Below are 72,089 nucleotides of genomic sequence, written 5' to 3'. Positions count from 1 at the left end.
TGGAGTTGATGGCTTCTGGGTTTGACAGAGTTTTTGAGGTGATGAGGCGAGCGGATGTGCAGAGTTACGGCACTCTTGTGAATAGCTTCAACGAGCTGGAGCCAGAATATGTGGACCACTACAAGAACATGGAGGGGACGAAGGCGTGGCCCATTGGGCCGGTGTCCCTTTGCAATCGAGATCAAATTGACAAGGCAGCGAGGGGAAAGAAGGCCTCTTTCGACAAAAGCGCATGCCTGAGATGGCTCGACACACAGAAACCAGAGTCGGTCGTGTATGTGTGTTTCGGCAGCACGCACAAGCTCGCCCCAACGCAACTAACAGAGATTGGACTCGGTTTAGAGGCGTCCGGGCTGCCGTTCATCTGGGTGGTGAGAGGGGACACAGAGCAGGTGGACCAGTGGCTGCCAAAGGGTTTTGAGGAACGTGTGAAGGGAAGGGGAATGGTAATCAAAGGATGGGCACCGCAGATCCTGATCCTCTCACACCCGGCAACCGGAGGGTTCGTGACGCACTGCGGCTGGAATTCGACGCTGGAGGGCCTGACTGCGGGGCTCCCGATGGTCTCGTGGCCACTGTATGCAGAGCAGCCGTTGAACGCGAGGCTGGTGGTGGATGTGCTGAAGGTAGCGGTGGCAATCGTTGACAAGGAAACCCAAGGAGTGGTGCCGAAGGAGGCGGTGGAGCGGGCAGTGTCGGAGATGATGGGGAATGGTGAGATGAGGGGGAGGGCCAGAGAGTTGGGGGAAATGGCGAGGAGAGCAGTGGAGGATGGAGGTTCATCTCATATGAACCTCACCCTCTTCATCCAGGATATGATCACTTATAAGAAGCCCCACGCCATGTGATGCTCCTCTCTCCTGCAATTCATCTGAATGACAAGAATCAACCATGTGATGCTCCTCTCTCCTGCAATTCATCTGAATGACAATAATCAACCATGTGATGCTCTTCTCTCCTGTAATTCATCTGAATCAGAAAGATATTCGCTGTCATTTTATTTTCCAATTTTGTAATTCATCCACTTTGGTTTTGTCGTGGTTTGTCAATGAAGGAATTGCAGCCAAAAGATTTGGTGCTCCTAAGGGAGCATATAGGCCGCTTATTAAACATATATATAAAAGTCAATAAATTTTTTTCCAATTTGCAATCCCTATGGGCTTAAGAAACAAAAAATAAACAATGAAAATTGAATAAAAACCGTTTAATTTTTTAAGAGTGAGATCTATGTATTAGAAATCTCAAAATTTAAATTATTCCTTTTAAGAATTGTATAAATGTAAATTATTATTTTTATCGAATTATGTATAATAAGATCATTTATTTTTGTTACAAGGAGGTCAGAATTGTCAGTAGCCATTAGATGTCAAATTAAATGGCTTGGAATATTTTACAAAATTCAAGAATTTGTTTTTGAACGGTAAGTCTAATCAATGACACACTCACGACCATCCGATTTAAAATCTAACGAATAAAAGTAATTGTCACCTCTTGTTCTTAAAAATAAATATTTTATTATTTTAAATATAATCATCTGGTGATTTTTTAGTGGCTTCTAAAATTTTTGATCAATATAATATTCCCAAGCCTTCTGCTTGAGTCTCCATGGGAGTATCGTATACGCATTAGATCACCCCACACATTGAAATGTCAAATTCGGTGGTTTAAACGCATTAAAAACAGTTTTAATTGAGTTCCTTTTCCGTGGAGAATGTTTTTTTCAGGAACCCTTTTTTTTTTTACATCTAATGAATAAGGTACTTGTGGCATTTTTGTATAAAAAATAAATTACTGTATTCTTTCTCAAAATTCAAAATTAAATTAATTCGAAGACAACAGATTTACTGCCTACAAACATTCAAAATCCATGATCGATAAGGCATAGCTAAAAAGGTTAGAAAAATAAAGACTGAGGCCCATTTAGGTAGGGAGCAGTGTTTTGATGAGGGACCTGGTTTCTATGAGGCCAAGCTCGCATATGTAAAACTGCGGGCCTATTGATAAATATATTTTTGAAATTGATTTTAATACTGAATTTTAAGGACATGTAATAATTAATATGGAGATCATGAATGAAAAAATAAATAAATTTTAAAAGCTAAAAATATAATTTTACTAAAAATATTTGGACCGTTAGTTTCCATTGTTTTCAGATGGAACACCTGCTTGCATCCATGTTTAAGATGGATGCTTTACACTTCTCGGACCGCATATGTAGAAATGCGGTCCAGCCCACATAAGACAATTTTCCTTTGATGAGTGCTGAGGTAGATTATATTTTGGATTAGAACAATAGAAGATCAATTTTATTGTTTTAATTACATTTGCAAAAGTAGTGAATTAATAGGAAGTGAATACAGAAAAACTATATAAGCTAGGGCTTATAACAGGCCAATTTGAGAAACTGGATTTGTGGAACATCACGTTCTGCATGTATGTAGATCTCATCTAGGCCGTCCAAATAATAAAGTACTCGTCCATAAAAAAAACAATTCATCTAAGCCTTCTAGAGCTCAAAATTTGATTTAACTGAAATCAATGATGTCAGGCAAAATCTAATCGCATAGAAAATCTGTGTTTTGTGAAGTTCAGCTGTACTAATACAGCTTTACTTTTAATAGTGGGAAAGTCTATTTGGTAAGTATGTACTTGAGACCCCACCCATTGTGGTTAATGTCCATAGAATGTATTTAGTTATTAGCAAAGTTCTTGGTTACGTTGTTAAGATCATAGTTAACCATGGTTGGATTGGCCTAGGGGGTTTTACCGGCGGCTTCGCTTGGCTGATCTAATCCAAAGGAAAATCTGAATGTGGTTGAAAATGGGATAAAACAATATTTGACGGGTTAGATTGGTTAAATAAAATAGGAGAACCATTTTTTATAGATAAAAGATATTCTATTCCCTCGGGACTAGAATGTTCATTTACTTCCTCTAGGAAAAGCCCACTGAGGACTAATTTTAAGGCTCCAAAGTTTGGGGATGTCACCTCTTCAACCTATAGATCGATCTCAATAATAAAATTACCTAATTGTGTCCTTTATGCACTTAGAAAAAATAATGTCTTGAGATTGAATAGTGGCCATCTAGTTTTTTTTTTTTTTTTTAATATGGCGTGATCTAAGCATTAGAAAACTCAAATTTTCAAATTCTATTTTTTAGATTAGTCATCTAGTAATTTTTAAGTGAATCTCAAAATATCAGATTGAAAAACTCCTCTCAAGTAGGTTTTTGAAGTTTGAACTAAGGGAGTATAGTAAACTATGCTCCAGAGGTCATAATTTATGCTTTTTTTTTATAATATTGTATTTTATATTTTTAAACTATTTATTTTTAAATTTATTCACTTTAAAATTCTAATCTAATCTCTCCAACCAGCAGTTAGGCTTGTTTTGATTTATGAAACCCCTCATAATTTCAATGGCTGGTAAAGTTCTAATAGCACAAAGTAACAATCATGCTAAGAGAAATCAACCGTTGAGCGTAAGAGACAGATGTAATAACATTTGATTAAAATTAGCAATCAAGAGAAATCAACCGTTCAAATGAAGAGAGAGATATCAAGCAAGAGAAATCAACCGTTGAGACCTCATAAGGAAAATCGTCGAGGGAGCAGCTAGTTTGTGACCCATGCACCGCGTTTGTCTCTTATAGGCCAAAATTAGCCATTACAACGTTCTACGAAATTGAATTTTAAAACATGGTGTTATAATTGGGGTATTGGAAATGAAGATTCATCAATTGGGGTTAGTTCGTGCTTCCCAGTTTGTGAGGATTTTTTTGAGGGAAAAAGTTTATATAAGGATGCTACTTTATAACGTAGTACTACGAATGCCCTTCAAAAATCCATCCTATAAAGTAGTTTTAATATTGAAAAACCTTTTGATTGATCATCTCGACATCAAGATGTATGATTATGAAAAATAAAAAGATTTTAAGTCTAAAAAATAGTGCATTTTACAATATATTATCCACGCCATCCATTTTCAAGATTTTCATATGTTTATAGATTTACTTGATTTTAATTATTTTTAAAATTTAAAATTTTATAATTAAATATAAAAATAAATTTTGAGATAATCCTAAAAACATTTTATATCAAAATTATGTACTTTAAATTTGATGCTGCACCTTACGGATGCATCGGCATGCAATGTGCACCCTTTCTCAAAAATGGCTAAAATCTGCACATACGGATGCATCCGTATGCAATCTGCACCCTTTCTTAAAATTGGCTATTTCTTCCAAGAGTGCATGTGGACATTCACTGCCATTGTTCCCGTGGGTTCTTCATGAGATGTATCATGGGATTGGAAAGGTGTGACAATGGACTATTTGACGAGGCAAGGTATTGAATATCATTTATAGGACTAATCAAACAGTGGTGGACTCGGATTTTTAGTCCCCCGACTCATACTATTCTTGTACGGGCTCCTTCTAACATTATTTTTATCGAGAAAAAAGTTTATATAGAGCCGTGGCTCTAAACAATAAAATTAGTGCCTACCTCGAAAGTTTCACCAAAAGAGGTTGTTTTGATGCCCACCTATCCTCAAATTGATCATCTAAACATCAAGATGCATGGGCATAAGAAAAAAATGGATTTTAAGTTTTGATAATAGTGCATCTTCTAACTCATTTTTGGGTCATCCATTTTCAAGATTTTTAAGTTTTTATAGATTTGCTCGATCTACACTATTTTGGAAGCTTTAAACTTTATAACTAAATGTGAAAATATATTTTACGGTTATCATAAAGATTTCCAATATCGAAACTACATTTCGCATCACTATTTGGAGGTGGGTTCCAATTTGATTGTTTTGAGACTCGGCTCTATACAAACCCTTTTGTTTATGATAAAATTCAATTTTTTTTTATTTTTTTATTGGAAATTGACTATTAGGATGGAGAGATGATATGTGTAAATTTTGGGGTGATTTAAATGCTACAAACATGGTTTTTTAAAAGTGTGGTTGCATTGTATTACTCTATATATATATATATATATATATATATATATATATATATATATATATATATATATATATATATATATATATATATATATATATATATAATAACGCCTATAAACGAAGTGCTATAATGTTTCTCCCTATAATGGTTTTGCTTAAAAATCGTCACGGTAATTTTTTGCTTGAAAATTACATGAAAAAAAATCCCATGATGGATTTGCTATGTCTGTGACGGACCGTCACGGACATGCTAAGTCCATGACGGTCTTTAATCTGGCTATCTGAAAAAATCGGATGACGCCGAGCCTATGGGCGAAAATACTGTTCATTTTTCCCCAATGGAGTTTTGTTATATCTTCTATATATATATATATATATATATATATATATATATATATATATATGTGTGTGTGTGTGTGTGTGTGTGTGTGTGCGTGTGTGTGTACGTGCACACGCGCATATGTTCAGATTGGGTTCGGGTCGGGTCGCCGGGTCAACCCGACCTGATTGCCCCTCCAACCTTTCTTTTTTTTTTTTCAGTTTGTTTTAATCTATTACACCTGGTCAGGGCCAGCCTTGATAAGGACATGCCGGTCTCGAGCTAGGGCTAGCTTGAGCCCAACTCAGACCCTCTGTGGGTCGTGTTGTCTATGGCGTTGTAGATCACATTATTGGAAGCAATTGTGCTATTCTATATTAAAATTAAGTGGTTAAGGTGTTATTAAGGTAGTGTTAGTGGTGAGAATGGAAACCATAACATGGAGACTAGGGTGTCAGTTGCTACCACCACAATCTCAGCGCCTTTCCCCAAAGAGGTAAGTAAGTGAAGATTTGGGCCCCTACCTTTTGGTGAGAATAGAATCAGAGACCTCACCATGAAGCTCAACAATACTATCGCCATAGCCTAAGGTAATGATGGGAAGAGAGTTTGGAGATTGGATCCCAAGACGTGCTCTATAGATGGGTGAATGGACAAGCCACCACAACATTGTCGGGCGCCGAATCTATTAAAATTAAGTGGTATCATGTTTGTTATTTATGACATTTAATAAGTTTGGCCACTTATCCAGACCTGTTAGTCCATATCGATAACCAGTGGGAATTGACATAGTCCCTTTTCAGAATGGGGAACCAAGGCAGCTCCCTTGTGGAAAGTTTTACATAACGAACTAGCGGATCTTATTAGAAATCGAGAAATACACATCGGCCTGTTCCACATAATGTATTTCTTAATGGTTCTTTTATTTGGCTTTATAAAAACCAAATAAAGCCTCAAATCAAATCTTCGTGCACTTTTGATAATAGAAATCTCCATGATGGCTCTAAAAATAATTTCCAACACCTTCAATAAAATTCGAAACAAAAAATATATACAGATCTTGCGGATCTTTGAACACATTTTTAGGGTGAAATGAACGATCTAAATAATTTGTTAAAATATACAATATTTTTCGAGTTTGAAATCTAATTTTTTTTCACAGCCATAGTGTTCAAAGCAAGTAATCAATGTAAAAGTTTTTCAATGCATGAATTACAATTTTCAATGTGTTATTAGGTGAGGCTTTACTTATTTTTGATTCGATTGCAGCCTTATTAAACCATTTTTCTTTAAAAAAACACACCAATTAAATCTCCTTGTACTATAAATGGTTTAGATAGGCATTGCTAGCCTGCATATTGTAGAAATAAGGGCTTGGCAATAAATATATTTTTAAAATATAATTTGATCTTAATTTTCAGAGAATATATAATTAACATGGAGATCATGAAAATGAAAAAAAAAAATAAAATATTTATATTAAAAAAACATTTGGTTTGTTAGTTACAATTGTGTTTAGATCGACCACCCATTTGCATCCATCTTAATGGATGCTTTATACATCTGAACCGCATATTATAGAAATGCCGTCCAGGCTGTATGAAACTATTGTTCTATAACAAAATTTCCATTGACTTGAGGAGCCCAACAAAGACATGCAACAGAACAACCCCATACCAAATGCCATGAGCCTATAAATGTAAGCATGAAGCTCTCTATCTCATGTCTTCTTTTTTTTTTTTGATAAAGTGTGATATTCATTGAGAGAATGAAGTTACAAGGAAAAGGAAAAGAAGGAAAGGAAAGAAAAACAAAAGAGAATAGAAGAGGGAAGAGTAGCAAAGGATTAGAAGAAGAGAAAAGAACTAACAAGATGGCACCCTAAGGCAATCTAGGGGCAGTCGCCATTTTGGCATGAGAATCCGCCTCTCTTGTTAAAAGTTCACCTGGCTTCCACATGCGTTGGGTATGGTTTTTGGTACATGGCACCATTGTTTATTTGTGGGAAAGGGGCGAAGGAGTTTATTTTGCACCAATTTGAAAAGACCTACTTGAGGCAAAGTTGCACAAAAAGTAAAGGGTGTTGGATTCAAAAAGTAAAGTGTGTTGGATTTTTAGAAAGCCATGATACTAATTTTAAAAAAGTACGCACTCTTTCTTAAAACAAGGTTTCCTTTGGAGAGATTAACTTAAAACTTGGACAGATAACTATAAACTTGAAGGACAAATCATGCACACATTTTTATTTCACAAGTGTTACACATGTGCATTTTAGGTGCAATTCATTCCACATGTTCATTATATTCCAATACATTGTGCCTATTTATAGAGCTCTACAACACTTTCAAATTGCCCACAAATAGGTTAGAGGCTAGGTGACACAACTTTTGTAGATAATTCCCTACAACCTATAATTCCTACGAAATAACTACGCATACAGAAAACTCATAACTACCCGCAACTCATAACTTCCCACAAGTCCATTAAAGAAAAAGATGAGAAAGACACGACCACAACTTTTATATCTTTCATCACAACATTTTGCATCACATGATCAACAAAGTGGCCTCTTTGTATAGTACACAAATACATGCATCTCCATCAATGCATTTACTGCTATTTTTTCGATGAAATCTAACGTGGATATTTCATAAATTACTTTTAACAAATTCGAAAGCCACATAATAATAAGGGTTATATTCGGGTGCTTACACTATGGAGTAATTTATCATTGCATTCAACAAATTTGGACACTTACAAAAATTTTATTTTCTACATGGAGCAAATTTTAGTAAAGGTATTTTTTATCATTATGAAGGGTGTGACATCATCTACATGTGATACGTCATCACCCACATGGAACATTAAATGCACTAGTGTGCCTAAAGTGGGTGATGACACACCCCACCCCATATGTAGATCATGTCACACCCATTCTAATGACAAAAAATACCATAATAAAAAATACTCCATGTACACAATAAAGATATATAAATGTCTAAAATTTATTGAATATAATGATAAATTACTATATACTGTGAGCACCCTAACATAACCCTAATAATAAATGAGAAAGAAGTGATTTGAATACAATGGGAAGAAAGCCTTACGTGTGGGCTGATGTCATCTAGTCACCATGGTTACACTTTTGTTGGTCTTACTAGTTCAGTGGACAATTTACATTTATTAATAAATAACTCTATACAATATTAGGTTTAGTTTGTGGGTATGGTTTGTATAAGGAAGAGCCTTACACTATCAAAGAAAAGCACACTTTTAAATAGTGTTAAAAGAAGTTATTTTAGTACTGAAAATCTTTGTGATGGTTTGATTTTTTTTTTCAAAATTAATTATAAAATTTAAAGTTTTTAAAAACAGTGTAGATCGAGCAGATCTATGAACACCAGATAGTCTTGAAAATTGATAGTCTAGAAAATGCATTACAGAATGTACTATTTCCAAAACTTGAAATCTATTTATTTTCATGTCCATATATTATGTATTTTAAAAATAATGTCTCACTAATTTTTAAAACATTATAAAAATATTTAATGTTAACTTTCATTAAAAATTTCAAATTTTGTAAATAGTTTACGACAAATTTATTATTTTCCTTAAAAAAACAAAATTTTAAAAGATCCTTAAAAACCATGCATATATTTTCATCACAGACAATTACTACGATGACGTTATTTTATTGTGATGATGTTACATCTTTCACTGTGTTTCTATCACATTTATACGATCAAGTATTATTCCAATGTTCTATAGTTACTAGAGAAGTTGAGTAACCGACCCACTGTCTATGGGTGGCAATGGACCTAGACCTAACTCGGGTTTGGATATGGGTCCAAAAATTGGACGCAACGGGTTACGTTTAGGTCCAAATCTTGTAACTGAGACCAGCAAATATGCAAGAGAAAAGCATGATAGGGGTGTTTAATTTTGTTGAAGATTGATGTCTTGTATTATAAGAAAATATATCTACCAAAGGTGGAGTCAAAGGGATGACTCCGGAGGGCCGTTAGAAGCCCGAAGGGCTAGAGGCCCGAAGGAGTCGTCCTTATCATGTAGACTCGGTTGACTTGGCTCCTGTAGGTGTTCGGGGGCATTAACCCCCGAAGAAAAATTTTGGATATATCCATACATGAGATTCGATATATCTGGGATTTTTATATATATTTGTACTTGGGGTGTTTCGGTAATTTGTACAGTCTATCTTGGACTCGATATAAATTTTTGCGATTGGGGGTTCACCTAGGGTTAAAGGAAAACACACATTTCTTTGTAATTAGAGATAATAGATAGGCATGAAGAAGAGAGCATTTGTAACCCTATTCTCCATTGTAAGTAAAGAAGCTCTCATCTCCCGTGGACGTAGGCATGTTGCCAAACCACCTATATTTTTGTGTTGTAGTTGGTTGTCTCTTTCTTTTGTATTTATTTCTTCTTTCTTGTTTTCATGGATTGCTTTTCGTTTCTACAACTTTCTCACAACATGGTTTACAATTACACCCATGAGCCAGATCCCGAATGTGGGTGAGTGCCCTGGCTAAGAACTAAGACCATGACAAATATGGCTCGAGGACTAGGTCGAAAGGCCAGACCGGCTAGGCATGGCTAGAGGTGGCAATGGATCCGGTGCGGCTGGTTGACCTCGACCCAGACCACACTTGAACCCGAACCAACGGGTCTAGAACTTGGACTTGGACCCGACTTGGTTCAGGTCCACATCTAAAACCTAATAAAAACATGAAAAACATTTTTAAAAAAATCATATATATATATATATATATATATATATATATACACACACAATGAGACTATTTACATTTAGTATAAGATGGTCACTATTAATTTTGACCATTAGATATGAAGTTGGGAGGCTGCATTTACTCTATTGACTAAACTCGAAGTTTAAAAGAAATTTTTTCGAACTTTGTGACACGCCCAAGCTATCAGATTTCACATATGATGTTTGCAAGTAAATGCGACATCTTTGTACTAAAGGTAGATGGTGTCATTGTGGTTTGTATAAGGTTGCAACCTTAAATAATCAAATTAAGGCACACCTCCAAATCTTATCATAAAAATATAATTTTGGTGTAAAAATTCTTAGGATGGCTTGAGATTCTATTTTCATCTCTAATTATAAAATCTTAAACTCTAAAAATGATTCAAATCAAGTAAATCTATAAACACTTGAATTTTTTTGAAAATCGACGGTCCGGATAATCTGTTGCGAAATAAATTATTTTTAAGACTCGAAATGTATTTTTCTTTTCATATTCATACATCTCGATGTCGAGATGATCACCTATAGGGTTTTCCAACAAGAAAATAATCCTTTACAATAGAATTTTCAGGTGCACCTTATTCTACATTTTAAGGGTGAAATGGACAAATGAGTTTTTCAACACCTTCAATAAATCTTGAAACTAAAAAAATATACATATCTTGCAGATTTTTTAACACTTATTTTTAGGTTAAAAAGGACAGTTTAGATAATTTATTGAAATATACACTTTTATTTAGAGTTTGAAATCTAATAGCTCCTCACATCCATAATGTTTAAATCGAAATTACAATTCCTAATGAGTTATTAGGTGAGGCTTTACTCATTTTGACAGGGCTGCCTATCAAACCAGTAAAAAACAACACCAATTGAATCTTCTGGTACATCTACCAAAAATTCCATTAAACTTAGAGGGGGGACCAATAAAGACGTGTAACACAAGACCCCATAGCGGATGACATGAACTCAAACGTATGCATGAAGCTCCTCTCTATGTCATGTCTTGTTTTGAGTTGCTTTTTTGACTTCAACATGCGTTGGGCATCGTTTTTGGCCGACAACATTGTTGTTTTGTTGGGGAAGTAGCAAAGCACTTTCTTTTGCACCAATTTACAAAGAACTACTTGGGGCAAATTTGCACCAGAAAAAGTCGACTTTTTGTACAGTATGCAACGTGCACTTTTGATTATTCAACAGAAAGAAAAATATAAAAAAAGAAGCCATGTGCACTTCTTTATAACTTCTAGAATAGGTTTTGGTCATCTTCGGTGGTCGTCGATGTGCACTTCTTTATAACTTCTAGAAGAGGTTTTGGTCATCTTCGGTGGTCGATCCTCAATGAGTAACAGTGGTAACTGATGTATCTATGGTGTATATTATACACATGAGTATGAATCGTATGTTCTTTTAGGAAATATAGTTTACTTCTACTCCCCCCACAAAAGATTTGTTTGGGAGGATTTTTTAAATCTGGAAAATTACATAGAGGGTTCGACTAGAATTTTCTTTTGGCTATACACGTTGCATTGGGTGATTGGTTAGAGATTTAGTAGGATATCACATATGTACAATATTAGTTTTGCTTTCTATAAATTTGGATTTATATTAATTAGTTTATTATAAATTTCAAAAATTAGGCTTATCTCAATTCTTTGCTCCAGCTAATAGATCATTGTGATTCAAATTGGGCCACCTGCCCGATGACCTGGCGGTCGACTATTGGTTATTTCACTTCCCTTAGTGCTTGTTGACTTTTATGGACGATTAAGAAACAACCAACAATATTACGATCTTTGGCTAAAGCTGATTATCGTGCCATGGTTGTAGCTACGTGTGAACTGTTGTAGCTCAAGGCCTTAATTCAGGACCTTGGTGTATCACACCCTCATCAAACGTGCCTAGACTGCGACAAGCAGGCTGCTCTTCACATTGCTGCCAACCATGTGTTTCACGAACAAACTAAGCATATAACACTTGATTATCGTCTGATCCGGAAAAAAATCCGTTCGGGCATTCTTAAAACTTTTCACGTCTCTACTAAGCACCGAGTCACATACATTCTCACCAAAGCATTAAGTCGCGAGCAATAACAATTTCTTTAAAGTAAGTTGGGAGTTAAGTATCTTCATGCGCCAACTTGAGGGAGAGTATTGGGCAATTGGTTCGGTATTTAGTAGGATATCACAGTGGTGCAACATTAGTTGTGCTTTTTATAAAGGGAAAAGTTTATATAGAGTCGAGGCTCTAAACAATCAAATTCGAGCCTACCTAAAAAATTTGATTAGAAGAAGTTGTTTTGATACCCAAATATTCTCAAATCGATCATCTCGATATCAAGATGCATGTACATGAGAAAAAATAGATTTCAGTTTTTGAAAATAGTGCATTTTATAAGGCATTTTTATACCGTCACTTGTCATGATTTTCAAGTTTTCATAGGTTTGCTTGATCTACACTATTTTTGAAGCTTTTAATTTAATAAGTAGAGATGAAAATATATTTTAATGCTGTCACAAAGATTTTCAATGTTGAAACCACAATTCTCAATACTATTTAAAAGGTGGGCTCTACATTGATCGTTTAGAGCCTTGACTCTATGCAACCACACCCTTTTTTAAATTTGCATGTCTATTAGTTAATTTGTTGTACATTTCAAAAATTAGGATTATCTCAATCTCTATAATATTGAGATTATTGTAACCAAGTTCTTTGCTCAAGAAGTGAAAGAAATAGTAAGTGTAGAGGGAAATAAAAGAATGATGAAATAGAAATGAAATAAAAATGAATGAGCAGTTGGGGTTTGATTTACAAAGAGAAGAGAATGTTTAAAAGTGAAAAAATGACGTGAATAGGGTCAAAAAATGATGGACCCGCCTAAGCTGCGTCTCTGGACTACGTATGAGGTAGCTTGAGGTAGGAAAGGATAAGAAGAGATGAAAGGGAGATGAACCCGCCTATGGTACGGGTCCGAGCTACAAAAAGGGGATGAGAGAGTAAGGGAGATAAGAAAGAAGAGAGGGAGAAAATGGACCCGCCTATGGCGTGGGTCCGAGCTTTGGGAGAGGTGAGAGAATAAGGGGAGAAGAGAGTGGGAGAGAGAGGAGTGGACCCGCCTATGGCGTGGGTCCATCAATTGGGAGAGAGTAAGAGAGGAAGAGAGAGAGGAGAATGAGAGAGTCGGAGAGGAGCAGACCCGCTTATGGCACGGGTCCATGAGCGAGAGGGAGAGAGAAAGAATAAGGGAGAGGGCCGAACCCACCTATGGCACAGGTCTGTAACTAGAGAGAGAATGCGTAAGGGAGAGAAGGAAGAGAAAGGAGAGGGGTGGACCTGCCTATGGCATGGGTCCATAACCCGAGAGAGAGAGAGAGAGAGAGAGAGAGAGAGAGAGAGAGAGAGAGAGTAAGGGAGAGAAAGAAGAGAAGGGAAAGGGGCGGGCCTGCCTATGGCGTAGCTCCATAACCCGAGCGAGAGAGAGGGAGAGAGAAAGAAGAAAAATGAGGGGAAAGAGTGCCATGCTAGCCTTAGGCATGGGTCTGGATTTGGAAGAGAGAGAGAGAGAGAGTGAGTGAGAGAGAGAGAGTGCTCGGACCCATCCTGGGTTCGAGTGAGAGAGAGAAAGAAGAGAGACAAAGAGAGAAAGAAGAGAGAAAAGAAAGAAGAGAGAACGAGAGAGGGGAAGAAGAGAGAAAGAGAGAAGGAAAAAATGGAGAGAGAAAAGAGAGAGAAAGAGAGAAAGAAGAGAGGGAAAGAGACAAGAGAGAGGAGAGAGAATAGAACTAAAATAGGCTTGAGCCTAGGTGCACCTTCATTGGTCCTTTTGCATGCACATGAGAGAGAGGTACTGGTCTTTATGGGTCTAAGTTAAGGTTTAAAGTCTATGTGTGTGGCTTATGTTTAAAGATAGGTTGAGGTATGGTGCATAGAAACTAGGGTGTATGGTATAGGGTAAGGTGAAAGATCACTAAGGTAAGGAATAGAGAGTATGAACTAGGATTGGAAGCTAGGGGTTCAAAGGTTTACGGAAGCTAAGAGTGTTAAGGCGTATGAGATTGGGAGTTAGGAATCCTAAGGTAGTTAAAACTTTGGAGTTCTAAGAAGTGTTGGGTTCTAGGGGTATTTTCTCTCTCTAGGAAATTTTTCTCTCTCCTCTCATCTTGAGTGTTGAACATGAAAGCAAAGCAAACGAACAAGCAAGAATTTCAAGAGCTTGATTGCTGATGACTAAGAGTCCATGAGAGAGCATTACAAATGACTCAAGTTCTTTATATAGAGCATCCACAACGCAAGGGTGGAACGCTAAAAAATAACCAAAATTGTAAAAAAAAAACACATTTTATGAATTAAAATATTAATCTCGTTTTTGGACCAAATGACCAAAATACCCTTTAGCACTTTTCAACAAATGACAAAACCATCCCTCCAGGGGGGCCTCTAGCCATTGCTAGGCTTCAAGAGCTTTTTTGGATGCTTATGGTGGTAATTTGAGCGATCAATCGTCATAAAATTGATGCTTGAACTATTATGCATGTTTTGATACCCTTTGATCGTCTAGAAACAAATTTTTAAAGAAGAACCCAAAATCCGATCAAGTTCCATAAACTTGTGATTTTTTTACCACCAATATGGAATGATCTATGACATTTCAGGCCTTCATTTTTTTATCACAACTTAAAGATGATGCCATCATGATCATTTTGTGATAAATTTCATCCGTTTTGATATCTGTTTGAGCATGTTCCAATTTTGGGAAGTCGCCGATAAATGGGATTCCGACGACCAAAAAAGTATGTCATTTTCCATCTCAAAATTCATATCATCCGGCTTCCAATCATTCACAAAAACTATATCAAACTGTAGATCTTTGAAACACGGTCGCAACGAACCCATACTTACAATGGTCTGATATCGGGATCTTGAGCTATGACCTCTCAAAGAATGGGATATTCTTCTTTACGAAATCTAAAATTTCATGGTTCGAGCATATATTCTCTCTAGAAATTATCTTGCTCTGGGCTACGCCATGACGCAGTGTCATATGTCAAAACGAGTGGGTCTTCGAGATCTAGCTCGTGTTCGAATTTGAGCTTAATTGGACTGAAACGAGCAAGTTATGAGCATTTAAAAATCATCAAGAAATGAGAAAACACAATTTCCATAAAGAGAAACTGGATCACTGAGGCTGCACCGCAATAGTGTAAAACCCACCATTTTACGGTAAGTTACACTTGGAATGGTCCCGGGGGGTTCGATTGAGCCGAAATTTGGTCTCTGATGGTTTTTCGATATCACGGATGCAACGGTGGTAGTGTGATACTATTTTGAGGCCCATCGAATAGGGATATAGATATAGGATCCATTTTCAGCATGATAGGAACTGAATTTGAAAACCAAGTTTTGTCCTGATCATATCAAAACTTGTCAGAAAGCGACAATACTTTGTGGGTATCCTTAAGGTATCCAAAACTACCACTTCATGCAATTTGAGGCCATTCTGATACTTCTTCAGAGGTCACCCAATTCTAGGCTTATTGCAACAGTATTCCCGCATATAGAATTTTAGAGAGAGATAAGAAGCCTTTTAAGAAAATTAATTACGCCGCACACTATTTTGTGGTAGTTCTTTCATTGTATTTATAATGGTAATACAATTGTTGAATACACACTTTCCTATCTTGTTATTTGCAATATACACTTTTATGTCTTGTTATATTCTCATCTCAAAAGGAAATGACAATATTTCTGTTGCGGCCTTTCTAAAAACTAGAATTGGATATTGTTTCTATTACTCCCCCTCAAACTCGGCAAAGTAGGCATTTGAAGCCCGAGCTTGAAGCAAAATCTTGAAAAAACATCTCGTGGCAAAGGCTTGGTGAAGATATCGGCAACTTGATTGCGAGAGGAAACAAAATGAGTGATAAGTAATCCAAGAGTAACATTTTCACGTACAAAATGATAGTCTAACTCAATATGCTTTGTCCGTGCATGAAAGACATGATTAACTATCATATAAAGAGCACTAATATTATTACAAAAAAGTGTTGGTGGCTGAGAAAGAGGCAACCCAATGTCCCGAAGAACCAAAGAACGGCATGTCAATTCTGCTGCAGTGGATACCATAGATTAGTATTCCATTTCAGCATGAGCCATAATCGACTGTTTCTTAACACTCTAAGATATGCAGTTAGAACTAAGATAGATGCAAAAACCAATAGTTGAAAAACGAGTAGTTGGATACCCAACCCAATCTGCATCAGAGATGACATATAACTCAAGGGAACTGACAGATAATATTCTTAAACCACAAGATTGTGTACTATTGAGATAATGAATAATCTGTTTAAAAGCCTGAAAATGTGCAATTATAAGGACATGCATAAATTGACATATTGTATTAACACTATAGGAAATTTCTGACCATGTTATGGTAATGTATTGGAGCGCACCAATAGTGCTCCGATAAAGAGAATGATCAGGAAATGAATCAGAGTTCCCATGAATATTATTCTTTATTGCCACTGGTGTTGAATAGGTTTGACACCAAGCATCTGTGCACGATCAAGAAGATCTCGGGCATATTTACTTTGAGAGAGAAAAATCCCACCTAAAAAATAAGATACCTCTATGCTAAGAAAGTAGTAAAGAGTCCAAGATCTTTCATTGCAAATTCCTTTCCAAGTTTAGAAATGAACAATTTTAAAAGATCTGAATTATCACCAGTAATAATAATATCATCAACATCAAGGAAAAATATAATAGTACCTTGAGTAACGAGAAACAAATAGAGATGAGTCAGCTATGTTGCAATAAAACCCCGATGATAATAAATAGGCACTAAATTGATCAAACCAGATCTGAGGTGCTTGCTTGAGACCATATAGAGCTATTTTTAATCAGTAAATATGATTTTGATATTTTGAGCTCACAAATTCAGGAGGTTATTCCATAAGAAAGTCATGCAGGAAGTAATTTTCACATCAAGTTGTTTGATAGGCCAGTGGCGCACAATAGCTATGGTGAGCACAATCCGGATACTAGCAGGCTTAATAACATGATTAAATATTTCAGAGAAATTAATTTCAACAATCTGATTATATCATTTAGCAACTAGTCTGGCCTTAAGTCTCACTAAACTTCCATTAGACCTTAATTTAGTCTTATAGACCCAATGACAACCAACAACATTTATACTTGAAAGACGTGGAACTAGCTCCTAAGTTGAATTAACATGTAGAGCTTCAATTTCTTATTCCATATCACATGAAGCCGACCTGGATGACTCAAGACAGACTTAATTGTTTTAGGCTCTGAAGGGATAGCTTTAACAGTAGGAGCACTTGAAATTGCTGCCATGGAGGGGAGAATCTAAAGTCTTCGAGTACCATCTTGAGATCTTGTGACCATGTGATGATGATGATGCTCAGAGACTGGTAAAAAATTCAATTGGTTGGTTTCTTAAGTGGCAACATTTTCATCACAATGATTGTGTATTGGATCATCCTAGACATCTTGGATTGGTGTTGCAGATATCTTCCTCCATAAGAGAAGTGAATGGACCATCATTAGTGATGGGCAAAGTAGGACCTGAAGAGCCAGATACATCAAGGACCTCCTGCATAGGTAGTTTATGTGGAGGTGATGAATCAAAAAATGGAAGAGTATGTATGTCAGACTCATAACAATCTAATCATTCTGCATAGGTGGAAAGCTTCCTCCTGAACCTAAGCATTGTCAAACAAAGAATTGGAGTTAACATAAAGATAAGTATTTTCATCAAATACAATATGTATAGGGATATAGACTCGGCCTATGGGTGGATGTAGACATTTGTAGCCCTTAAGCCCAAGAAAACACATGGAAAAGAGTGGGGACTAAATTTATTTGCAGCATAGCCTCGAAGATATGGAAAATCCCAACACCAAATACTCAAAGCGAGAAGTAGTCTGGTAACCGTTCAAACAATAATAAGTATGGTGAATCTATCTTTAAATTGGTTGAGGGAATTCTATTGATAACAAATACGGCAATATGAAGGCTTCAACCCAAGAACGTTTAGGAATTCCTACATGAAACATCATTGTAAGACTCAATTCTACGATATTTCTATATTTCCTTTTAGCTATTTCATTTTGCTCAAAGGTTCCCGGACATGATAAATGTTGCATGATTCCATTGTCATTAAGATGAGCAATAAATTCTTTCTTAGGAAATTCACCACCTCTATCTCATTGAAAAACTTGAATTCTTTTATCAAACCTCCTTTCAATCATGCAATGAAATTTCATAAATGCAGTGAAAAATTCAGATTTTTGTTTCAAAAGATAAATCTAAGTAAAAGAAGTATAATCATCAACAAACATCACATAAAATCGACAGCTCTGATTAGATAAAATTGGAGCAGGATCCCATAAATATGAATGAATCTTAAAGCGGTTCAGTAGAGGTTTTATCAACACCATTAAAAGGAAGCTTACAACTTTTTTCCGTCTAACAATTAACACAAATTGAATGATACTTGTTTCATGCATCAATATCTATCAATTGTTTAGATTCTAAGTAACAAACAACTTTATTTTGAGGATGTCCAAGTCGTTGATGCCACATATCTTCTGATATTAAAGCTTGATTCACTTCTTCAAGTGCACACAATACTCCCTTTCTACTCTTGCTGACCAGAGTTCTCCCTGTGCTCATTTCTTTAATTAGAAAACCATTAGTTGAGAACTAAAAAAGCAAGGAAAATCTGTTGTAATTTGGGTAACAGATAATAGGTTCTTTTTCATTTCAGGCATCAAGAAGATATTAGAAACATTGAATCTTTCAGAGCCAATAACAATATTTGTATCACCAACATGTGAAATAGTTAATTGTTCACCATTCCCAACCTTGACTCTATCTGTGCCTCCATAGGGATGAAGATTTTGTTGCTTGCTTGGATCTCCTATCATATGAGTGGAGGCACATGTGTCCGAGAACCATTTTGAGTCTTGTGACTTAGATATAGTTATTACAGCAAGGGCTCTCGAGAGTTGAAGACACGTTGACAACCAAAGTTGTTCGTCCACCTGCCTTTGTAATTTTGGTTACCTTTGTTGGATCCAAAAAATTTTTGTTGTCCAATAAAGGCCATATTTCGATTTGGATCTGAGTGTTATTCAAAGACATGAGGCTGATTTCTAATCTCATGACTTTGAAAAAAAGGTATAATTTCATAATAAGAAAGGACCGAAGGCTTAAGCATAGTGGTAGCAAAACTCTCATATTTTTTACCAAGTCCATTGATACACCAAAAAACCTTATTTTCATCTAGTACAGGTTTTCCAATAGCTGCCAAATTATCACATATACTCTTGAATTTACATATGAATTCTGATAGGGTTGAACTCTCTTTCTTGCAGAGTTGGAGTTGCTGGTAAGTTGCTGGTAAGTTGGAACTCTCGAGCCTGAGAATTACCTGCATAGGTATTCTTCAGGCATTTCCAAACTTCTACAGAAGTCTTGAGGCCAACAACAAGGCCAAGACATTCTTCTGATAATGTCCATGTGATCCAAGCTTTAAGAAACCGGTCGGACTTCAACCATGATTTGTAATATGAGTTTTCGATTTCACTCTTACCATCAGGAGAGGAAATCTTTGGGCTTGGTGGTAGGGTAATCACCATTAATTCCTGACTCTCAATGAGGGAGCATTTGAGTTTCCCATAAGAGATAGTTGTTCTGTGTAAACTTAATAAACACAAAGTTTCCTATGTTAAGGATGGAAGGATATGGATATATTTGTTCGACGATGATAAAGTATCCATTGGAGCGAATATGTATTTGAAGGGAGAGGGTGAGAGAGTGAACTTGAGGGTCTTTTTTTTATAGAGAAATTGGATACGCAAGAGAGGGTGATATGAGTTGTGCTTGACTTGGTTATTAGGGTAAGAAATAATATAGATAGTGGAGTCGGTTTTAATGGTGATGGAGAGAGTGGGTTAATTAAGGATGTGAGGTTAGAATATGGGAGAGATAAAGAGAGGGAGTTGGATGTGCGATGGGATGAAGCTTAAGAAGCCAAGAAGGTGAAACAATGAGGTGATGATAGAGTTTTTAATGGCTAGAAGGGAAAAATAAAAATTAAAAAACGTGAGAGGGAAAAGTGGTACAAGGAAAAAGAAGAAGAAGAAGACGATAATGGCTTAATAAAAATAAAAAATAAGTCAATATGAGCTTGCTGTCCACTTTAGATTGGAAAACTACTTCAAGATGAATTGCTGAGAGGATCGGTGATGACCATATAAAATTTTAAGGAGAGAGAGAGCAACTCTTTTTTAAAAAAGCAATTGTGTCCCACATTACATTGTAGTGGTTCTTACATTGTATATATAATGGTTATAAAATTGTGTAATACATACTTTTCTATCTTGTGAAATACAACATATATTTTTCTATCTTGTTGCATTCTTATTTCAAAGGGAAATGACAATATTTTTATTGTGACCTTTCCAAAAATTGAAATTGGATATTGTTTCTATTACCATAGTTTGGCGGCGTCTTGGGTGTGACAAAACTAAGTTATTACTAGATCTCTTGTTATTCGTCTCGATATAAAAGGGCATCCAAAATGACATATAACAAAAGAAATATAATATGAGGTGCCGTGCATTTGCATTAACGTTTCAAACCACATAATAGTGAGAGGGAAGTGATTTGAATGCTATGGAAGAAGGCCTTACGTGTGGGCTTACGTCATCTAGCTACCAGGGTTACTAGTTCAGTGAACAATTTACATTTATTAGTGGACAAGCCGTACAAGATTTTAGCGGATACACTATACTATATTTGGTTTACTTAAATTTATCAATGGAATCTGGATTGATAGGGGAAAAGGGGCTGGGTCGTGGTGTTAGCACCCGAATACCTAGTTTTGAGTTTCATTGACACCTGCTAACTCCTAATTTATTTAATAAAACGGGTAAGGATTTTTCTTTTCCACTGAATTACACGAAAAACAAAAAAACAAAAAAAAGAAAGGGTTGACTTCAACCCAATCAAAATAGATAAAGACTCACCTTATAACTCATCGAAAATTGCAATTCAAGCATGGAAGAACTCTTATAATGATTATCTCGACTTGAGATTTTATGGTTGTGAAAAAAAATTAAGATTTCAATATCTAAAAATAATATATATTGTGACAAATTATTGAGACTTTTTATTTCACATTAAAAATAAGTGTTTCACAAATTCGCAAGATCTGTACCATTTTTCGAACTTCACATTTTAATCTCGGTTTGTTAAAAATTAATTCTAAACAACCATGAAGTTTTTCGTTGCCAAAAATGCTTCTCAGAAAAGTTTTTGAAGTGAAGCTTTATTTTGTTTCCATAAAGCATATGCCTTAACAAATTTCTTCCTTTAACAATCGGTTATTTTTTTTGGCTGCTTTAAGGTACGGGCTTATTTACTTTAGAAGACTACAAAAAAATCTTGAAAAGGAAACTTTTTAGACAACTTATCCTTAATCAAGTTTTTATTAATAACCTTTACCTCAAATTGACCATCTCAACAAAGTAAAAAAATGTAATATTTTATTTTATTAGATAAAAATAAAATAAAATATTACTGAACCGCCCCTATTTTTTTTGTGGACAATTCCCATTTTGTGTTGGACTGCATGCTCAAAGTGTCAGACTACCCTTATTTTTTGTTGGACGGTATGCTTTCCAAAAGCTCAAAATATTGGACCGCCCCTATTTTGTATCGGATTGCATGTCCAAAGTACCAGACCGCCCTTATTTTTTGCCGGACAACCCCATTTTGTGTTGCATCAAATGCTTTCAAGAAGATATTTTAATCTTTATTTTTTTTATTTTTTTGACTTTGGGGCATTTGTTAAGAAAATTAAATTTGAGGTAAAAAGAAGTTGTCTAGAAAGTATTGGTTTTTGAATTTTCCCAATTTTCATCTCATAGTTGCTCTTTCTTTGACTTCCTTCCTAGTTTTCTAAATTTTGTTTACGTTTGACTACTCTACAAGAGGATGAGTCGTTAACTTCTTGCCCACGCAAGTAAAACGTTTGACTACTCTACGAGTGAATGAGTCGTTAGCTTCTTGCCCACGCAAGTAAAATATAGCGTGCGAGCGTTCTCAGCCCGCTCTGACAGGCAGCAAACGTCCCGGCCGTCCTACCCTGAAATATTAAAATAAGACAAGACGTATATAGGCTGAATGCTTCATCTAAATACTAGCCACACCACACCACACCACATAGATCTATCTCCAAGCAAGCGACTCTGGAGTTCTCTCCATTGCTTTAGCTGAAAGAGTTTTGAGGATGGTTATGGAGGGCGAGGGAGAGTCAGAGCAGAGTCACAATGTTGTGTTATTCCCATTTATGGCTCAGGGCCACATGATACCCGTGCTCGACATCGCGCGGATGCTTGCGGACCATGGGCTCGCCGTGACTCTGGTCACCACCCCTCTCAATGCGGTTTGGATCCGGCCGATCTTGGATCGTGCGGCATCGTCAAGCTGCAGGGTGCGTGTTCTTGACATTGAGTTCCCTTGCGCCGAAGTGGGCCTGCCAGAAGGTTGCGAGAGCATGGACCTTCTGCCTTCGAATGATTTAAAGATCAATTTTCTCCGGGCCACCGAGTTGCTCCAAGAGCCCTTTGAGAAGCTCATCAGACAGGAGGTGGAGAATCCCCTCTGTATCATCTCGGACATGTTCCTCGGGTGGACGGTGGAGACGGCGAAAGTCCTCGGCATCCCGAGAATTGTTTTCCATGGGACCAGCTGTTTCAGCTGTTGTTGCTCATCCTGCATCCATGAAAAGAAGCCTCACATCAACGTGGGCTCAGACACCGAGCCCTTCATGCTGCCCGGCTTGCCACACGACATTAGGCTCACCAGAGCCCAGCTGGCCGAGTTTAGTAAGGGGAATTCAGAGTTGATGGCTGCTGGGTTTAGCAGAGTTTTAGAGGAGATGAGGCGAGCGAATGCCCACAGTTACGGTTCTATTGTGAATAGCTTCGAGGAGCTGGAGTCGGAATATGTGAACCATTACAGGAACGTGGTGGGGATGAAGGCGTGGCCCATTGGGCCGGTGTCCCTTTGCAACCGAGACCAGATTGACAAGGCAGAGAGGGGAAAGAAGGCCTCTGTCGACGAAAGCGCGTGCCTAAGATGGCTCGACTCGCAGAAGCCAGAGTCGGTCGTGTATGTATGCTTCGGAAGTTTGTGCCGTCTTGCCCCGCAGCAGCTAACAGATATCGGACTCGGCTTAGAGGCCTCCGGGCTGCCGTTTATCTGGGTATTGAGAGGGGACAGAGAGCAGGTGGACCAGTGGCTGCCCGAGGGCTTCGAGGAACGCGTGAAGGGCAGGGGAATGGTAATCAAAGGATGGGCGCCGCAAATCCTGATCCTCTCACACCCAGCCACCGGAGGGTTCGTGACGCACTGCGGCTGGAATTCGACGCTGGAGGGCCTGACTGCGGGGCTCCCAATGGTGGCATGGCCACTTAATGCGGAGCAGCCGATGAACGCAAAGCTGGTGGTGGACGTGCTGAAGGTAGCGGTGCCAATCGTCTTCGACACCCAAGGAGTGGTGCCCAAGGAGGCGGTGGAGCAGGCGGTGTCGGAGATGATGGGGAATGGTGAGATGAGGGGGAGGGCGAGAGAGTTGGGGGAAATGGCGAGGAGGGCAGTGGAGGAGGGAGGGTCGTCTTATATGAACCTCACCCTCTTCATTCAGGATATGATCGCTTATAAGAAGGCGCGCACCATGGACACCGCTCCTGTATGTGATTCTCCTCCTCCCTGTACTTCATCTGAATGAAAAGGTGGATTATTCACCATCAGAATGTCGACAGAGGCATTACTGTCATTGATTTTTATGATGTACTTTTTCGTAGTGACTTATTAAAGTAGAGATTGCTTGTAAAACCAAGCCAAAAGATTTCACTTCTAAGGGATTTTTGTGATGTGCTTTTGTTTTGTAGTGAGTTATTAAAGTAGGGATTGTACGTCCTAAGGCCAGTACATTTCATGCTCCAAACCGAGCATGCTGCCCATTTATTCTTTTATGTAAAACTGCATCTAGATGTGTTTGTAGCACACTAAATTTTGAGAATCTATTCTCTTAAACACTTATATAAAGGTCAATAGATTTTTTTCAATTTACAATCCCTACGGGCTTAAATAAAAAAATTTATTCTTTTATGTAAAACTTTATCTAGATGTGTTTCTAGCACTCTAAATTTTGAGAATCTATTCTCTTAAACACATATATAAAGGTCGATAGATTTTTTTGAATTTACAATCCCTATGGGCTTAACTGAACATTTCTAGATATCAATGATGTCAAGCAAAATCTAATCCCATAGAAAATCTGTGTTTTGTGGAGTTCAGCTTCCCCTTAGCTATAGGGTTAGCTATAAGGCTTAATTTTTAATAGTTGGAAATGTCTATGTGGAAGTATGAAGGTAATTGAGAGGGACATCTCTTATAGCTAATGTCTATAGAATGTAATTAGTTCTTAGGAAAATTATTGGCACTGTTGTTAATATCATAGTTAACAACATATTGGATATTTCGAAAAGGATGAATACTATCTCAATGTGGAGATAGATATGATTTATTGGGTTCTCTATCGATCCCAAGCAAAAGGAGAAAGAGAGAAATGGTTGACCGTAAGTGATCAATATTGTTTTGTTTCCAAGTGAACCAAACCAAGAGAAAGTTATGGGAATGATGCACGTGATGGGGTCACCAATAATACAAAGTTTGACGGATAAAGTGGGTTGTTTCTTTTTGGGGCTTTATCCTTTTTACAAAAAACAAGAAAAAGAAAAAAGCCAACCAAATATAGACACTCTATTGGTAGAAGAGTGTAAAAACTCACCAAAAATCTCAGGATGGAAAATGAAAGAAACACAAGTACTGCGGCTGAAATACCACGGTGAAAAATTATGATAAGTAGGGTAATTTAGCTTGATAAATTGATAACGGAGATCAGCCAGGCAATCATCAATAATTATCGTATATCACGAGACCATTTGTTTTTGTCACTTGAAGTCACAATTGCTACTAGCCATTCCATGTAAAACTAGGTGGCTTGAAGTGCATCACAAAATTAGGGATTTTTTTTTTTTTTTTTCTGAAACTTTAAGTCTAGTCAATGACACACTCGCAACTATTTGATTTGAAATCTAACGGACAAAAGTGATTATGACTTTCTTGTGTTAAAAATAATTGGACTCTTTATATACTCATGTAAAAAAAAAAAAAAACAATTGTCCCTTACTTACAACATTAATACTTATATTTTTAGTTTAGTAAATATAGACTCAAGGCATAGCTGGCGAGAATAATGGGTTACTACAACACCACATAATAAGTTCTATCTCTTTGAATAGAGATCCCTTTTCCTGATCTACCAAAAAAAATGCAAGATTTACATCCAATGGTCGATATTCATCCCATTTCTCTACTGCTTAAATCTCAAGCGCGAGAGTTACTTTCGCTAGGAGGGGCATCTATTGCTAGGGTTTCTTAGGAAAGGAAGAGATATAGGGACGTGGGCCTTCTTAGCAATTTTTAGAGGCAATTGAGGTGGGAAGGCCGAGAATGAGTTATGCTTCATTGATTCTCTATAGTCATATTTGTATAGGGCATTTGGAGAGATAAATATAGTTGAGGTCTTTTGTGTTAAGTTTGGTGATAGTCAAAATCACCATACCTATGTTTTCATTAAAAGATTAAGGGTATTAATGTAAAAAGAGAAAGAGTTTCTTAAGAAATAAGAAAAAACTTAAGGTGATCTCTATAAAAGAGAATCTATGAAGACATAATACGATCATTTGAGGGTCAACCATTTGGGGGTTATGGGAATGAATCTTCAATATGGAGATGAGTTTCCAAGAGAGAGAGACATGACCTTCTAAAGAGAGGCGGTATTCCAATGAGTTTCGGGTTAGTTAACTTTTACTTTTAGAGAGAGAAAGTCTTTCAGTTGTTCTCGAGGTTATCTTTCTGATAGTGGTATTGCGGTGCGAAAGAAGATATTGATCGACGTTGTTACTATGTCAAGAGAGAGAGTTTAGAAAAAAAGATCAATGATGATATTTTACCGATATTTAGATATAACTATTATTTCTTGTAATCTAAAACTGTAATCTTTATTGTGATAGTGGATTTCGACTTGCCGAAGCCGTGGATACAACCTTATGGGTGAACCACGTAAATTGTGTGTTGTTATGGTGTGATTTTTATGTTTGCTTTATTTCTTTCGCTTGATTTATAGTTGTATCAATCATCGTAGCATTTAGCCAATCATGCACAAGATCTTGGGTGGGATCCCAAGATTTGGGATTCCCAAATCCGCAAGCGAGGGATTTTCGAGAACCCTACAATTGGTATCAGAGCACAAGGTGTATACAGGGCTGAGGTTTACATTAAGAAAAGATGAATGGTGGAGTTTGATGGATACGTGATTTGAGGTGGAGAAATATGGAGGCAAAGTGTTTGTGAAAATTCCACAATGGAGGCAAGTGAGAAAAAATCAAGAAAACTGTTCAATGAAGGCCGACAAGATAATATGGTGATTTTACTATCAAGGTGGAGATTGTTAGGTTTGGTGATAGTCAAAGTCACCATACCTATGTTTTCAATAAAAGATTAAGGATATTATGGTAAAAGAGACGGGCTTTCTTGGGGGAACAAGAAATAAGCTCAAGGTGATCTCTATAAAAGAGAATCAAGGAAGACATAATGCCATCCTTTGAGAGTCATCCTTTTGGGGGTTATGGGAATGGATCTCCATTATGAGATGGGTCTCCATTAGAGAGAGACCTGGCCTTCGAGAAAGAGGCAGTATTCCCAAGAGTTTTTAGTTGTTTAACTTTCACTAAGTCTCTCGGTTGCTCTTACGATTCTTCTTTTCAATAACGGTATTGCAATGGGAAAGAAGATATCGATCGACGATGTTACTCGGTCGGGAGAGCGTGTTTAAAAGGAAAGATTGATAATGGTCTTTTATCGATGTTTAGAGATATGTATTATCTTTTGTAATCCAAAACTATAATTTTCATTGTGATAGTGGATTTTGACTTGCCGAGAATGTAGATGTAGCCCTATAGGTGAACCATGTAAATTGTGTGTTGTTGTGATGTGATTTTTATATCTGCTTTATTTCTTGCACTCGATTTGTAGTTGTATTCATCTACTTCGTATTTAGCCAATCATGTACAGGATCTTAAGTGGGATCCTGTATTTGGGATTCCCATTTTCGCAAGCAAGGGGTTTCCAAGAACCTTATAATCAACACCGTCGATAACATCCTCTTTCTTACATGGTGATCTTGATGAAGAAATTTATATGTATCAACTTGAAGGTTTTGAGAACAAAACCAATCATAACGTAATTTGCAAGTTGAAAAAGAGATTGTGTGGTTTAAAACAAGCATCTAGTCAATGGTATAAGAAATTTGATAGTTTTATACTGCGTGAAGGTTATTCTAGATATGAATTCGAACATTGTATATACTTCAAGGGTTCAACATATGATTCTTTTACAGTTTTGTTTCTTTGTGTTGACGATATGCTTGTTGCTAGCAATGATCTGAGTGAAATCAAGCGTTTAAAGCATGATATGTCCAAGTATTTTGCCATCAAAGATCTTGGACCAGCCAAGAAGAATTTGAGTATGCATATCCATAGAGATAGAAAGCAAGATAAGCTTTGGTTAAGTCATTCTGAGTATATTTCTAAAGTTCTTGAGCGTTTTAATATGATTGACTGTAAACCTGTTTCTACGTCATTAGTTACACATTTTAAGCTGTCTAAAAAGGACCATCTAATGAATGATGTAGATAAAGTAAGATGGAGAATGTTCTATATACTTATGCAGTGGGTAGTTTGATATATACAATGGTTTCTACTAGACCTGATGTTGCCCATGCAGTGGGAATTGCTTCCATATTTATGTTTAATCCAGGTTGGGAACATTGACAAGCAGTTAAGTGGATCCTTCGATATTTGTAGGGGACACGAAATGTATGCTTGTGTTTTGGGAACTCATCATTGGAAGTTGTTGGTTATGTAGATGCAGATTATGCAGGATGCCGTGATATTAGACGATCTACCACTTGGTACATTTTTCAAAGTTGGCGGTGGTGCAGTCAGCTGGATGTCAAGGTTGCAAGATATTGTTGCTTTGTCGTCGACTGAAGTTGAATATGTGGCATTGGCAGAGGTAGCAAAAGAGATGATTTGGTTGAGAACGTTACTTGAATAATTTGCGTGAAACAAGATAAATATGTTGTGGATTGTAATAACTAGAGCGTTATTCATCTATTTAAGAATGCATCTTATCACTCCAAGACAAAGCATATAGAAGTCAGATACCATTTTATTCGGTTGGCCCTTGAGCGTAAAGATTTGCCGGTGGACACGATTCACACTGAAAAGAATGTTTGTCGATTTGTTGAAAAATGTTGTCTCAATTGAAAAGAATGTGATGTGTAGAGGACTTTCAAGGTTAGATGAGACGTAACCTCAAGTGAATAGAGAGTGGTGTATTGGTGGTTATTTGAGAGGCTTTTTGATTTGTCTTCAAGTGAGAGATTGTTACATACGTGAAGACAAAATCACACATGTGTGTATTTTATTTGACTTTTCTCTCTTTTATTTAGGGTCATTGTATTGCATCTAATCCAATGGTTGTAGTATTGTAGGAACTTTACTCTTTTAAAATGACTAAAACCCTTTTGTTTAGAGAGAGAAAGAGTGAGAAAAAGAAAGAGGGATTCGGTTGCAATTAGGTTTTCTCTTGAGGGTTGTTGTATGCTATATTTTAGAGAGAAAAAATGATCAAAAGCTTGAGCCCATTGTGGGTTTGTTATGTGTCAACTTTTAGTGAGAGAAAGTACGAAAGACGACCTATTTTTTAGTGTTCTTGGTGCCTTGTTTAGAGTGAAAAAAGGCCGTTGGAAATTGATGTTTTTAGCTCATTTTCACCATGTAATCTTCTCAACTCAGTAAGTAAAGTCTCGTGTCATTCTCCTATGGATGTAGATCACGATTTGTGAATGAACCACGTTAAATATTTGTGCTATGTGGATTGAATGTTGTTGGATTTTTATTCTATATTTTTACTTTGATATTATGTAGTTTTCATTACTTGTTTTTATTGATATGAATGCACAATAGCTGTGAATGTTATAAACACTTGTTGATTTTTCCACCAATCGATTACAACATTTTGATTATGCAAAACCCTGTTAGTTGGACACTTCTCTTTCATAGGGATGTAAGAGATGGATACCAAACAAGTTTGAGTACGTCCATACTTGGATTATGTGTAATATCCTTGATAAAGTCATAAGTAGGCACTTACTTGCCGTGATTAAAGGAAGAAGCAACACAACATATGAGTATAATTGCTATTCTTTAGATCTCTTTCAAGCCATAAAGCTTTAGGCTTTGATTTTTTGCATTTCCATATATCACTCTATTGGGTTTGGTGATAGTCAAATTACTATACTCGTATATTTTTTTAAATATTAAGGATATTATGGTAAAAAAAAAGAAAAGAGAAAAACTTTATTCAAAAGCAAAAAAGTAATCTTTATATAAGAGGGTTAAAGAATACATAACACTCATCCTTTTGACAGTCACCCCTTTTGGGGTAATGTGAATGGATCTCCGGTATGGAGATGAACCTGCAAGAGAGAGAGAGACATAACCGACGAGAGAGATGCGGTATTCTTATGAATTTTGAGTTGGTAAGGGTTCCACTTTTAGAGAGAAAAAATCTCTTTGTTGCGTTCGAGGTTATATTTCTGATAGCAATATTGCGATAGGAATCAAGGTATTGATCAACGATGTTGCTCAGTCGGGAAAGCGAGTTCAGAAGGAAAGATTGGTGATAGTCTTTTACCAATGTTTAATGATAAATATTATCACTTGTAACCCAAAATTGTAATATTAATTGAGATAATAGATTTCTATTTACCGAGGCCGTAGATGTAGCCCTATGGGGTAAACCACGTACATAATGTAGCTTTATGGGGTGAACCACATAAATCGTGTGTTGTGGTAACGTGCCATTTTATGTTTGCTTTATTTTTTGCACACGATTTATAGTTGTATTCATCTACTTCGCATTTAGCCAATCATATACATGATCTTGGATGGGAACTTGTATTTGGGATTCCTGGTTGAATCAAGGCATTTCGAATGAATTGGCCTTGAAAGACGTCTATAAGATATCTGATGCTTATACTTTGGCCTTAAAAACAAAGGAAATAGTAAATCTTAGCGTTGGGAGAAACCACTCAGTAACAAGAGGTTCTACTTCAACACAGGGGCAGCAAGGTTTGACCTTTATAAGACCACCTATAGGATGTGGAAACCAAATCTCTCAGAATTTTTCAACTAGGCCAAACCCTAATATGGTGAGAGGTGGTGTTGAGAGAGGGCTTGGAGCACCTCAAACACCTCATGATAATATACAAATTGTGTGTTTCAAGTACCAACAGCCTGGCCATAAGGCATTCAATTGCCCCTCACGTCAATCCCCTGTCAAAGTTAATTTGGTCGAAGAAAATTATGAAGAAGAAGTCGATGAAGGATACACCTATGAAGGCTAATGTGATATTGGGATGAGCCAGACTTATGAAGGGACTGAGCCTTTCAAAGGTGAGATTGATGACTTATATGGAGATAAAGGGGGTGAAGCGTTAGTTATCCAGCGAATCATTCTATCAACCCCAAGATCTAGAGAGGAGTAGAAGTGACTGAGGCACAATATTTTTCGAACAACATGTACATCAGGAGGCAAGATATGCACAATACTAATTGATGATGGGAGTAGTAAAAATATTGTGTCTAAAAAGATAGTGGATAAACTTCAATTGAAAGAATATAAGCACCCACGCCATATCACATCCAATGGTTCAAGAAAGGCGGTGAGGTACTAGTTCTTACTCGATGTTTAGTTTTTTTTTCCATTAGTGCTAATTATAAAGACGAAGTGTGGGGCGATGTAGTACCTATGGATACATGTCACATATTACTTGGTAGACCATAGCTCAATGATCATGATATGGTGCATAAAACTAGACCAAACACTTATTCTTTTGTTAAAGATGGTATTAATATCATGATCTACCATGTGAAGCAACTTCCTACACCTAAATCCGCTAAAAAGGAGGGTTCAAAGTGGCTTAATGGGCAAAATTTAAAAGGGGGCAGGAAGGATATGGATGTGATTTATGTGTTGCTCGCAAAAAAAAAATATGTACCGACTACAATTCCTAGGTCTCTTGAACCTCAGCTTGAGAAATATAAAGATTTGATGCCTGAAAAATTACCTAATAGTCTTTCTCCAATGAGAAATATTCAGCATCACATTTACTTGGTGCCTGGTTCTAGCCTACCGAATTTGGCCCATTATCAAATGAGCTCCATCGAATATGAAGAGTTGCACAAACAAATTGTTGATTTGCTTAAGAATGGATCGATTCGAGAAAACATGTCACCATGTGCTGTCCCTACATTACTTAGTCCAAAGAAAGATGGGTCATGGAGGATGTGTGTGGACAGTCGAGCAATTAATAAAAGTACAATCAAGTACCGATTTTCCATATCCAAGATCGATGATATGTTAGATATGCTTAGTGGAGCTAAGGTTTTCTCAAAGATTGATTTATGGTGTGGGTACCATCAAATTCGGATTCGTCCTAGGGATAAATAGAAGACCGCATTCAAAACTCGAGATGGACTATATGAGTGGCTTGTGATGACATTCGGGCTTTCTAATGCCCAAAGCACATTCATGCGCCTAATGCACCAAGCACATTCATGCGGCTAAGAAATATCAATCGAACTTTACAAAAAAGTATCAAAACACTAATATACTACAATTTCCAGTAAAAGAGTGGTTGATCCACTTAATTGTTGATGATCAGCATGAACAACCTTTGACAAGGCTTGAAACAAAAATGCTAATGCAGCTGCACCCCATGCATACTGACCAGCTACGTCAATATCCTAAAAAAGTTGTAAGTAGATTGTAGGGACTGTACTATCTGTGGAATCCGTAAATATTGTGCACCTTACTAGATATAAGAGGTAGGCATGGGTGTATCGTATAAGAGTAGTACAATTATAGTTATCTGGTATCTGATTAAACATGTTCCTCAACCATGTCCGTCGGATAAAGGAATGGCTATGACCAGATGGCAGCTGTCCTATCATGCAGATTATATGTTCCTCGTAGTTCTCCACTCTCCTCACGGTTACAGCTACACCAATCACCCTTAACTGAAGAATTTTCCAGGTATCTTCAAGTATTGGCATCATCTCTCCGATGTCTGTATTAAAGTGCCACTTGTTTGTCTTAGCGTGCCACCTCTCGATGATTGTAAATAATGTGCCGCGGTCATGCTGATTCATCGATACTATAGTCAAAGGGTACAATCTTGATCTCCTGACCAAATCAATTTGGTCATTGTTTGTTAACGGCCATGCAACATTTGCATTAGGTTTCTCATCAATTTTGAGGATATTTTTTTGATCCTGAAATAGAATTTGTCATTTCAGATACTTAAAAAATATATTGATTAACTAACATGATAGACACAGAATATAATTCTAAATATTTCTACTTACATCCCTTTCCCATATCTTCTGTGATATATGTTCTCTTTGTCTAGTGAGCAATGAAGGAATCTCAGGACCTTTATGGAAAGGTGCATCTTTTGTCATGATCACTGTTCAAAAAGCCATCATACATAAAAAATCATTGTACATCAAAAAGCAAAAAACTATTCATTAATGAACATTTTCATAGTAAATGACACAATAGTATGATATTCAAATGTCCTACCAAGTATTCTTTAAATCCCTGATGAATTTGGTACCTATATTTAAAACCACTATATCTGAAACTTACTCTCTAATCCAAAAAATAACTCATGCCATCAAAGAAGTGCAGCATATTCAATATAAAGCTGATGTTATTACAGAAAAGTGCACTATCAAATGAGACAATTTACATTAGAATGAACTAATTCCGAATCCAAAATAAAACAATCAAAACCATGCGTTGGAACTTCAAATAATAAGTGCAGTGTTCAATACTTGAATCGTTGTACAAATAGACAAACATAAACCATCATTCATGTGCACAATATATTTTTCGCTCAAATAACCCCAAGATCAAACAATTTCCATGATCATCAAACTTGATCGATTTGTGAGTCAGAACATGGATTTTTGTAGATGATTCCAATTTATAAAAAATAAGCCAACAACCAATCTATTTTATGGTGAAATAAGATAGAACAAAAATGTTCGGGGGATTTTCTATTTATTGCTCAAAGAACTCCAAAACTAAACGAAAATCTCTGAAATAAAATATATGAAATTAAATCTTACCTAAAAAAGGTATATGAGGGAGAGAGAAATTGAGATTGAACACCGGCAGCGTTGATACGGCACAATGAAGACTGTAAAAGGGGTAGCCTCGTCTCTACCGTTGGGGTTTGATTTGGGGGTTTATAAGTTGAAAAGGGGATACGAAGCATTACGGTACTACAAGTATTGTAATATTTTATTAAGGTTATACGGTACAATGTCTACCGTTATTTGTTTTTAAGAAATTACGTTACTATAAGTACCATAATTGTTTTTTGCTTTATTACGGTACACTAAGTACAGCAGTTCATTGTTTCAACAATATGTTATGGTACTTTATGTACCATAGTAATTGATTTGTATATAATGGTACTACTTGTACCGTAATTTTTAAGTCCATGTGAGTAATAGATACCCTGGAAATTAATCCCCACCTTGTGGCCTGGGGATTTCTTTTCATAGACTAATCTAATAAAGGAAATATCTATAAGACCCTCTATGTACTTTTGAGATTGAAAAAAATCCTCGCAAGTTGTTCTTCTACGAGGGAGTAGAAGTAAACTGTACTCTTGAGAGAACATACTATATCATGCTCATGCGTATAATACACACCATAGATGCATCTGTTACCACTGTTACTCGGTGAGGACCGACTAGCCAAGATGACCGAAACCTCTTCTAGAAGTCATAAAGAAGTGCAGATTTATCCTTTTTTTTTTTTCCTTTCTGGTGAATAATCAAAATGTCTCTGTGTCTTCCCAAGTTCGTTTGATGGCGATGCATGTATTTCTATTATGTAGAAAGAGTCCACTTTACCTTGTGCAAATTCGCCTGAAGTAGGTCTTTTCAAAATTGGGATAAGCTTATATAAGGATGCGATCTTATAATGTAGAACTACGGATGCACCTCAAATATCCATAAGAAAAGTTAGTTTTAATGTTGAAAGACCCTTTGATTGAGTATGACTATGAAAAAAAGAAAAAGATTTTAAGTCTCAGAAATAGTGCATTTTATAACATATTATCTATACTGTCCATTTTCAAGATTTCATATGTTTATCGATCAACTTGATTTTAACCATTTTTTAAATTTAAAATTTTATAATTAGATAATGAAAATTGATTTTAAGATGATCCTAAAAACATTTTATAAAAAAATTATATACCATGATAAAATTTGAAGGTACACCTTACCTCTACAGCCATAAGTGCATTTGTATGCCAACTTTTCAAATTGGTGCAAAAGGAAGTACTTTGCTATTTCCCCAAAACAAGACAATGCTGTCGTGCGCCAAAAACCATGCCCAACGCATGTGGATGTCAAAAAGGCAACCCAAAACAAGACATGAGATACAAAAAAGCTTCATGTTTTTTTCCACAGGGGGTTCCAACTATGGGATCTATAAAGCCACACACACATAAGACCAATTAATTTTGACGCACAATATTACAATCGCATCGACTATGGGACTGGAAAAGGGCTTGCGTTGGGCTCAAGATAGCCCTAGCCCGAGACCGTCCCATGTCCTTATCGGGCCTAGCTCAGCCTGACCAAACTGGGCCATGGATCCTAGCCTTGGCCAGGTGTAATAAATTAAAAGAAGATAAAAAAAGAAAAGAAAAAATAAGGGTAAAGGTTGGGTGGCTATCGGGTCGGGTTTACCCGACGGTTCGACCCAATCTGGGTACGGGTCTAAGTTTTGGACTTGACCCGAACCCAACGTGAACATACGTATACACACACCCACCCACACACACACACATATACACTTCTACAAAACTATGCTTTTGGCATTTGTATGACTCCAAAACATGCAAAAACATTCTCTTCATCCTAATAATCAATCCTCAAAAAAATAAAATTCAATTTGCACCTTACATATGGTCAAAATGAGTCCCTTCCAATAGCGAATCTAGACCATTCATTTGGCAAATTTCAAAATCTGAGCTTTTACAAACTCAAAATCAATTTTTTCTTTTTTTACATTGTTCACTAATGATAATAAAGCTATCTAAAGAAATTGGAAACAAAAAAATCATTTGAAGGCCTAGATCTAATCATCATATCAAAATAGACAGCCTATGTTAATTGCCCTAAAAAAAAACTTTCTAGGTTTTGTTTTCAAAATCTGCTTTTTGTGATTGATCATTGAAATGAAAAGAGTGTATATTTCAAAATTGAGGTCAAAGAAATGTCTTTAACATAGTTTTTGGAGTTCGTTTCATTATATTACTATACAACTATTGCATGAAATCATTCCTCAATAGATATATATGTATGGATAAATTAGAAGATTCATTACATGTGATTTTCTCTCTTTTCTCTCTCTAGCTACTTCTCCATCTCCATACTTCTCTCTCCCTCTCTCTACCAACTACCCATGGTTATAATTGTGGGTTCACCGTGCTTTCTATTTCCCACCAGTAACACGTCTGACCTTGAGAAATGAGATAATGGCCTAGAAGTTATTCACAAATAACCCAAAAATCTCAATGCATGAGCTTCGTGTAGGATTTCTAACACGAGTTGCGAGATCTACATACAATGAATATAAATGATAAAAAATGTAGAGAAAGAAGGCTCTGCTTCAAAGGGTATTTTAGGGTGAATAATAATGAATTTTAAAATAGTGATAATTTGAAAGTTATTTTAGGGTGAATAATAATGAATTTTAAAACAGTGATAATTTGAAAGAAATGAGAAACCAGTATGGTAGCTTCGAAAGAAATTAGACAAAGGGTCCTAGTTTTGATAACATTTTGTTGCATACTTCTAGCCCCATAGAAGAGATTGATTCATGATAATGAACCATCCATTCCAAGGAATCAAAATTCTAAACATTCATCGGATAGAAAACAATACCAAAGTTGTAATCCATTGGGGTGCATTAAGAGGTTACTATTCAGTATTTGATTATCTAGCATCAACTCATCAATACAAACATCAATATTAATGAGATGGAAGAGCGACAATGACTTTGTTGAAATTTTATGGATAAGGCCTTGATATTATGTCACAAGTTTTTGGATAAAGCGCTGATACCACTGATAATTGATAGCACACACTCACTTTTGTTTTTAGAGAGATAAATACAAACACATTTATACGTTACGTACAATTACATATTGGTTTCCTCCGTAAGTTGCTTATATCTACAACTACAGGTACACATCACTTCAATACATGGAGCCCATATGTATAGGTATTTACATGGAAACCACCCACTACCCACGTGTTGGATAACTACCCATTAAAGAGATAACTTCTCACTATCTTAACTACTCATACATTCCACTTTTACAAATAGAGATAACTTCCCACCATCTTAACAACCCATACATTCTACTTTTTTTCATCATCTTTAACATACCCCTAGATGCAAAATTTCATATTTTCTTTTAAATTTCTTATTCTTGTTTTTTGTTACTTCTTCTTCTGCTTCTTGCTTCTTTTTCTTCTTTTTTTTTTTGTTTTTGCTTCTTCTTCTTCTACTTGCTTCTTGCTGCTTACTTCTTTTTTTGCTTCTTGTTTCTTTTTCTTCTATTTTTTTTTTTTTCTTCTTCTTCTTCTTGCTACTTGTTTTTGCTTATTCTTGTCCCGTGTTTTCTAAACACACTTTTTTGTTTATGCCTTCTCATTAGGCACCCTCGTGCCTTTTACAATTTCTTTTTTACGTCTTCTCATTAGGCACCTCATGTCCTTTATAGTTTATTTTTTAGGTCTTCTCATTAGGCACCCTCATGCCTTTTACAATTTCCTTTTTTTGCTTTCTCATTAGACACCCTCATGCCCTTTCATACCATCATCATGCCTTTCTATGGCTTGACAAACTATGACTGCGATGTTTATTTTCAGTTTTTCAAAAAATATTTTTCCTATGTCTACCCTAAGCATGGATTTCCCATGCCTTTCCATGGTACAACATATCAGGACTGTTGTGTCAAGTATTTCTTTTTACCCAAAAATTCGTTTTTCATTTTTCTTATGCCTACATAGGCATAGATTTCTCATGAGGACTACTCATGTCCACTTTTCAAAACTTTTTTTTTTTTTTTTAAATCTCATTTTCTGAAAACTTTTGAAAAAATATGACATCAAGAGCTCTCCAATTTTATTTCCCGACTTTTTAAAAATTTTCCATTTTCTTTTTCAAAGATAATCACATTTAAGAAATTCAACTTTGAAAATTGGAATCAATAGTTGAAAAATATTTTGACTACTATAGTGTGTCATATGAAATAGACTAGGAAATTAAATAAATAGATTTTAAATTTTTATCAACTTTTTTTCAAAATTTTATAACCTTTATCTTGAATTTTGTTTATGACCTGCTGAATTAAATTTCCATACCAACTTCTTTGGCAACCTGTGATCTCTTTATCTCCTTTTTGACAACCTGGGCTCTTCTATGCCTATATTTTTGGTAACCTGAGCTCTCCAATGCCTATCCTCAACTTGGACTCTCCGCACCAATGCATATCTCTTCGTTTTCTCACAACTTGGGATCCGATGTTTTTTTTTTTTTTTTTTTTCTGTTTTATCACAACCAATACTCTCCACACCAATGGCTATCTTCTTTTTTTCATTTTCCATTTTTTCTACAACCTGCGCTCTATGGGTTTATGGACAAATTTAATGCCCTCAGCCCTTTTAGACAAATATTCCAAAGGAAAAAATATGAATACGTTTGAATTTTATAGGCATTTTACCTCTAATACTTTTAGTATCGCACTTATGACCCAGTTACTTTTGTTTCCTTACTTTTATCCTTGAAGCATAAGTAAATGATTTAAAAACTAAAGTACCATCAGTCAAATTTCTCTCTCTACCTGCGCTCTCTTTAACTACCCTCCTTCTCTTTATTTCTCTACCCGCCCTCACTTTCTCTCTCTACCTACCATTTCGCTCTACCCAAGAGAAGGAAAGGTGGGAAGAGAGAGAGAAGGTAGAGAAAGAAAGAGGAGGGTAGATAGAGAGTGAAAGAGCGAGAGGGAAGGTAAAGAGAGAAAGAGAGAGAGGGGGAGGTAGAGAGACATATTTGACTGGGGGTAGTTATAGTTTTTAAAACAATTACTTTTTGATTGGGGGTAAAATCAAGAAAAAATAGTTGATGGGTCATGTGTGTGATATGAAAAGCTTTAGGAGTCGAATGTCCACAAGGTTTATTTTGGAGAATATATTAAGATATGGAAAATAATGGTAGATAAATTATTTAGAATACCTTCAACAATCTTGAGAATAGCAAAATAGTGCGTCCAAATAGAATTTCCATGCCCGCCTCTACATTTTTAATGAAAAAAAAATGCCCCCTTAAAAAATAATTGATTTTTAGTATAAAAACAAGATGAAAAAAATTAAAAAGAAATGTAAACATTTGACTTGTTTGATAACACCTAGAAGCATTAAAACTGACTATGAAAACAACTAAACTAAAGAAGATATAGACCTTCTCTCGATAAAAGATACAGAATTGAGTTTAGGTGTCCTAGATTGAGGCTGGCATCTACCAAGTTAGGAAGGTCGGGCCTAGGGCCCTGACTCGGGGTATGCCATTGTTTTTATTTTTTTCATTTTATTCTTTTCATTTATTTCTAAAACGCATATTTGTGCGAGCGTCCAGTTTTGTATTGCCAACAGTACATGGACGGTATTATGGCTAGTCTGTCACCCGAATCGTAATTTAACATGACCCATTCTCTTTCGAACCCCTTTTGACAAGTTTATGCCTAAAGCAAAGACTATTGTCTCTGCCAAAATTTTTAAATTAAAAAACACACCCATTTGCATCCATCTTTAAGATGGATGCTTAATGCCTCGGGGTACGCAAATAAAAATGTGTCTCCTGACACATGGAACAATTTCCTTTAAAAAAAAAAACAGCAAAATTTGAGAAAGTCCGCTAGAATTATGAATTGTAAATAAGCTTAGGAGCAATTGTGAAATGCTAAAAGATTGGTTAGTCCCAGGGGAGTATATTATCGATTTGCTCCCTCCGGAATAACACATGCTAGGCAATAGATTTTAAATTTTTATCAACTTTTTTTAAAAATTTTATAACATTTCTCTTGAATTTTTTTCATCACTTGCTGAATTAAATTTCCATACCGAATTCTTTGGCAACATGTGATCTCCTTATCTCCTTTTTGACAACCTGGGCTCTCCAATGCCTATATTTTTGGTAACCTGAGCTCTCCAATGCCTATCATCAACTTAGACTTTCCACACCAATGCCTATCTTTTCTTTTTTTTACAACTTGGGATCTGATGCTTTTTTTTTTTGGTTCTGTTTTTGTCACAACCTGTGCTCTCTACTCTAATGCCTATCTTCTTCTAATTTTTTTTCTTTTTTTTTTACAACATGTGCTCTGTGGTTATGGGCCCACCATGCTTCCGTTTAACAATCTGGGCTCTCTTCACAACTTGAGCTGAGCTCTGATACCATGTTGAAATTTTATGGATAAGGTATTGATATCATGTTGCAAGTTTTTGGATAAAGCATTGATACCACTGATAATTGAAAGCACGCACTCACTTTCTTTTTTAGAGAGATAAACACAAACACATTACGTAAAATTACATGTTGGTTACCTCTATAAGTTGCTTATATCTACAACCACAGGCACACATCACTTCAATACATGGAGCCCATATATATAAGCGTTTACAATAAAACTACCTGCTACTTACGTGTTGGATAACTACCCATTACCTACGGGAAGGGAGAGAATTTCCCACACTATCTTAACTACCCATATATTCTACTTTTACATAGAGATAGAAATAACATCTCACTATCTTAACTACCCATACATTCCACTTTCTTTGCATCATCACTTTAGATCCAAGAAAGGAAAATAAACCCTAAACATCAACACAAATGGGTTGGAAGAGCAAGGAGTTGAAGTGATCAAGTGTTGTACTGCTAGTAACACCGAAGCCTTCACCATATTGATACATGAACTCAAAGGATCTTGCAATATTTAAAGCATCCTTGATGGAGGTCTTTGGAAGTGGAGATGGAGTACGGCATTCTTGATGAAGATGCTTCCATATATCATTTATTAAATCCCTAATGTGCTCCCGCGCTTGTTCCTCTGATGCACCAGTCTCTTGCATGTAGCATTGTATTGATTTAAGTACATCTCCTCTTTCTTGTTCATCCTTCATGCACAATAGCAATATACTTTCTCAATTCTTGGATAAAATGAGTTCAAAATGTGCATGAGAGAATTTATGTGATTTACTAGTTGTAACATTTTCTTTACTTTAGCTAATAAAATCAAATAACGTTCAATTGAACATCTAAATCAAATGTGGTGCACATACTGTACTTGTTCCCATATCATTGGTAAGTCGTAGAAAGATAGAACAGAACCAGACAATCTTTGGACCTTGTTCTAAAAAATCAACAACTTCTTGTGTAATTCTCTCTCCAGAGAGAAAATAACCAGCAATCAAAACAAGCGGCCCCGAAATTGAGGTATAGGCATTGCTCAAGTACTCATCTAGAGTTGGTTTGTACCCACTGTGAAACCACTTTGCTTCTTTCAAGTATGCCTTGCATAGGCCAGCCCACTGTAACAGGAGAAATATATGCATCAGTAACTTCACAAGGGTAAGTCACATAAAACTTAATGCATATTGAGACCAAGTTAAATAGGAAATGCATACCGCTTTGCTGAGGGATCCGATGATGCAACAGCCCTGTTCCTTTAGACTATCATAGGCCATTTGATTCACAGTATTGTACAAGGCCATGTAACATGTTTTCATGTACTCAGGTAGTGACTCCATGGCTTTGAGGTCCCATCTGTTGATTCAATGACATAAGACTAAGTAGTTGAATACACGAGCCACACTGCCCTGCTTTGTCATCCATTTTATTGAGGGATTTGTTGACCTAACTCCTTAGTTTATGACATTTCATGGGTGATTTGCTCACTTACATCCTTGATTTGTGATGTTTGATCCTTGCTTTGTGATGTTTGCAACACTTTTCTAAGAAATGGAGGATCTAAATTCCCTTTAATGAAAACTAAACTATTACATGGGAGGAATTTTATAATAATATAAGAAGGCTAGTTTAGACCTCATGCATTTAATGGCAAGATTGATATGTGAATTCTGCACCATTTCTATGAGAGATACATATGGTCTATGTAATATTAGGGTGAGCACTCAATAGAAATGGGGGCATAAAAGCTAACCTATAAAACGAAAGTACGAAAAAATCATTTTGTGAGTATTATATATATAATCGGACAATAACATATCAATCCCTAGGATTTTGATACAAACTTCGAGCTCAATGTATTAATAATGTCCGGTTGATGTTAAGTGGTTGCACTGGAGGACAATTTTGGTTCAATTCAATGACTTTGGTATAGCATAGTATGGTTCACAATTATAATATGCCCAGATTATGGCTACAATGAACTGATGGTTTGAATCTAAAGCAAAAATCAGGTTTGGTAAAAAACCATATGTAACCAATTCTTAATCTGTTTTAGGTGGACAAACCAACTGGTTTCAAATGATTGGATTAGCTAAACGAGGATGGCCAATTTTAATACATGTTTTCAAATTATTATATTCATTTTTCTCCTCTTATTTCAAAAAGTTGGTTCAACCGATTCAACTAGTTGTCGGACTGGCTTTGACTAGATCAAAACCCTCACCAGTTCGGGGTGGCCGATCTAATCCCTATAGCATTGACAATATGTATTGATGTTTATGAACATATGGAATAAGTAATTTAGCGAGTATCATACCTTTCAACTGCTTCAGTGAAGAGCTCTAGGTCCTCTATTGATCCATACACATCATAAACATCATCTATTACTGTTATAAGAATGTTAGTTTTGGCCATGTCCCTCCTTGACCTGCCATATTGAGGCTCATAAGCTACCCCAGAAGAAACCAAGAAACACTCCAAGGTTCGCTCCCTAGCAAAAGGAAGTTTCTCACTCAGCCTTGTGTCTCTCCACCACCTGTTGATAAATACTTCTTATTCACAATTCGGCAATACGTTCTTTTTAATCAATAATGGAAGTAAAATTTCTTTGATATCACTTTTTGGCAACGGTTAGTTTTGAAGTTTTCAATAAATCAAATTCATGATAGACTCTTATGAATTTTGGGCATTTGGAAATTATTAAAATTCAAATAGGAATCAGTCAGAGACCTACAAAACGAATCTTAAAAGACTTCAAAAACTTAATTAAAGAAAAATTGTTCCACAAAGCTCTCGTATTGAAGTTCATATATAGATTTATATTTTCTTGGCAAAATATAAGGTAAATGGTCAAATCATCTTATAATGTCTGATCAAACCATTCTAATTAATGGTACCAGTTTTACTTTTATAGTTTCATTTCAATCAGATACCTTCTCATATAATATATCAAATAATAACCAAGTTGTTCTATCTTAAGGATTGGTAACTCTAATTAAGCAAGGGTAATTTGATAATTTTGACCATCGCAAATCACAATAATATCGTTATTGTTTTGTATTGCCAAACCTGAAAAACCAGGTGTTTTATTATCATTTGGCTCAAGCCAATTAAGTCGGCCAAATTATTGAAAAATCAGTGTTTGCTCGGGTTCCCAACCTTGAACAAAGATAACTTGTGAAACTTAAATCATAATAATCCTAATTTAAATGGGTTGATTTGACCACTTTAATGATGTTGTATGATAATATGGTCATTTAGTTGATATTTTCCCCATTTTCTTATTCACTCTCTAGATGTATCTAACTACCCTATTTTCTCTTGATAGGATATAATCTAAGATGCTTCGAAGTATTTGTCAAACCTTGGTGAACATTACCTGAACACTTCTTTAAGATCTGCTACGTGAAAGGATTGAACCATGTTGAAATTTAGCTTTGCAAGTTCAAGCAAAATTGGGTTCCTTTCTTTTTCCCCTTTGTAAACATCGATGTTATATCTGGCTTCCACTCTAACCTTTCTCCGAGAACGGGGAAGCTCTAGGGCATGGTGCACTTGCTCTCTAAGAAATGGTTCCATGCTGTCCATCTTACCCTTCAAATGCTTGGAAGTGAAGGCCTTAGCTTCATCTAATAACTCTTCTCCTGGTAAAGCAATACATGAAGCTTCAAACAAGCATAACATACCCTTCACATCTCCACTCACTTTTGTTATAAAACTCCCATCTCCATCTTTGAAGGGATTGATCCGTTCATCACAATCATGTTGTGTAAATTGGAGTGCTTACAAAAAGGATTCTATGTGACCCCCACCTACATATCTAGTATATGTTACCCTTTGTCTCCGCTATTAGATCTATATAGATGGCTAAGATTACTTGAGTCACAATGTCAAAAATTGGCTTTTACCGTCAAATCTTGATCGGACAGCTCAGAGTTTTTTATTTTAAGTTTGTATTCTATAAATAATTTTAAAGCAAAATTTGGGCCATACTTAGATATGTTAGGGGCACACATGAACAAAATAATAATAAAATATTTTTAAGATGAACAATTCCAATAATACCTTTGAAAATTTCAGGTGCATTTTTTTCATTTATTTTTACAAAAAATATTTAATTTTTTTTACCAGGTTCACCCTAATTTATGATGGGCCACCTAAAATTTCATCCAAAAATATTTTGTAGAAAAAAATGAAAAATAAAACAGTGTTTAGCGTGACATTGGGGTATGAACAATAGCAGCCGTTCGATTCAGATTGAACGACTAAGAAATGGGATCACATGGAAGTTATAGGTTCTTGGGCAAGATAAAAGCATTTCCCTTACAAAAATATGCTAAAAAGTCATTCATGGGATCTACAAAGTTTACAAATGTCAAAGAAAGTGGGAGTTATTTTCACTCGCACTCTCTCTCTCTCGAAATGAATTATTGTTCAAATTATAGTTAAAATTTTGTTCAAAATTTTGTTCTCTATTAAAGCCAATTTTGTAATTATAGTCAGAATTATTAAATTTTTTATTATAAAATCGAAAATTTAAAAAAAACACATGAAATGTCAAGTTGCTTTATCATTGGGCTATTATCCAAAAATAAAGGAAAGCTCTCTCCGTTAAAATGTCATAAAAATAGGATTTAGTATGTCTCGTTTCCTAAAATTTCCGTGTCTTTAAAGGGTTGCTATTAAATTTGACATAGATCTCTAAAAATGTTATTATATGAATATGAGATTTGAGTTTTTTAAAGATTTATATCAAATTTAATGGTGATCCTTTGGAGTCCTACACACATGTACGTGGAAGGGTCTCATAGGATCATTACTCTTTTAAAAATACGGGCTTGACAATAAATATATTTTTTAATATAATTTAAACCTACTTTTTCGAGAATATATATTCTATAACATGGAGATCATGATATGAAAATTAAATGAATTTTAAAAAATAGAAATAATAATTATATTAAGATAACTTTTAACCTGTTAGTTACAATTGTTTCTCGATAGACGACTTATTTGCTTCCATATTTAAAATTGATGCTTTATACCTCTGGACCACATATTGTAGAAATGCATTCCAATCTGCATGAAACAATTGTTCAAAAAATATCTAAATATGCATACAATTTACATGAGAAATAACTCGAGCATGCTTTTTCTCATATTTGGAAAACACTATTGGAAACCCACTGACAGTGAGAGAATATAACAACTTTAAAATTTTGAGATAGTTTGTCTCTAAAAATTTTAAAATTGCCTATGTCTTTAAAATTTAGAAGTTAATATAGTTTCTCTGTCTAAAAATTTTGACACAATTCTTCTCTCTAACAATTTGAAATTTGAGATAGCTTCTCTCTCTAAGAACTTAAGATAATTTCTCTATAAAAATTTTGGGATAGTTTCTCTCCATAAAAATTTTGAGATAGTAAATCTTGGTAAAATTTGATATAGTTTCTCTCTAAAATTTTAATACATGTTCTCTCTATAAAAATTAAAATTTGAGATAGTTTCTCTTTCTCTCTCTAAATTTTGAGCTAGTTTCTCTCTGTATTACATTATATATATATATATATATATATTACATTATATTAGGTTGTATATATTGTATATTTATATTTATATTTATATTTATGTTAGTAATAAATATTTGTTATCAAATACAGGTATCCAGAACTTCAACATTTCAGCAAGTTATCAAAAGGTATTCAGAATTTCTTTAAACTTTCTAGAATGAAATTTTCCACTTCCCAGGAAAGAAGGCCTTTTTTTTTTTTCTAAGGAACATTTATCTTCTAACAAAGAAGTGGACCCTAAAATTTGAAATAGTTTCTCCTCTCTAAAATTTTAATATATTTTTTATTTCTAAAACTTAAAATTTGAGATTATTTCTCTATAAAAATTTTGAGATAGATCGAGCAGATCTATGAACACCGGATAGTCTTGAAAATTGATAGTCTAGAAAATGCATTACAGAATGTACTATTTCCAAAACTTGAAATCCATTTGTTTTCATGTCCATATATTACGTATTTTAAAAATAATGTCTCATTAATTTTTAAAACATTATAAAAATATTTAATGTTAACTTTCATTAAAAATTTCAAATTTTGTAAATAGTTTATGACAAATTTATTATTTTTCTTAAAACAAAATTTAAAAGATCCTTAAAAACTATGCATATAATTTCATCAGACAATTACTACAATGACGTTATTTATTGTAATGATGTTACATCTTTTACTGTGTTTCTATCACATTTATACAATCAAGTATTATTCCAATGTTTTATAGTTATTGGAGAAGTTGACTAACCGACCCATTGTCTAGGGGGTGGCAATGTACCTAGACCCAACTCGGGTTTGGATATGGGTACAAAAGTTGGACGCAACGGGTCACGTTTAGGTCCAAATCTTGTAACTGAATACTTTTTGGGTCTTGGTCTAGGTATGACTGGGTTGGGTCGTGCATCATATTTTTGAAATATATTTAATATATTTAAATATATAAATTTTTTGAGTTTTGGGATGGGTCTGAGTACTGCCCGACCAGTTGCCATTGGAACCAACTAACTCTTGAGACCAACAAATATGCATGAGAAAAGCATGATAAGGGTGTTTAATTTTGTTGAAGATTGATGTCTTGTATTATAAGAAAATAAATATTTTGTTGAAGATTGATGTCTTGTATTATAAGAAAATAAATATGCCAAAGGTAGAGTCAAAAGGACGACTCCGGAGGGCCGTTAGAAGTACGAAGGGCTTGAGGCCCTGAGGAGTCGTCCTTATCAGGTTGACTCGTCTCCTGTAGGTGTTCGGGGGCGTCAGCCCCCGAATAAAGTTTTTGGATATATCCATACATGGGATTCGATATATCTGGGATTTTTATATATATTTGTACTTGGGGTGTTTCGATAATTTGTACCATCTATCTGAGATTCGATATATATTATTGCGATTGAGAGTTCATCTAGGGTTAAAGGAAAATACAAATCTCTTTGTAATTAGAGAGAATAGATAGGCGTGAGGAATGGAGCATTTGTAACCCTATTCTTCATTGCAAGTAAAAAAGCTCTCATCTCCCATGGACGTAGGCACTTTGCCAAACTACGTATATCTTTGTGTTGTAGTTAGTTCTCTCTTTCTTTTGTGTTTGTTTCTTTTTTTTTTTTTTCATGAACTACTTTTTGTTTCTACAAATTTTTCACAACATGGTTTGCAATTACACCCATGAGCCAGATCCCAAATGTGGGTGAGTGTCCTGGCTAAGAACTAAGACCATGACAAATATGGCTCGAGGACTAGGTTGAAAGGCAAGACCGGCTAGGCATGGCTAGAGGTGGCAATGGATACGGTGCGTCTGGTCGACCTCGACCTAGACCACACTTGAACCAGAACCAACGAGTCTAGAACTTGGACTTGGAACCGACTTGGTTCGGGTCCTATCAAAAACATGAAAAACATTTTTAAAAAAATCATATATATATATATATATATATATATACACACACACACACAATGAGACTATTTACCTTTAGTATAAGATGGTCACTATTAAGTTTTACCATTAAATATGACGTTGGGAGGCTGCATTTATTTCATTGACCAAACTCGAAGTTTAAAAGAAATTTTTTCGAACTTTGTGATACACCCAAGGTATCAGATTTCACATCTGATGGTTGCAAGTAAATGCGACCTCTTTGTACTAAAGGTAGATGGTCTCATTGTGGTTTGTATAAGGTTGCAACCTTAAATAATCAAATTAAGGCACACATCCAAATCTTCTCATAAAAATATAATTTTGGTGTAAAAATTCTTAGGATGGCTTGAGAATCTATTTTCATCTCTAATTATAAAATCTTAAACTCTAAAAATGATTCAAATCAAGTTAATCTATAAACACTTGAAATTTTTTGAAAATGGATGTTCCGGATAATGTGTTGCAAAATAAATTATTTTTAATACTCGAAATGTATTTTTCTTTTTATATTCATACATCTCGATGTCGAGATGATCACCTGTAGGGTTTTCCAACAAAAAAATAACCCTTTACAATAGAATTTTCAGGTGCGCCTTATTCTACATTTTAAGGGTGAAATGGACAAATGAGTTTTTAACACCTTCAATAAATTTTGAAACTAAAAAAATATACATATCTTGCAGATTTTTGAACACTTACGATAAAAAAGACAGTTTAGATAATTTATTGAAATATACACTATTATTTAGAGTGTGATACCTAATAGCTCTTTACAACCGTAATGTTCAAATCGGAATTACAATTCCTGATGAGTTATTAGGTGAGGCTTTACTCATTTTGACAGGGTTGCCTATCAAACCAGGAAAAAACAACACCAATTGAATCTTCTTGTCCATATACCAAAAATTCCATTGACTTAGAGGGGGGACCAATAAAGACATGTAACACGAGACCCCATACCGGATGACATGAACTCAAACGTAAGCATGAAGCTTCCTCCCTATGTCATGCCTTGTTTTGAGTTGCTTTTTGACTTCAACATGCGCTGGGCATCGTTTTTTGCCGACAACGTTGTTTTTTTCTTGGGGAAGTAGCAAAGCACTTTCTTTTGCACCAATTTACAAAGAACTACTTGGGGAAAATTTGCACCAGGGAAAGTCGACTTTTTGTACAGTATGCAACGTGCACTTCTGATTATTCGACAGAAGGAAAAAAAAAAAAAAAAGAAGCCATGTGCACTTCTTTATAACTTCTAGAAGAGGTTTTGGTCATCTTCGGTGGTCGATCCTCAATGAGTAACAGTGGTAACTGATGTATCTATGGTGTATATTATACACATGAGCATGAATAGAATGTTCTTTCAGGAAGTATAGTTTACTTCTACTCCCCCCACAGAAGATATGTTTGGGAGGATTTTTTAAATCTGGAAAATTACATAGAGGGTTCGATTAGAATTTTCTTTTGGCTGTACACGTTGCATTGGGTGATTGGTTAGAGATTTAGTAGGATATCACATTTGTACAATATTAGTTGTGCTTTCTATAAATTTGGATTTATATTAATTAGTTTGTTATAAATTTCAAAATTTAGGATTATCTCAATTCTTTGCTCCAGCTAATAGATCATTGTGATTCAAATTGGGCCACTTGCCCGCGGTCGACTATTGGTTATTTCACTTCCCTTAGTGCTGGTCGACTTTTATAGACGACTAAGAAACAACCAACAATATTACGATCTTCGGCTAAAGCTGATTATCGTGCCATGGTTGTATACGTGTGAACTGTTGTAGCTCAAGGCCTTAATTCAGGACCTTGGTGTATTACACCCTCATCAAATGTGCATATACTGCGACAATCAGGCTGCCGTTCACATTGCTGCCAACCATGTGTTTCACGAACAAACTAAGCATACAGAACTTGATTATCATCTGATCCCGAAAAAAATCCGTTCGGGCATTCTTAAAACTTTTCACATCTCTACTAAGCACCGAGTCACATACATTCTCACCAAAGCATTAAGTCGCAAGCAATAACAATTTCTTTAAAGTAAGTTGGGAGTCAAGTATCTTCATGCGCCAACTTGAGGGAGAGTTTTGGGCAATTGGTTAGATATTTAGTAGGATATCACAGTGGTGCAACATTAGTTGTACTTTTTATAAAGGGAAAAGTTTATATAGAGCCGAGGCTCTAAACAATCAAATTGGAGCCTACCTCAAAAATTTGATTAGAAGAGGTTGTTTTGATACCCAAATATTCTCAAATCGATCATCTCGATATCAAGATGCATGGACATGAGAAAAAATAGATTTCAACTTTTGGAAATAGTGCATTTTATAAGGCATTTTTGGACCGTCACTTTTCGTGATTTTCAAGATTTCATAGGTTTGCTTGATCTACACTATTTTTGAAGCTTTTAAATTTAATAAGTAGAGATGAAAATATATTTTAGTGCTGTCACAAAGATTTTCAATGTTGAAACTACAATTCTCAATACTATTTAAAAGGTGGGCTCTACTTTGATCGTTTAGAGCCTTGGCTCTATGCAAACCACATCCTTTTATAAATTTGAAAGTGTATTAGTTAATTTGTTGTACATTTCAAAAATTAGGATTATCTCAATCTCTATAATATTGAGATTATTGTGACCAAGTTATATGCTCAAGAAGTGAAAGAAATAGTAAGTGAAGAGGGAAATAAAAGAATGATGAAATAGAAACGAAATAAAAATGAATGAGCAGTTGGGGTATGATTTAGAAAGAGAAGAGAATGTTTAAAAGTGAGAAAATGGGGTGAATAGGGTAGAAGAATGATGGACCCGCCTAAGGTGCGGCTCTGGACTACGTATGAGGTAGCTTGAGGTAGGAAAGGATAAGAAGAGATGAAAGGGAGATGAACCCGCCTATGGTACCGCTCCGAGCTACAAAAAGGGGATGAGAGAGTAAGGGAGATAAGAAAGAAGAGAGGGAGAAAATGGACACGCCTATGGCGCAGGTCCGAGCTTTGGGGGAGGTGAGAGAATAAAGGGGAGAAGAGAGTGGGAGAGAGAGGAGTGGATCCGCCTATGGCGTGGGTCCATCAATTGGGAGAGAGAGTAAGAGAGGAAGAGAGAGAGGAGTGAATGAGAGAGAGTGAGAGAAGAGCAGACCCACTTATGGCATGGGTCCATGAGCGAGAGGGAGAGAGAAAGAATAAAGGAGAGGGCCGAACCCACCTATGGCACAGGTCTGTAACTAGAGAGAGAGAAAGGGAGAGAAGAAGAGAAGGGAGACGGGTGGACCTGCCTATGGCATGGGTCCATAACCCAAGAGAGAGAGAGAGAGAGAGAGTAAGGGAGAGAAAGAAGAGAAGGGATAGGGGCGGACCTACTTATGGCGTGGGTCCATAACCCGAGTGAGAGAGAGGGAGAGAGAAAAAAAAAAAATGAGGGGAGAGAGTGCTGGGCCAGCCCTAGGCACGGCTCTGGATTTGGACGAGAAAGAGAGAGAGAAAGAAGAGAGAGAAAGAGAGAAAAAAGGGAGAGAAAGATAGAAGGAAGAGAGGAGAGAGGGGAAGAAGAGAGAAAGAGAGAGAAGGAGAAAACGGCGAGAGAAAAGGGAGAGAAAGAAGAGAGGGAAGGAGAGAAGAGAGAGGAGAGAGAATAGAACTAAAATAGGCTTGAGCCTAGGTGCACCTTCATCGTTCCCTTTGCATGCACATGAGAGAGAGGTATTGGTCTTTATGAGTCTAAGTTAAGGTTTAAAGTCTAGGTGTATGGCTTATGTTTAAAGATAGGTTGAGGTATGGTGTATATAAACTAGGGTGTACGGTATAAGGTAAGGTGAAGGATCATTAAGGTAAGGAATAGGGAGTATGAAGTAGGATTGGAAGCTAGGGGTTCTAAGGTTTATGGAAGCTAAGAGTTCTAAGGAGTATGAGATTGGGAGTTAGGAATCCTAAGGTAGTTAAAACTTTGGAGTTCTAAGAAGTGTGGGGTTCTAGGGGTATTTTCTCTCTCTAAAATTTTTTTCTCTCTCCTCTCATCTTGAGTATTGAACATGAAAGCAAAGCAAACGAACAAGCAAGAATTTCAAGAGCTTGATTGTTGATGACTAAGGATCCATGAGAGAGCATTACAAATGACTCAAGTTCTTTATATAGAGCATCCACAAAACAAGGGTGGAATGCTAAAAAACAACCAAAATTGTAAAAAAAAAAAACACATTTTATGAATTAAAATAGTAATCTCGTTTTTGGGCCAAATGACTAAAATACCCTTTAGCACTTTTCAACAAATGACAAAACCATCTCTCTAGGGGGCCCTCTAGCCATTGCTAGGCCTCGAGAGTTTTTTTGGATGCTTATGGTGCTAATTTGAGCGATCAATAGTCATAGAATCGATGCTTGAACTATTATGCACGTTTTGATACCCTTTGATAATCTAGAAACAGATTTTTAAGGAAGAACCCAAAATCCGGTCAAGTTCCATAAACTTGTGATTTTTTTACCACCAATCTGGAATGATCTATGACATTCTAGGCCTTCTTTTTTTTATCACAACTTAAGGAGGACACTATCATGATCATTTTGTGATAAATTTCGTCCATTTTGATATCTGTTTGAGCATGTTCTAATTTTGGGAAGTTACCGACAAATGGGATTCCGACGACCGAAAAAGTATGTCATTTTCCATCTCAAAATTTATATCATCCGGCTTCCAACCGTTCACAAAAACTATATCAAACTGTAGCTCTTTGAAACACGGTCGCACCGGACCCATACTTACAACGATCCGATATCGGGATCTTGAGCTATGGGCTCTTAAAGAATTGGATATTCTTCTTTACGAAATCTAAAATTTCATGGTTCGAGCACATATTCTCTCTAGAAATTATCTCGCTCTGGGCTACACCATGACGCGGTGTCATATGTCAAAACTAGTGGGTCATCGAGATCTAGCTCGTGTTCGAATTTTAGCTTAATTGGACTAAAACAAGCAAGTTATGAGCATTTAAAAATCATCATGAAATGAGAAAACACAATTTCCATAAATAGAAATTGGACCACTAAGGCTGCACCGCAATAGTATAAAACCCACCATTTTGTGGTAAGTTACACTTGGAATAGTCCCCGAAGGTTCGATTGAGCCGAAATTTGGTACCTAATGGTTTTTCGATATCACGGATGCAATGGTGGTAGTGTTATACTATTTTGAGAACCATCGAATAGGGATATAGTTATAGGATCCATTTTCAGCATGATAAGAACTGAATTTGAAAACCAAGTTTTATCCTGATCATATCAAAACTTGTCAGAAAGCGACACTGCTTTGTGGGTATCCTTAAGGTATCCAAAACTACCAATTCATGCAATTTGAGGCCATTTTGACACTTCTTCAGAGGTCACCCAAATTTAGGCTTATTGCAATAGTGTTCCCGTATATAGAATTTTAGAAAGAGATAGAAAGTCTTTTAAGAAATTTAATTATGCCCCACACTATTTTGTGGTAGTTCTTTCATTGTATATATAATGGTAATACAATTGTTGAATACATACTTTCCTATCCTGTTACATGCAATATACACTTTCTTGTTATATTCTCATCTCAAAAGGAAATGACAATGTTTCTGTTGTGGCCTTTCTAAAAACTAGAATTGGATATTGTTTCTATTACTCCCCCTCAAACTCGTCAAAGGAGGCATTTGAAGCTCGAGCTTGAAGCAAATATCTCGAAAAAACTTCTCGTGGCAAAGGCTTGGTGAAGATATCGGCTACTTGATTGCGAGAGTAAACAAAATGAGTGATAAGTAATCCAAGAGTAACTTTTTCACGCACAAAATGATAGTCTAACTCAATATGCTTTGTCCGTGCATGAAAGACATGATTAACTGTCATATAAAGAGCACTAATATTGTTACAAAAAAGTGTTGGTGGCTGAGGAAGAGGCAACCCAACGTCCCAAAGAACCAAAGAAAGGCATGTCAATTTTGCTGCAATGGACACCATAGATTAGTATTCCATTTCAGCATGAGCCATAATCGACTGTTTCTTAACACTTCAAGATATGCAGTTAGAACCAAGATAGATGCAGAAACCAGTAGTTGAAAAACGTGTAGTTAGAAACCCAACCCAATCTGCATCAGAGATAACATATAACTCAAGGGAACTGACAGATAATATTCTTAAACCACAAGATTGTGTACCATTGAGATAATGAATAATCCGTTTAGTAGCCTGAAAATGTGCAATTATAGGGGCATGCATAAATTGACATATTGTATTAACACTATAGGAAATTTCTGACCGTGTTATGGTAATGTATTGGAGCGCACCAATAGTGCTCCGATAAAGAGAATGATCAGGAAATGAATCAGAGTTCCCATGAATATTATTCTTTATTGCCACTGGTGTTGAAATAGGTTTGACACCAAGCATCTGCGCACGATCAAGAAGATCTCGGGCATATTTACTTTGTGAGAGAAAAATTCCACTTGAAAAATAAGATACCTCTATGCCAAGAAATTAGTAAAGAGGTCCAAGATCTTTCATTGCAAATTCCTTTCCAAGTTTAGAAATGAACAATTCTAGAAGATCTGAATTATCACCAGTAATAATAATATCATTAACATCAAGGAAAAATATAATAGTGCCTTGAGTAACGAGAAACAAATAGAGACGAGTCAGCTATATTGCAATAAAACCCATATGATAATAAATAGGCACTAAATCGATCAAACCAGATCTGAGGTGCTTGCTTGAGACCACATAAAGCTATTTTTAATTAGCAAATATGATTTTGATATTTTGAGCTCACAAATCCATGAGGTTATTCCATAAGAAAGCCATGCAGGAAGTAATTTTCACATCAAGTTGTTTGATAGGCCAGTGGCGCACAATAGCTATGGTGAGCACAATCCGGAAACTAGCAAGCTTAATAACAAGACTGAATATTTCAGAGAAATTAATTCCAGCAATCTGATTATATCCTTTAGCAACTAGTTTGGCCTTAAGTCTCACTATACTTCCATTAAACCTTAATTTAGTCTTATAGACCCAACGCCAACCAACAACATTCATACTTGGAAGATGTGGAACGAGCTCCTAAGTTGAATTAACATGTAGGGCTTCAATTTCTTATTCCATCGCATGAAGCCGACCTGGACGACTCAAGGCATAATTAATTATTTTAGGCTCTGAAGGGATAGCTTTAACAGTATGAGCTCTTGAAATTGCTGCCATGGAAGGGAGAATCTGTAGTCTTCGAGTATCATCTTGAGATCTTGTGACCATGTGATGATGACGATGCTCAGAGGCTGATAACAAATTCAATTGGTTGGTTTCTTAAGTGACAACATTTTCATCACCATGATTGTGTATTGGATCATCCTAGACATCTTGGATTGGTGTTGCAGATATCTTCCTTCACAAGAGAAGTTAAAGGACTATCATTAGTGATGGGCAAAGTAGGACCTGAAGAGCCAGATACATCAAGGACTTTCTGCATTGGTAGTTTATGTGGAGGTGATGAATCAAAAAATGAAAGAGTTTGTATGTCAGACTCATAACAATCTAATCATTCTGCATAGGTGGAAAGCTTGCTCCTGAACCTAAGCACTATCAAACAAAGAATTGGAGTTAACATAAAGAAAAGTATTTTCATCAAACACAATATGTTTAGGGATATAGACTCGGCCTGTGGGTGGATGTAGACATCTGTAGCCCTTAAGCCTAAGAAAACACATGGAAGAGAGTGGGGACTAAATTTATTTGCAGCATAGCCTCGAAGATATGGAAAACCCCAACAACCAAATACTCAAAGAGAGAAGTAGTCTGGTAACAGTTCAAACAATAATAAGTATGGTGAATCTATCTTTAAATTGGTTGAGGGAATTCTATTGATAACAAATACTGCAATATGAAGGCTTCAACCCAAAAACGTTTAGGAATTCATATATGAAACATCATTGTAAGACCCAATTCTAAAATATTTCTATATTTCCTTTCAGCTATTTCATTTTGCTCAAGGGTTCCCGGACATGATAAATGTTGCATGATTCCATTGTCATTGAGATGAGCAATAAATTCTTTCTTAGGAAATTCACCACCTCCATCACATTGAAAAACTCGAATTCTTTTATCCGTCTAACAACTAACACAAATTGAATGATACTTGTTTCATGCATTAATATTAATCAATTCTTTAGATTCTAAGTAACAAACAACTTTATTTTGAGGATGTCCAAGACATTGATGCCACATATCTTCTGACATTAAAGCTTGTTTCACTTCTTCAAGTGCACACAATACTCCCTTTCTACTCTTGCTGACCAGAGTTCTCCCTATGCTCATTTCTTTAATTAGAAAACCATTAGTTGAGTACTAAAAAATACAAGGGACATCTGTTGTAAATTGGGTAACAGATAATAGGTTCTTTTTCATTTAAGGCACCACGAAGATATTAGAAATATTGAATCTTTCAGAGCCAATAACAATATTTGTATCACCGTCATGTGAACATAGTTAATTGTTCACCATTCCCAACCTTGACTCTATCTATTCCTCCATAGGGATGAAGATTTTGTTGCTTGCTTGGATCTCCTATCATATGAGTGGAGGCACATGTGTCCGAGAACCATTTTGAGTCTTGTGAATTAGATATAGTCATTGCAGCAAGGGCCCTCGAGAGTTGAAGAAACGTTGACAACCAATGTTTGTTATCCACTTGCCTTTGTATTTTTGGTTACATTTGTTAGATCCAAAAAAATTTTGTTGTCCAATAAAGGGCATATTTCGATTTGGATCTAAGAGTTATTTATAGACATGAGGCTGATTTTGAATCTCATGACTTTAAAGAAAAGGTATAATTTCATAATAAGAAATAACCAAAGGCTTAAGCTTAGTGGTAGCAAAACTCTCATATTTTTTACCAAGTCGATTGATACGCCAAAAAGCCTTATTTTCATCTATTACAGGTTTTTCCAATAGCTGCCAAATCATCACATATACTCTTGAATTTGCATATGAATTCTGATAGGGTTGAACTCTCTTTCTTGTAGAGTTGCAGTTGCTGGTAAGTTGGAACTCTCAAGCCTGAGAATTACCTGCATAGGTATTCTTCAGGCATTTCCAAACTTCTACAGAAGTCTTGAGGCCAACAATAAGGCCAAGACACTCTTCTGATAATGTCCATGTGATCCAAGCTTTAAGAAACCAGTCGGACTTCAACCATGATTTGTAATATGAGTTTTCGATTTCATTCTTACTATCAGGAGAGGAAATCTTTTGACTTGGTGGTAGGGTAATCACTATTAATAAATCCAAAAAGCTCATGACTCTCAATGAGAGAGAGCATTTGAGTTCCCATAAGAGATAGTCGTTCTGTGTAAACTTAATAGACACAAAGTTTCCTATATTAAGGATGGAAGGATATGGATATATTTGTTTGACGATGATAAAGTATCCATTGGAGCGAATATGTATTTGAAGGGAGAGGGTGAGAGAGTGAACTTGAGGATCTTTTTTTATAGAGAAATTGGATACGCAAGAGAGGGTGATATGGGTTGTGCGTGACTTGGTTATTAGGGTAAGAAATAATATAAAAATTGGAGTCGGTTTTAATGTTGATGGAGGGAGTGGGTTATTTAAGGACGTGAGGTTTAAATATGTGAGAGATAAATAGAGGGAGTTGGATGTGCGATGGGATGAAGCTTAAGAAGCCAAGAGAGTGAAACGGTGAGGTGAGGAGAGAGTCTTTAATGGCCAGAAGGGAAAAATAAAAATAAAAAAATGTGAGAGGCAAAAGTGGTGCAAGGAAAAAAAAAAAAGAAGAAGACGATAATGGCTTAATAAAAATAAAAGATGAGTCAAGATGAGGTTGCTGCCGACTTTAGATTGAAAAACTACTTCAAAATGAATTGCTGAGAGGTTCGGTGATGACTATATAAAATTTTAGGGAGAGAGAGCAACTCTTTTTTAAAAAAAAATTGTGTCCCACACTATGACAAAAGAAATATAATATAAGGTGCCATGCATTTGCCACAATTTATGAAATCTAACGTCTCAAACTACATTATAATGAGAGAGACGTGAGTTGAGTGATATGGAAGAAGGCCTTACGTGTGGGCTTACGTCATCTAACCACCAGGGTTACTAATTCCGTGAACAATTTACATTTATTAGTGGACAAGCCGTACAAGATTTTAGCGGATACGCTATACTATATTTGGTTTAATTAAATTAAGCAAAGGAAAATGGATTGATAGGGGAAAAGAGGCTGGGTCGTGGTGTTAGCACCCGAATACCTAGTTTTGAGTTTCATTGACACCTGCTAACTCCTAATTTATTTAATAAAACGGGTAAGGATCTTTCTTCTCCACCTAATTACAAAAAAAACAAAAAAATAAAAAAAAAGAAAGGGTTGGCTTCAACCCAATCAAAATAGATAAAGACTCATTTTATAACTCATCGAAAATTGCAATTCAAGCATGGAAAAACTCTTAGAATGATTATCTTGACTTGAGACATTATGGTTGTGAAAAAATTTAAGATATCAAATTTTAAAAATAATGCCTATTGTGACAAATTATTTAGACTTTTTATTTCACATTAAAAATAAGTATTTCACAAATTCACAAGATCTGTACTATTTTTCGAACTTCAAATTTTAATATCGATGTTAAAAATTAATTTTAAACAACCATGAAGATTTTCATTGCCAAAAATGCTTTTGTGAAAATTTTTTGAAGGGGAGCTTTATTTTTTTTTCATAAAGCATATGCCTTATAAAAACTTCATCCTTTAACAATCGGTTCTTTTTTTTTTTTTTTTTTTGGAGGGTACGGGCTTATTTACATTGGAAGACTACAAAAAAAATCTTGGAAAGGAAACTTTTTAGACAACTTATCTTTAATCAAGTTTTTATTAATAACCTTTACTTCAAATTGACCATCTTAACAAAGTAAAAAAAGTAATATTTTATTTTTTTTTGATAAAAATAAAATAAAATATTACTAGACCGCCCCCATTTTTTTTGCGGACAATTCCGATTTTATGTTGAACTGCATGCTCAAAGTGTCAAACTACCCTTATTTTTTGTTGGACGGTATGCTTTTTAGAAACCTAAAATATTGGACCGCCTATATTTTGTGCCGAATTACATGTTCAAAATACCAGACTGCCCCTATTTTGTGCCGAACAACCCCATTTTGTGTTGCATGCGGCACCACCCCATTTTGTGTTGCATCAAATGCTTTCAAGAAGATATTTTAGTCTTTATTTTTTTTTTTTTTGACTTGAGGGGCATTTGTTAAAAAAATTTAATTTGATGTAAAAAGAAGTTGTCTAGAAAGTATTGGTTTTTTAATTTTCCCAATTTTCATCTCATAGTTGCTCTTTCTTTGACTTCCTTCCTAGTTTTCTAAATTTTGTTTACGTTTGACTACTCTACCAGTGAATGAGTCGTTAACTTCTTGCGCACGCAAGTAAAATATAGCGTGCGAGCCTCCTCAGCCCGCTCTGACAGGCAGCAAACGTCCCGGCCGTCCTACCCTGAAATATTAAAATAAGACAAGACGTATATAGGCTGAATGCTTCATCTAAATACTAGCCACACCACACCACACCACATAGATCTATCTCCAAGCAAGCGACTCTGGAGTTCTCTCCATTGCTTTAGCTGAAAGAGTTTTGAGGATGGTTATGGAGGGCGAGGGAGAGTCAGAGCAGAGTCACAATGTTGTGTTATTCCCATTTATGGCTCAGGGCCACATGATACCTATGCTCGACATCGCGCGGATGCTTGCGAACCATGGGCTCGCCGTGACTCTGGTCACCACCCCTCTCAATGCGGTTTGGATCCGGACGATCTTGGATCGTGCGGCATCGTCAAGCTGCAGGGTGCGTGTTCTTGACATTGAGTTCCCTTGCGCAGAAGTGGGCCTGCCAGAAGGTTGCGAGAGCGTGGACCTTCTGCCTTCGAATGATTTAATGATCAATTTTTTCCGGGCCACCGAGTTGCTCCAAGAGCCCTTTGAGAAGCTCATCAGACAGGAGGTGGAGAATCCCCTCTGTATCATCTCGGACATGTTCCTCGGGTGGACGGTGGAGACGGCGAAAGTCCTCGGCATCCCGAGGATTGTTTTCCATGGGACCAGCTGTTTCAGCTGTTGTTGCTCATCCTGCATCCATGAAAAGAAGCCTCACATCAACGTGGGCTCAGACACCGAGCCCTTCATGCTGCCCGGCTTGCCACACGACATAAGCCTCACCAGAGCCCAGCTGTCCGAGTTTAGTAAGGGGAATTCAGAGTTGATGGCTGCTGGGTTTAGCAGAGTTTTAGAGGAGATGAGGCGAGCGAATTCCCACAGTTACGGTTCTATTGTGAATAGCTTCGAGGAGCTGGAGTCGGAATACGTGAACCATTACAGGAACGTGGTGGGGATGAAGGCGTGGCCCATTGGGCCGGTATCCCTTTGCAACCGAGACCAGATTGACAAGGCAGAGAGGGGAAAGAAGGCCCCTGTCGACGAAAGCGCGTGCCTAAGATGGCTCGACTCGCAGAAGCCAGAGTCGGTCGTGTATGTATGCTTCGGAAGCTTGTGCCGTCTTGCCCCGCAGCAGCTAACAGATATCGGACTCGGCTTAGAGGCCTCCGGGCTGCCGTTTATCTGGGTATTGAGAGGGGACAGAGAGCAGGTGGACCAGTGGCTGCCCGAGGGCTTCGAGGAACGCGTGAAGGGCAGGGGAATGGTAATCAAAGGATGGGCGCCGCAGATCCTGATCCTCTCACACCCAGCCACCGGAGGGTTCGTGACGCACTGCGGCTGGAATTCGACGCTGGAGGGCCTGACTGCGGGGCTCCCAATGGTGGCATGGCCACTTAATGCGGAGCAGCCGATGAACGCAAAGCTGGTGGTGGACGTGCTGAAGGTAGCGGTGCCAATCGTCTTCGACACCCAAGGAGTGGTGCCGAAGGAGGCGGTGGAGCAGGCGGTGTCGGAGATGATGGGGAATGGTGAGATGAGGGGGAGGGCGAGAGAGTTGGGGGAAATGGCGAGGAGGGCAGTGGAGGAGGGAGGGTCGTCTTATATGAACCTCACCCTCTTCATTCAGGATATGATCGCTTATAAGAAGGCGCGCACCATGGACACCGCTCCTGTTTGTGATTCTCCTCCAACCTGTACTTCATCTAAATGAAAAGGTGGATTATTCACCATCAGAATTTCGACAGAGGCATTACTGTCGTTGATTTTTATGATGTACTTTTTCGTAGTGACTTATTAAAGTATAGATTGCTTGTAAAGCCAAGCCAAAAGATTTCACTTCTAAGGGATTTTTGTGATGTGCTTTTGTTTTGTACTGAGTTATTACAATCCCTATGGGCTTAAAAAAAAAGTTTTATTCTTCTATGTAAATCTGCATCTAGATGTGTTTCTAGCACTCTAAATTTTGAGAATCTATTCTCTTAAACACTTGTATAAAGGTCGATAGATTTTTTTCAATTTACAGTCCCTATGGGCTTAAGAAAAAAAATTTATTCTTTTATGTAAAGCTGCATCTAGATGTGTTTCTAGCACTCTAAATTTTGAGAATCTATTCTCTTAAACACATATAAAAAGGTCAATAGATTTATTTCAATTTACAATCCCTATGGGCATAAAAGAAAAAAAAAAAAAAAAACCATTCAATTTGATTTAAAAATCTCAAAATTTAAATAATTTCTTTAAGAGATTATAATAATAAAACTATTTATCTTTGTTACAAAGAGGTCACAATTGTCACTAGTTATCAGAATTGGATGGCTTGGAGTGTGAAACAATATTCAAGATTTTTTTTTTCTTTTAAACTTTGAGTCTCTAACTTTATATCAAATATCTTTGACATAAGTAATCAAATCTTATTGTATAGGCCTCATATGTAGGGAAGCTCTTGGCTCACTCCCTTAAGTGTCTTTGTTTCAGAGTTTCCATGTTTGCATGTTAGGTAGGCAACCAATCCCATAACAGGCAGTTTGTAGGCACATCTAACTAGCCTTATGGGTCCAATCCCATCCGTGAAGGCTTTGTGCGGCTTTCGGGCTCAATGCACTCTAGAGTGCTTTGCAACATAAAAGTGAAAGTTGAATAAACAAAGAAAACTTGCAAAGAAAGAAAAAAAAAACAAATTAATGCAAACAAAAAAACGAATGTGCTTTGAGTTTAATCAATAATACGCTCACAATCATCCGATTTGAAATCTAACAAATAAAAATGTCTATAACTTCCTTGTATTAAAAATAAATAGTCTTTGCATATTTTTTTTTATTTTAAACGTAATCTTGTAGTAGTTTTTAGTGGCTTCTAAATTTTTTGATCAACATAATATTCCCATGGAAAACTTAGGCCTGAGGGAGTAAGCGTACAGTATTGCTCCCATGTCATATGCGCATTAATGGAGCTCAAATAAAGATGTCAAATCCGGTGGCTAAAAAAAGTTAATTAAATACTTTTAACTGAACATTTTTAGATATCAATGATGTCATGCAAAATCTAATCCCATAGAAAATCTGTGTTTTGTGGAGTTCAGCTTCTCCTTAGCTATAGGGTTAGCTATAAGGCTTAATTTTTAATAGTTGGAAATGTCTATGTGGAAGTATGAAGGTAATTGAGAGGGACATCTCTTACAGCTAATGTCTATAGAATGTAATCAGTTATTAGGAAAATTATTGGCAATGTTGTTAATATCATAGTTAACAGCATATTGGATATTTCGAAAAGGATGAATACTATCTCAATGCGGAGATAGATATGATTTATTGGGTTCCCTATCGATCGCAAGCAAAAGGAGAAAGTTAAGGGAATGATGCATGTGATAGGGTCACCAATAATAGAAAGTTTGACGGATAAGAAAGCAATCTTCATTAAAGTGGGTTGTTTCTTTTTGGGGCTTTATCCTTTTTACAAATAAAAAAGAAATAAAAAAAGAAAAAAGAAAAAAGCCAACCAAATGTAGACACTCTATTGGTAGAAGAGTGTAAAAACTCACCAAAAATCTCAGGAAGGAAAATGAAAGAAACACAAGTACTTCGGCTGAAATACCACGATGAAAAATTATGATAAGTAGGGTAATTTAGCCTGGAAAATGGATAACGGAGATCAGCCAGGCAATCATCTATAATTATCGTATATCACGAGACCATTTGTTTTTGTCACATGAAGTCACAATTGCTACTAGCCATTCCATGTAAAACTAGGTGGATTGGAGTGCATCACAAAATTAAGGATTTTTTTTTTTTTTAGAACTTTGAGTCTAGTCAATGACATATTTGCAAACTATTAAATTTGAAATCTAACAGACAAGAGTGATTATGACTTTCTTGTGTTAAAAATAAATGGACTCTTTATATACTCATGTAAAAAACCAAAAACAATTGTCCCGTACTTACAACATTAATACTTCTATTTTTAGTTTAGTAAATATAGATTCAAGGCATAGCTGGCCAGAGTAATGGGTTACTACAACATCACATATTAAGTTCTATCTTTTTGGATAGAGACCCCTTTTTCCTGATATACCAAAAAAAAATGCAGGCTTTACATCCAATGGTCGATATTCATCCCATTTCTCTTCTGCTTAAATCTCAAGCCTCAAGATGGCCTGAGAGTTACTTTTGCCAAGAGGGGCATCTATCGCTAGGGTTTCCTAGGAGAGAGAGATATAGGGACGTGGGCCTTCTTAGCAATTTTTAGAGGCAAGTGAGGTGGGAAGGCCTAGAATGAGTTATGCTTCTTTGATTCTATATAGTCATATTTGTATAGTGCATTTGGAGAGATAAATATAGTTGAGGTCTTTTGTGTGAAGTTTGGTGATAGTTAAAATCATCATACCTATATTTTCATTAAAAGATTAAGGGTATTAATGTAAAAAGAGAAGGAGTTTATTAAGAAATAAAAAAGAAGCTTAAGGTGATCCCTATAAAAGAGAATCTATGAAGACATAATACGATCATTAGAGGGTCACCCATTTGGAGGTTATGGGAATGGATCTTCAATATGGATACGAGTTTCCAAGAGAGAGAGACATGGCCTCCTAAAGAGAGGCAGTATTCTAATGAGTTTTAGATTAGTTAACTTTCACTTATAGAGAGAGAAAGTCTTTCGGTTTTTCTCGAGATTATCTTTCTGATAGTGGTATTGCAGTGAGAAAGAAGATATCGATCGACGTTGTTGCTTTGTCAAGAGAGCGAGTTTAGAAGGAAAGATCAATGATGATATTTTACCGATGTTTAGATATAACTATTATTTCTTGTAATCCAAAATTGTGATCCTTATTGTGATAGTGGATTTCGACTTGCCGAAGCCGTGGATACAGCCTTATGCGTGAACCACGTAAATTGTGTGTTGTTATGGTGTGATTTTATGTTTGCTTTATTTCTTGCGCTTGATTTATAGTTGTATCAATCTTCGTAGCATTTAGCCAATCATGTACAAGATCTTGGGTGGGATCCCAGTATTTGGGATTTCCAAATCCACAAGCGAGGGGTTCTCGAGAACCCTACAATTGGTATCAGAGGACAAGGTGTATACAGGGCTAAGGTTTCCATTAAGAAAAAGATGAATGGTGGAGTTTGACGGATACGTGATTTGAGGTGGAGAAATATGGAGGGAAAGTGTTTGTGAAAATTCCACAATGGAAGCAAGTGAGAAAAAATCAAGAAAACTGTTCAATGAAGGCCGACAAGATAATATGGTCATTTTACTATCAAGGTGGAGATTGTTAGGTTTAGTGATAGTCAAAGTCACAATACTTATGTTTTCAATAAAAGATTAAGGATATTATGGTAAAAAGAGAAGGGCTTTCTTGGGGGAACAAGAAATAAGCTCAAGGTGATCTCTATAAAAGAGAATCAAGGAAGACATAATACCATCCTTTGAGGGTCATTCTTTTGAGGGTTATGGGAATGGATCTCTATTATGAGATAGGTCTCCAATAGACAGAGACCTGGCCTTCGAGAAAGAGGCAGTATTCCCAAGAGTTTTTAGTTGGCTAACTTTCACTTCTAGAGAGCGAAAGTCTCTCGGTTGCTCTTAAGATTCTTCTTTCTAATAGCGGTATTGCAATGGGAAAGAAGATACCGATCGACGATGTTACTCGGTTGGGAAAGCGTGTTTAAAAGGAATAATCGATAATGGTCTTTTACCGATGTTTAGAGATATGTATTATCTCTTATAATCCAAAACTATAATTTTCATTGTGATAGTGGATTTTGACTTACCGAGAACGTAGATGTAGCCCTATAGGTGAACCATGTAAATTGTGTGTTATTGTGATGTGATTTTTATAGCTGCTTTATTTCTTGCACTCGATTGTTGTATTCATCTACTTCATATTTAGCAAATCATGTACAAGATCTTAAGTGTGATCCAGGTATTTGGGATTCCCAATTCCGCAAGCGAGGGGTTCCCAAGAACCATATAATCAACACCGCCGATCAACATCCTCTTTTTTACATGGTGATCTTGATGAAGAAATTTATATGTATCAACTTGAAGGTTTTGAGAACGAAACCAATCATAACGTAATTTGCAAGTTGAAAAAGAGATTGTGTGGTTTGAAACAAGCATCTAGTCAATGGTATAAGAAATTTGATCGTTTTATACTGCATGAAGGTTATTCTAGAAATGAATTTGAACATTGTGTGTACTTCAAGGGTTCAAAATACGATTCTTTTACAGTTTTGTTGCTTTATGTTGATGATATGCTTTTTGTTAGCAATAATCTAAGTTAAATCAAGCGTTTAAAGCATGATATGTCCAATTATTTTGCCATCAAAGATCTTGGACCAGCCAAGAAGAATATGAGTATGCATATCCATAGAGATAGAAATCAAGATAAGCTTTGGTTAAATCAATCTGTGTATATTTCTAAAGTTCTTGAGCCCTTTAATATGATTGACTGTAAACATGTTTCTACGTCATTAGTTACACATTTTAAGCTGTCTAAAAAGGATCGTCTAATGAATGATGTAAATAAAGTAAGATGAAGAATGTTCTATATACTTATGCAGTGGGTAGTTTGATATATACAATGGTTTCTACTAGACCTGATGTTGCCCATGCAGTGGGAATTGCTTCCATGTTTATGTTTAATCCAGGTTGGGAACATTGGCAAGCAGTTAAGTGGATCCTTCGATATTTGTAGGGGACACGAAATGTATGCTTGTGTTTTGGGAACTCATAATTGGAAGTTGTTGGTTATGTAGATGCAGATTATGCAGGATGCCGTGATATTAGACGATCTAACACTTGGTACATTTTTCAAAGTTGGTGGTGGTGCAGTCAGCTGGATGTCAAAGTTGCAAGATATTGTTGCTTTGTCGTCGACTGAAGTTGAATATGTGGCATTGGCAGAGGCAACAAAAGAAATGATTTGGTCGAGATAGATGGAAGGCCCAATTTTGACTTTTCCCTCTTAATGTTGACGTGTGATTTCATTCTACCTTACCCAAAACCCTCATCCCCATATGTTACCCATCCTGATTGGTCTCTCACAAAAGATCCATTTTCTCTTAAAGTACTACTGCTTGAAAATATGGTTTACCCAACCAAGAAAATACGAGTAGATTACGATAAATAGATAAATAACAAGAATAAGTATTAATGCCCATTAAAAAAAAAGATTTCCATTAAAAAAGAGATAAATAGATTTGGCAATAGTGAAATATATAGATGTAGATAAATAGATGTATGCAGCAAATAACGGGATAAGTTAGTGCAAGTCCGCAACCTTACAATATAAAGCAAAGCCACACCCGTTCTTTTTTTTTTTTTTGAGGGCATTGGATGTACGCTGGAGAACAATGCTCATCATTTGCAGACCATTGGTCAGCACGGAATCGCCCAATTTGACTTGGGAATTGGACATCCTGTTCCGGTTCTGCTTGTATATAAGAAAATTGTTGAATTTAGAAGGAAACCGGCAGTTTCTCACTGTAAATCGACGAATTTCTATAGTAAAATGGTGAGCTGAACCGCCGATTCATCGATTCAGATCAGTATTTGGCCGGTTCATTGTTTTTCATATGTTTTTTCACCAATTCATTGTTTTTTTTTCACAGTAAAATGGTGATTCGGACTGCCGATTCACCAATCCAGATCAATTTTTGAGGTGCCCAATTCAGGCTATCGATCCGATTTTTAAATCATTCAATAAAACCAGGGAAACCACATGCCTACTGGTCCATGTAGAAGCACTTTTTCAAATGAAATGTGTCGGATTCTCCGATGCAAGAAGTTTGATGCATGTCTTTGCATTGATGATGAAGTTTCTTTTGGGTGAATCAGTGGGAATATCAGGCTCCTACCCATTTTATTAAGAAGCCAAAGAATATGTTATATAAACAATCATACAACTCTTGTTAAGGAAACACTGGCAACATTAGATAAAATGAAAGGCGTAACAAATTCTGGAGGACAGGTACGCCACATGGTTGCTACATTCATAGAGACCGTTTCTTTGGCTAAGGAGTCGGCAATCATATTAACTTCTTTATATGCGTGTTGGATTATCCATCGATGGTCATCCAAAGATACAAGCACATATATGCATTTAACCAAAATTATGCATAATCTCCAAAGGGGCCTGCAATGACTACTCATAGCATTAACAAGATGCTTGGAGTCGCTTTCAATGACAAGAGATACACAGTTTAATTTCCTTGCTAGGGAAATACCTTTCTCAAGTGTGAGGAATTCAAGTATGTTATTCGAAATAAAACCCAATGGGGCTGCAAATGACGCAATAAATCTACTTGTGTCATTCCTGATAATACCCCGACAATCAGCATTCCTAGATTGTGCATGGAGGCCCATTTATATTAAGCTTTAGAAAGCCTAAAGGAGGAAGCTACCACCCATGGATGTGTACATGATCCGGAGCTAATGTCCAATGTAAGTTTTGGTTTCAAGCTATAGTAGTGATGCAGCCATGCCCCAGCCCATAGTTCTTGACTGAGCTAGAAAGGGTCGTAGAACCCAAGAAGGAAAAAAATGGCAATGATATAATAAGGGGAAATTATTAGGGTTATTTTAGTTGGTCTTTTGTTTAAGGAGCGCGAAGGGATTTTTTTGCTTATCTTCTTTTCCTTTTTTTTTAGTCTATTTAAAAGGGAAACCTCCCTTCATTGTAAAAGCAGTTAGTGAGTTGAATAAAACTTGGGACTCGTGAAGAGATTGTTTTGAGGTGAATTACCTTACAGACCTCTGAGAGAGGGTATTTTCTCTCAACCTTCCTTTTTTTTTTTTTTTGTTAAATTTTCTGGTTGTATTCTCTCCCTGCATCAATTGGTATCAGAGTGGGTTCCGATGACTTCACAAGAGACACCCGTCGATGGATTAAAGGTATTGACTAGATTAGTTCAACTTCAAGCACTAGTAGAGAGACCAATTCATGGATGTAGCTACGAAAGTCGATGAGATTGTGCAAAAGTTCGCTCACCTTCAGGATAGAACGAATTCGGAGACCGACGTTGGAACTCAATGCGACAGAGATGAAAGATGTATGCATCTTGTTCCTAACCAACCTAGGGTGGCCTCGGTTAATGACAAATTCAATGAACGAATTCTTCGGTTGTTGAAAAGAGAAAGAGAACCTGGAATAAAAATTGATATTCCAGAGTTCCATTGTCGATTGCATGTAGATAATTTTCTTGATTTGGTGGAATGATTTGAAATAGGATCGTCTTCGACTGGGAAAGGAAAAATTAATTCGTGGGAAAAGATGAAGACGAAGATGCGTTAAAATTTTTTACTAGTAAATTGTGCTCGAACTTTGTACCAAAGGTGTGAAAACCTCAAGCAAGGTGAAAAATCGGTAAGTGACTCTACTGAAAAGTTCTATATTTTGACATTTAGGGCAAATTTACAGGAGTATAAAGATAAAAAAATAAATCGTTATTTGAATGGGCTAAATCAAGGCATTCAAAATGAATTGGCCTTGAAAGATATCTATAACATATCTGATGCCTATACTTTGGCCCTAAAAACAGAGGAAATAGTAAATCTTAGCGTTGGGAGAAACCACTCAGTAACAAGAGGTTCTACTTCAACACAGGGGCAGCAAGGTTTGACCATTATAAGACCATCTATAGGATGTGGAACCGAATCTCTTAGAATTTCCCAACTAGGCCAAACCCTAATATGGTGAGAGGTGGTGTTGGGAGAGGGCTTGGAGCACCTAAAACACCTCGTGATAATACACAAATTATGTTTTTCAAGTACCAACAGCCTGATCATAGGGCATTCAATTGCCCCTCACGTCAGCCCCCTGTCAAAGTTAATTTGGCCGAAGAAAATTATGAAGAAGAAGTCGATGAAGGATACACCTATGAAGGCCAATGTGATATTGGGATGAGTCAATCTTATGAAGGGACTGAGCCTTTAAAAGGTGAGATTGAGGACTTGTATGGAGATAAAGGGGGTGAAGCTTTAGTTATCCAGCGAATCATTCTATCAACCCCAAGATCTAGAGTGGAAGAGAAGTGACTGCAGCACAATATTTTTCAAACAATTTGTACATCAGGAGGTAAGATATGCACAATACTAATTGATGATGGGAGCAGTGAAAATATTATGTCTAAAGAGATAGTGGATAAACTTCAATTGAAAGAATATAAGCACCCACGCCCATATCACATCCAATGGTTCAAGAAAGGAGGTGAGGTACCAGTTCTTACTCGATGTTTAGTTTTTTTTTCCAATGATGCTAATTATAAAGAAGAAGTGTGGGGCGATGTACTACCTATGGATACATGTCACATATTACTTGGTAGACCATAGCTCTATGATCATGATATGGTGCATAAAACTAGACAAAACACTTATTCTTTTGTTAAAAATGGTATTAATATCATGATCTACCATATGAAGTAACTTCCTACACCTAAATCCGCTAAAGAGGAGGGTTCAAAGTGCCTTAATGTGAAAAATTTAAAAGGGGGCAGGAAGGATATGGATGTGATTTATGTGTTGCTCGCAAAAAAAAATTATGTACCGACTACAATTCCTAGGTCTCTTGAACCTCTGCTTGAGAAATATAAAGATTTGATGCCTGAAGATTTACCTAATAGTCTTTCTCCAATGAGAAATATTCAGCATCACATTTACTTGGTGCCTGGTTCTAGCCTACCGAATTTGGCCCATTATCGAATGAGCCCCATGGAATATGAAGAGTTGCACAAACAAATTGTTGATTTGCTTAAGAATGGATTGATTCGAGAAAGCATGTCACCATGTGTTGTCCCTACATTACTTAGTCCAAAGAAAGATGGGTCATGGAGGATGTGTGTGGACAGTCGAGCAATTAACAAAAGTACAATCAAGTACTGATTTTCCATACCCAAGCTCAATGATATGTTAGATATGCTTAGTGGAGCTAAGGTTTTCTCAAAGATTGATTTAAGGAGTGGGTACCATCAAATTCGGATTCGTCCTAGGGATAAATAGAAGACCGCATTCAAAACTCGAGATGGACTATGTGAGTGGCTTGTGATGGCATTCGGGCTTTCTAATGCACAAAGCACATTCATGCGCCTAATGCACCAAACACATTCATGCGCTTAAGAAATATCTATCGAACTTTATAAAAAAGTATCAAAACACTAATATACTACAATTACCAGCAAAAAAGTGGTTGATCCACTTAATTGTTGATGATCAGCATGAACAACCTTTGACAAGGCTTGAAACAAAAATGCTAATGCAGCTGCACCCCATGCTACTGACCAGCTACGTTAATATCCTAAAAAAGTTGTAAGTAGATTGTAGGGACTGTACCATCTGTGGAATCCGTAAATATTGTGCACCTTACAAGATATAAGAGGTAGGCACAGGTGTATCGTATAAGAGTAGTACGGTTATAGTTCTCTGGTATCTGATTAAACGTATTCCTCCACCATGTTCGTCGAATAAAGGAATGACTATGACTAGGTGGCAGCTGTCCTATCATGCAGATTATATGTTCCTCGTAGTTCTCCACTCTCCTTACGGTTACAGCTACACCAATCACCTTTAACCGAAGAATTTTTCAGGTATCTTCAAGTATTGGCATCATCTCTCCGATGTTTGCATTAAATTGCCACGTGTTTGTCTCACCGTGCCACCTCTCGGTGATTGTAAATAATGTGCCGCGGTCATGCTGATTCATCGATACTATAGTCAAAGGGTACAATCTTGATCTCCTGACCAAATCAATTTGGTCATTGTTTGTTAACGGTCATGCAACATTTGCATTAGGTTTCTCATCAATTTTGAGGATATTTTTTTGATCCTGAAATAGAACTTGTCATTTTCAAATACTTAAAAAATATATTGATTAACTAACATGATAGACACAGAATATAATTCTAAATATTTCTACTTACATCCCTTTCCCATATCCTCTGTGATATATGTTCTCTTTGTCTAGTGAGCAATGAAGGAATCTCATGACCTTCATGGAAAGGTGCATCTTTTGTCATGATCAATGTTAAAAAAGCCATCATACATAAAAAATCATTGTACATCAAAAAGCAAAAAACTATTCATTAATAAACATTTTCATAATAAATGACACTATAGTATGATATTCAAATGTCCTACCAAGTATTCTTTAAATCCCTGATGAATTTGGTACCTATATTTAAACCACTATATCTGAAACTTACACTTTAATCCAAACAATAACTCATGCCATCAAAGAAGTACAACAGATTCAATATAAAGCTGATATTATTACAGAAAAGTGCACTATCAAATGAAGCAGCTTACATTAAAATGAACTAATTCCAAATCCAAAATAAAACAATCAAAACCATGCGTTTGAACTTCAAATAATAAGTGTAGTGTTCAATACTTGAATCGTTGTACAAATAGACAAACATAAACCATCTTGCATGTGGACAATATATTTTTCGCTCAAATAACCCCAAGATCAAACAATTTCCATGGTCATCAAACTTGATCGATTTGCAAGTCAGAACATGGATTTTTGTAGATGATTCCAATTTATAAAAAATAAGCCAACAACCAATCTATTTTATGGTGAAATAACAGAGAACAAAAATGCTTTGCGGATTTTCTATTTATTGCTCAAAGAACTACAAAACTAAACGAAAATCTCTGAAATAAAATATATGAAATTAAATCTTACCTGAAAAAGGTATATGAGGGAGAGAGAAATTGAGATTGAACACCAGCAGCGTTAATACGGCACAATGAAGACCGTAAAAGGGGTAGCCTTTTCTCTACCGTTAGGGTTTGATTTGGGGGTTTATAAGGTGAAAAGGGGATACGAAGCATTACGGTACTACCGGTACTGTAATATTTTATTAAGGTTATAGGGTACAATGTCTAGCGTTATTTGTTTTTAAAAAATTACGTTACTATAAGTACCATAATTGTTTTTTGCTTTATTACGGTACACTAAGTACCGCATTTCATTGTTCCAACAATGTATTACGGTACTTTATGTAACGTTGTAATTGCTTTGTATATTATGGTACTACTTGTACCGTAATTTTTAAGTCATTACGATAGAAAGACTACCGTAAATTTTAAGTCCATGTGAGTAATAGATACCCTGGAAATTAATCCCCACCTTGTGGCCTGGGGATTTCTTTTCATATCATTCAACCCATAGACTAATCTAATAAAGGAAATATCTATAAGACCCTCTATGTACTT

At 36.2% G+C, this 72,089-nt stretch overlaps 5 protein-coding genes and 1 pseudogene across 5 annotated transcripts in view; 4 read left to right on the top strand and 2 right to left on the bottom strand.

Moving 5' to 3' along the window:
- The window catches only part of LOC18438291 (scopoletin glucosyltransferase), a 1,970-nt gene extending 827 nt beyond the window's left edge, over positions 1-1,143 (top strand). The window contains exon 1 of the mRNA XM_006848467.4: positions 1-1,143. This exon is cut by the window's left edge and continues 827 nt beyond it. Coding sequence (XP_006848530.2) covers positions 1-848 — 848 coding nt within the window. The 3' untranslated portion in view covers positions 849-1,143.
- A 21,175-nt stretch (positions 1,144-22,318) lies between these two features.
- On the top strand, positions 22,319-24,038 carry LOC18438282 (scopoletin glucosyltransferase). Its single transcript, XM_006848466.4, has one exon. The coding sequence runs from the start codon at positions 22,407-22,409 to the stop codon at positions 23,907-23,909; it is 1,503 nt and encodes a 500-aa protein (XP_006848529.1). The 5' UTR covers positions 22,319-22,406; the 3' UTR covers positions 23,910-24,038.
- Positions 24,039-40,118: 16,080 nt separating this feature from the next.
- Positions 40,119-56,724, bottom strand: LOC18438281 ((-)-alpha-terpineol synthase). The gene is made up of 6 exons (XM_006848465.4): positions 56,496-56,724; positions 43,326-43,728; positions 42,264-42,482; positions 41,164-41,302; positions 40,819-41,067; positions 40,119-40,653 (listed from the first exon to the last, which is right to left on the bottom strand). The coding sequence occupies exons 1-6, from the start codon at positions 56,722-56,724 to the stop codon at positions 40,354-40,356; spliced, it is 1,539 nt and encodes a 512-aa protein (XP_006848528.2). The 3' UTR covers positions 40,119-40,353.
- A 2,277-nt stretch (positions 56,725-59,001) lies between these two features.
- Positions 59,002-60,806, top strand: LOC18438318 (scopoletin glucosyltransferase). The gene has a single exon (XM_006848464.4). The coding sequence runs from the start codon at positions 59,086-59,088 to the stop codon at positions 60,586-60,588; it is 1,503 nt and encodes a 500-aa protein (XP_006848527.1). The 5' UTR covers positions 59,002-59,085; the 3' UTR covers positions 60,589-60,806.
- Positions 60,807-65,457: 4,651 nt separating this feature from the next.
- Positions 65,458-65,812, top strand: LOC148779279 (secreted RxLR effector protein 161 pseudogene; annotated as a pseudogene).
- A 961-nt stretch (positions 65,813-66,773) lies between these two features.
- Positions 66,774-67,241, bottom strand: LOC105420978 (uncharacterized). Its single transcript, XM_011626690.2, has one exon. The coding sequence runs from the start codon at positions 67,239-67,241 to the stop codon at positions 66,774-66,776; it is 468 nt and encodes a 155-aa protein (XP_011624992.2).
- Positions 67,242-72,089: the final 4,848 nt, after the last annotated feature.

Source organism: Amborella trichopoda, chromosome 13 (genome assembly GCF_054954075.1).
Source record: "Amborella trichopoda isolate Santa Cruz 75 chromosome 13, AtrichopodaSantaCruz75HAP2 v2.0, whole genome shotgun sequence".
NCBI lineage: Eukaryota > Viridiplantae > Streptophyta > Magnoliopsida > Amborellales > Amborellaceae > Amborella > Amborella trichopoda.
This window is presented reverse-complemented; position numbering and strand designations above follow the sequence as displayed.

Excerpts from the sequence above, each read along its gene's own strand:
- LOC18438318 (XM_006848464.4), top strand. The coding sequence starts at position 59,086 with ATGGTTATGGAGGGCGAGGGAGAGTCAGAGCAGAGTCACAATGTTGTG.
- LOC105420978 (XM_011626690.2), bottom strand. The coding sequence starts at position 67,241 with ATGGGCCTCCATGCACAATCTAGGAATGCTGATTGTCGGGGTATTATC.
- LOC18438281 (XM_006848465.4), bottom strand. The coding sequence starts at position 56,724 with ATGAGCTTTTTGGATTTATTAATAGTGATTACCCTACCACCAAGTCAA. Across the intron at positions 43,729-56,495 it reads CCTGAAGAATACCTATGCAG|CACTCCAATTTACACAACAT; the intron begins GTAATTCTCAGG and ends CCTTTTTGTAAG. Across the intron at positions 40,654-40,818 it reads ATGATATGGGAACAAGTACA|GATGAACAAGAAAGAGGAGA; the intron begins GTATGTGCACCA and ends TTGTGCATGAAG.
- LOC18438282 (XM_006848466.4), top strand. The coding sequence starts at position 22,407 with ATGGTTATGGAGGGCGAGGGAGAGTCAGAGCAGAGTCACAATGTTGTG.